The sequence below is a fragment of the Varanus komodoensis genome, unplaced genomic scaffold, assembly GCF_004798865.1.
Source record: "Varanus komodoensis strain SLA01 unplaced genomic scaffold, ASM479886v1 scaffold36, whole genome shotgun sequence".
In the NCBI taxonomy this organism is placed as follows: domain Eukaryota; kingdom Metazoa; phylum Chordata; class Lepidosauria; order Squamata; family Varanidae; genus Varanus; species Varanus komodoensis.
Window position 1 is genome coordinate 3,275,647 of NW_025335873.1, and position 57,001 is coordinate 3,332,647.

Sequence of the window (57,001 nt, forward strand, 5' to 3'; positions counted from 1 at the left end):
GAGATGCAAAAGGTAGCAAGGCAACCTTGTTTCACCAATTCCAAATCTCAGCGCCACCAAGTAGACATGCAAACAGGTACTGGACAGAGTAACCAGAGCAAAGCCTGGAGAGAAAGCTTTCTCGAGAAGAATGATGGCTTTGCCTCTGGAAGCTCTGGGGATGGGTAAACATTTTCTTAAAACTGTGGCTTGCTTTTCAAACAGCTGGCACCTCCCGCTTCGAGGTCCTCACACAGCAATGGTGTTCCCCAGAGAGCTGTGCCTGGGCTGAAGCTTTTTTCATTTCAGCGCCAGGCCAAAACCTTTTCGTTTACCCATTATTTTAAATGTTAGCAGTGTTTTAAAATTGATTTTATACATTATTATCTGGATGCTGTATCTTATATATTTATTTTATTGTATTACTGCCCTGAGACATTGTGAAGGGTGGTATATAAAGGCGATAGATAGATAGATAGATAGATAGATAGATAGATAGATAGATAGATAGATAGATAGAATTAAGTCTTGCTGACTGGCATCTTTCATTTCCTCTTTCCCATCATTCACTGCAGTAAAGACAGGAAATGGTGTTCTCCGGTGCTTTTTTTGTAAAAAAAATGGTGCCGGAACTCACGTCTTGGGGTCACACTTTTACACAATGGTTGTAAGCACTCAGCACGTGACCACACGATCGATCCCAAGCCGAGCAGCGTCCCAAGCCGAGCAGCGCCCTCACAACCAGCGCCGACACACAAGCAGCCCGCAGGCACTATGTGAATGATTTTTGCCGCCAACCTGCTACGCCCCACAGGGCGATTCACAATCACTTGGAAAAATCCGTCAAAAAAAGGTGCCGGAACGCCATTCCGGTGAGTTCCATGACAAAACTCTGGTGTTCTCACTGAATACTCGATATAGTTTCACCATTAAGCCAAGGGCAACGCTAGAGGATGATGAGAGGAGGAAGGATCCTAGCAGCCAGCCACTGAAAGTTTTGGCACTGACATTGCCACTAGTAGTAAGTTTGGCAATGGAGGTCTCTCCTTCCTCAAGTGCCAAAACAACGCTCATATACACATCAGAGAAACTATGCCAGATCAGAGCAAGGGCTCGGTTTAGTCCAGCATTCTTTGGATGCAAAAGCTAAGCAATTGCCCACAGGAAACCCACAAGTAGGACAGGAAAGTGAGAGGTCCCTCGTGTCCAAGTTATCCAGAAACTTAGGCACAGCACCTCTGCCACTAGAGTTAATTTGTAAAGAGTCCATTTGTAAAGAAGGCCTATTTTCCAGCCATTCCATCACTGTTCAGCCTTCACACCGATCTTCAACATGCCCAGTTTGGGGAGAAGAATGGGGCATGAGAAGACTCTTTTGTTTCTGCCCAAGCCAAACAGGGGGACGTCTGCCTTGAAACTGGAAATATTACCGGGATTATCTTGTACGTCAAAGTCTCTCCCCAGACACTTAACAATCGCTCAAAGAAATGATATAAAATATCACTTTTTTACATAGCTGAAATAATAGAGTATTTGTCAGTCAATTCCTGGATGACTGCACTCCTTTAACTCCCTGAAACTGGATGCCCGTCTTTCTCTCCCTAAACCTCCCGAGAAAATGTTGACAAAACAGGCAATTTTCTGTAATTTCTCCGCAAGCTTCTGTCATCGCAGGGAGGTACTTGTGGCCCACTCATTTTCAGATAACACCGGCAGGTAACCTTTGACATTCTCTCCTCTCCAGCTCCGAAGGCTCCTCTGAGTGTAACAGTTGTGTCTTTCTGGCCCACTATTTCGGCCTGAGCATGCTGAAGGCTGCCTTTGTTCTCTCAGCTGACTAAGAACCTCTTAGAGAAGGGATAAGAAATACAGTTAATAGCTCAACAGTGAGCTAATCAGCAAGCACTGTTACCCCTCCAATATTAGGAAGGCTGACAGGGTTATCAATAACCAAGCCCCCGGTGAGGTGCATGAGCCGATAACATGAACTCTGGCTTGATCCCAACTCGGCTGTGCGCTCATTTAAGAAGAAGTGCGTCTGTCCCTATTCTCTTTGTCTGTACCGTACTCTGTGCGCACATGTGTGCACTGTAAAAGTACACACACACACCAGCCAGAAAGCATTCGCTGCATGGATAGACACCGTTTGTTCTCCTCTTCTATTTTTAAAGTACAATAATTTGGCAGCTTTGAATATCCTTTCTTTAAGAGCTGGAATGTGGCTTCCATGTTAAAGCACGGCAAGCCCTGGATTCATTTAGACAGAGGGGAAGAGAGAGAACATTTCAGCTGCTTTCATTGGTTTACACTTTTGCATATAGAAAAGTTTGATTGTATTTTTATTGTATAGGGTTGGGTGTTGTCTCATGCATTGTACTGTGATTCTTTGCTTTTAATCAACTGTTCCAGACTGCCAAGGCGTTTAGCTATTAGATGTGATCAAAATGAAATGCATAAACGAATAAATAATTTCTGTGCCAATAGCTCAAGTTTTCTGAGCTGTTGACCACAAATCACAATGATAATATAAATGTAATACCGCCACTCAATTAAATTCTCAGGGCAGTTTACAGAAAAAATAATGTAAGCATAAACACAATAGACAAATGCCACAAAATCATAAAAACAGTATAAAACGAGTGAAGAGGATTAATATTACATTGAAAAGGTGAATGAGAGTGCATTGCTATGCATGTTTAGATAGAAATAAATCTTATTTCACTCTAAATACCCACAGGAATAAACCTTAAGAAAATTAAACAGACTTTGCTTAGTGCTGAATAGAAAATAAGGCTGGACACCAAGTTAACTTCTCTGCAGTATCCGTCACCCCACTTCAGATGTGGGGCAAAACTTGATGCATTTAAGATCTTAATACCATCAGATAAGCCCTTCAGGGACACCTGTGTACCTTCTTAAGGTGCAATCCTTAAACAAGTTTGGACAGAAGAGAGAGAGCCCTCTGGTTCCTTTGCTTTAGCTAGATAAATTCTAAGGATAAATATGATTCTATTGTTTTCAATGCATTAGTCCCTATTTTAAGTCAATCGATGGTCATTTGGTTCCCACTCAGATGCATAAGTCTGTTTTTCACACAAGGGTGACATGGGGTAGAATTCAGCCCAATCAAGCGCTTTTCCATTGCCCTGTGCTCAGCAGCGTGGATGCTAAGAACACATTTCATTTTCCCATTGGGATCAAGAATGCTTCGGATTGGCTGCATCGTGCCCTGTATTCTGCCTTACATATTAATTCAGCATAAAAATCACCATAAAGAAATGTGTCGTAAGATGGAGGGATTTAATTGTCAAGCTACATGAAGTTTGTTTTGTCTTACTTTTCTTTTGAAGGAGAGGCTTGGAAAATTAGATTTCTTTCTAATCCCATCTTTTGAAACCAGGGTTCTTCTAATACAGCCTCGGGGTATGTTGTTTTTAAATATACCACTGTCTTGTAAGAATGCCTTGTTTTCATCAGGTACTTGACTGGAGTTTTGTTACTAATGCTAGACTTATAGTAGCTAAAGCCAATATAATACTTTCCTGAAATATTGCTCAGAACTGCTTAGGCTAATATTTCCAAAAGCCAGAATACTTTAAGGAGCTAAGGATACAATCTCAAATGGATTACAGCTGCATTCCACAATGTCTGACAAGGATAGTTTTCCATGCTGCAGATTTTAAAAGAAGTATCTTTTGTTGCTATTGTTATTATTTTTGCAGTGTGGCAGACATTGGTTAAAATCCTTCCACCTCCCACTGTAACGAATTTTGTAAAACATTGCATAGAGGGGAAAGGGATGTTTAAATACAGACAGAATTAATGATAAAGAAATGCCACAGACCCTCTGCAAAACACAGGGCTGCACTTCCGAGCAGAAGGGCAGATGCCAGCAAGAAACCATTGGCTCCCATGGACCCCAAATTGGGAATTCTGCTCCGCAGAAAGAAACCAGGATCTCTGTTGCCGTGGTATTTGTGAAAGGAAAGTGCCGCTTTGCTCTCCTACATCCTTGCTGCAAATGGCCTGTTACCAAACCTAGAAGGATCAGGTGACAGATCAGGTGACCGGGCAGGGCCAATACAGTTCAACCTGGCCAAAGAAAGCCAATGGCTATGCTCTGGTTCCTTACCTCTTGTTGCTACATAGGTATCGACTGAGCCCCTCTTCGGGGGGTGTCTTAGCTTGATGGTCTGGAGGCACATCTGGCATCCAACCTGTTGAAGCTAAGCAGCCCTGGGGCTGGCCTCAGCTTGGAGGGGAGACCAGCTGGGAAGTGCGTGGAACCACCCTGTGTTCCACCATGGGAGAAAGGTGGGATATAAATATAATTAATAAACGAATGAATAAAACTCGCAACCACGTGGATAGGGTGTCTAAACATTCATTGGAACCATATTATGATGCTTCTGTACCACCACCCTGCCAGGGCGAAGGACACTTTTCCAGTCATCCTCTTGTGCCCTCAAATCAACAACCTGTGAAGGCCAAGATAAATCAACAAGCCCAGTCCATTCTGGAGTAACATCCCTGAATTCAATCCAAGACCCCCAGGTTTGAAACGGCACACCAATTCTCTGATTAAAGTTGGTTCAAATGCACAGCTTGACCCTCACAGAAAATATGGACACCTCTGCCCTTTAACTTATTATGGGCTATCCTCCCAAAATATGAAAGCCCCATAAACATTATGAGCAAGCCTCAGCTCTCGTTTTTCCTGCGGTGTGCCCTGTCTTTGCCCTTTAAACATCCCGTTCACCCTGCCCCCTATTCACACAACCATCCATTGCGTTAAGTGTTCTTCCTTCCATGGATGACACCCAAGTCCGTCTTCAAATTACCCTTTTTATTGAAATCAATAAAAAAGGAGTGCAGGGGGGAGGACAAAGGCCTAAACTGATGGCAGCTTTGTTATAAACTCATTAATGGGATACGGCCAACTAAAAAGACCTTTAACCACCTTGCCATTGATTCCAGTGGAAACAGAAAGATGAAGTGAGATAATCAGTTACCACACTCCTGTGCTAAGGGAAGGATATCTCAGCCCAGGGTACTGCTATTACACCAGTAACAAGCATCTTGTCATACAAGTCATGACAAATGGCTCAGCCAGACTTATTTTCCTATTTGGGAAAGGTTGATGTATTCAACTCTTTAACAGAAACTAAGATTTCAACTGTCAAAGCAAGCCAAAGCAGGTCTTCCAGGATTCTTGAACTTCGGGCTGAGGAGGTGAATTTCATGACTGGAGGTTTTTCTCCGCCCTACTCCAAACTTCTTCTGCTCACAGGAAACTTACCTTCCAAGGAGGATTTTTTTTTCTGTGCAGGGAATTTTGGGAATGTTCAGGGGACTCTGTGGGGAGGCATTCTAAGACCACCCCCTTCACCCACAACCTGGAAATCTTTTATCACTTGCTTCTGCTGAATGCCTTTATTTCTAATAGATTATACTTATGCTTTATTTTTAGAGGAAGTTGCAAGACTTTTGGCTTAAGGAAATATAAGGGACAACATGCAAGCAACATTCCCTGCGCTAGGATGTTTTGGCCAACAACTACCAAAACTAGAATGTTCCGTTTGGTCCTTTCTCATTCTAGTGTGGAACTAGAATGAGAAAGGACCAAATGAAACAAAGCAAGGTTACTTTTTTATGGGATGCGAGACGCAGTTACTGGGGTGAGGATAGATTTGGAAAGGGGCTCTGGCATTGGGGGAGAAAAAAGGGGGGCTCCTCTTCTGATCTGTACTCTCCTTCCACACCTGCTTGCTGCAAGGTTAAACCGTTCTCCTTCCACCAGTACGGCAGCCTGTGTTTGTGCCATCTTTCAATTCTCATAAAGAGAACAAGAAAATTAGAAAGCAAAAAAAGGTTCCCTGGTGTTGTAGGATGCAGCATCCTAAGATGCATTTTTTAAAGTTTGTACTAGGGAGAGAAAGTCCTTATGCTAGCATTTTCAGAATGACCTCCTTTGATGCTTAGTCATAAACAGGTGCTTGGGCAGGATTACTGAATACCTGAGCCCTGCTTTTTGGGAACTAGGATTGCAGGTGCTTTCCACAGGTGTGCCAGGCAGCCACCTCAATCCCATTCTTATTGTGATCTCTCCTTCTCTCTCTCTCTCTCTTTTTCCTGTCTCTCTTGGATAGTATTAGAATAGGGGCTTGTCATCCTTTCACAAGGGAAGGCTAAACCATCGAGCCCTTTATAGCACTATCCTAAACAGATCTTCTCAGAAGTGAGTCTCACTGAATCTTGGTTCCAGGAATGTGCATGAGATCGCAACCTTATTTTTTTTTAAAAAAAAGGATTAAGTCCCTAATTCTATACACACACACTTTCCTAGCAACAAGTTGCATTCAATGTGTTCTTTCCCATTTCTGTATTAATCCGCAACATATGTTTAAAAGTCAGTATAGGTTTGCATTTCAATATGTATTCAAATGTGTCTTCTCACAATATATGCATTTCGGTACATTTCTTGAGTCAAGAATTGTCTTGCAACATTCAGAGAAATGCAAAATCCAGTGAACATCTGTCTGCAGGTGTGTTTTGGAGGTGCAGATAAGATTACTTTGGATTTGGATTTGCAAAAATCAAAGGCCGCAGGAATGCTTTCATAGTATTGCACTATAAGGGAGGGACTGAACAGAAGAACATAAAATTAAGTATGGGGCACAGAAAATAAAATAAAGGGAGAAAAATCCTTCTTCCCATCCCATTTCCTCTCATAATGCGAGAATTCAGGTTCAGTCAATGAAATTGGCCGGCCACCGATTCAGGGCAGAGAAAAAGGAAGGACTTTTCCACGCGACACACAGCTGGTTTGTGGAAATGGCTGTCCCAGAAAGTGGTGACGGCCACACGCTTGGACAGAACTTCTTGACTGGCAGAACAACAAGGAAGATGCTGGAATGCGCAAGCATTAGATCGCTCTGACCCAGCAGGGCTCTTCGTACGTTCTTGCCCATGTGGGTTCTTGACGCAGAACATGCAAGCCAGCCGTCCCCAGCCTGATGCCCTTGAGATGCTTTGACATTCACCCCCATCAGCTCCAGCCACCATGACCTATCCATCCTCAGGAACGCGGGGGGAGGTAGCCCTCACCATCCAGAGGACTCCAGGTGGGCAGAGTGATGCTTCGCACTCCTGTGCAGGGAAAGTTTGTTTTCCACGATTTCTCTTTCCACAGAAGATCGGTCTATTGGTGACTCTTAGACACCAAAGCTAGATGGAACCTTCAAGCACTGGAGCAGTATACCTTGGAAAGCCAGGGACCAGAAATAAGCAGTAAAGAAAGGCCATTACTTTCACATATCCTTATGCTCTGTGAGCTTCCCCAAGGGATCTCTCTGGTTGTGGTTGGAACCAGAGCACCGAACAAGATGGATTATGGTTCTGGCCCAGCATTATGGTTCTGTTCTCTCTGTGGTGATGTCAGACCAAGAACCTACAGCCAAACCAGCCCAAATGCTTGAATAAACAAATGAGAAAGCTAACAGAAAGCCTTCAGCTGATACTGCAAGAAAAGGTGTCGTTTTATTAAGAAAGGAGAAGCAAAGGAGAAAACTTGTCAGTGCTGGGCAGATGCTCATAATGACCAACGTCCCTTCCTTTAAGAGTGATCCAAAGCAAGGCCATGCGATTTTCTCCCTCTGCCTGATCCAAGCACCACCTTCATTACTGGGTAGCATCAGCCCCAGATTCGACTCCATGTGTTAAGCTCCCCAAACTGCATTTTCATGTTTCATATTACAACTGTTTTGATTTCCAGGGCTTCTACGGGATGGTTCTAAAGCAATGTATCTCTTGGCCAGTTTGACTCTTTATGAAAGGTACTTCCAATCACCCCACCACACACACACACACACACGTGTGAGCTGCTTTGCAAAGTTCAAACTTTAATGGGCTTTTTATGAAATGTAATTTGGATGTGACGGGATGAGTCAAGGTTTCCAGCATTCCACAGGGTAACTGGCTAACAGGTCATGGTTGGGTCACAGCGAGTCCTGAGGGCTTCTTTCTTTGGCAGGAGATGTTAGCATCTTTTCTTCCCCCTTTTTGCTTCTGTTCCAGCCCTCCTGATGTGTCCAAGGGAAGGATCAGTGCCTGATGCTTCAGACAGAGAAGGGGACAAACTTCTCAACATTTCCCACCTCTTTCTGTCTGTCACATTTGCACAGATGTCCCATGATGCCTCCAGCTTTTGGCATTTCGAAATGGCGTCTTTGCTTAAATATCTCATCCCCTTCAGCTCCAACATGGAACACGCAGCACAGCTTTGCCTGTAACCACAAGCCCACTGCACGTGGGGGCTGGACCCTACTTTACCCAACAGACCATCACATGGTTTCTTGGTTGTCATGGTTTCCTCCCCAGTGCTCACACCTGTAGACACACATTCTTCCGGCCCCCACTCCTGTAATTCAGTCCCAAGATGCCTTGCCCATCACCAGGGGGTGTCCTCCATCCTGCCTCAAAGCTTGCTGTGAAGCTGAGCTCCTCTGCTTGCTCCTACCAGGTCTCCAGTTCTCCCCATAGCTGCTGAGCCATCTTTTCCTAGTGATACCATAAAAACATGACATTTGGAAGTAGGATATGGGAAGCAACAGGATATGGGAATTGCATGGCAAGAGACTGTCCCCCCTGTGATGTACTGGGCCAACATTCCCCAGCATATTACATTTTGGGCTACGGCTCCCATCAGTCCCCAGCCAGCGTGGACAGTCAGAGCAGTTAGAAAGGACTACAGTTCTTCCCAGAGGAATCCTGTGTGGGATCTTGTGCAGATTGATGTGGTGAAAGGGACAATATGGCAACACCATCCCGTCTGACCGTGTGGCCCTGTGAATGAGGGTAGTCAAAAGCAACTGAGCATCAGAGCAGAAGAAGACCAAACAGGTTATAAATGACAATTTTTGCAAGAAGTGCTACAAAAATGATAAAGTATGGAATTTCTTTGACCCCAAACTAGCAGCGTCTTCCAAGAACCCCCTTTTTGGGTTACCCTGGGCCCCCTTCCTTTGGAAGGGCCCTTTTGGAGGTAGGTCAGCCTCTTAGCTGTACGCCACCCCTCTGCTTGGCTGGCCCTCCTCTCCCGACACTGCACCATAGGATCAAAAGCTGGACCAGACTTGCCGGGTTCCTAGAGCTCCGGTGCCACACCCCTTCCAGCAGTTGCAGGTCCTGGCTATTCTCAGAGTCCCCCTGAGCACCTGGAGAGGGTGGCCTTGAGATAAGCCCCTCCCCCTCTTCCATCTCAAGGCCCACTTTTCTCAGGGTGCATCCTCCCCACCTGAATCCCCCTCACCTTGAACCTCACACCAGGAACAACCGCCTCTCCCATCCTCAGCCTTGCCCAGTATGTTCACTGATGCTTGCGAGTGGTCTTTTGGTCAACCTTGCCTCTCCCAAGTGACCTCCATCTCCAAGTGGGCACATCTCGAAGCCCAATTTCACCTCCAAATACTGCACATGCTTGCTGAGCACCTTGTTTTCTGCAAACCCACATGTGAGGAACTGCCGCTGTTCCGGCAAGTTCACCAGCGGAGGGTTGCCAAAAAGCGACGGAGGCCGCAGGCAACGCTCCCGCCTCCGATGACTGGCAACAGTTCTCCAGGACTTAAGGGCAGGCAACTCTCCCTGCTCTACCTGGGGAATGAAACTGGGCCACACGTGCTCTCAAGCTGTGGCTTGTGAAGCAACTTTGCTCATTGGTCAGTCCGGCTGCATCATCTACAGACTGGCCCCACCATTGTCCAAAGGGGTCTCTTCCAGAACCTGCCACCCGGCTTTCCTTTATCTGATGATACTTGGCATTGAAAGCAGGACTTCCTGTAGGCCAGTCTTGTGTCCTGTCACCAGATCCCAGCTTAGACACCACTTCAATGAGCCAAAGCATTTTTACACACATTTTCGCAAGATGGAAAAACAGTTCTGAAATCACCCAGATGTGAAAATCCCAAGCGCAGGCTAGCTCAGTGATGGTGCAGCTTGTTCCCAAGCCCCTCGTCACGGCTATCACCAATTTTCCAGTTCAGTGTAGGATTTTTTCAACATTGATCCTATATTGGGCACAATTAGATTTACTGTCTTGGTTTCTTACAAAATTACATGGAAAATGCTGTTTTTATTCCTCTCCAGGACAGTAAAAAGCAATAAAATTCTTGCAGATTTCGACAGCAGGCAATTCAATAAAAAGCCATGTATATTTTATAAGGAACAATAAAAATAAGTCTATTGCTGGATCATAAAGAGGTTGTGGAGAAGCAGGGGTTTTTTTTGTTTGTTTGCTTGTTTGTTTCCCAGGTTGCCCTCCTGCATTTGGACCGCTGTTTCCTTTCTGGGTTGGTTTGTGGGTCTGGCTGGAATTCCAGCCAGCTTCCTTGCTCTCGGTAGGGCTGAGCAGGTTCCATACCCCAGTTTAGTTCCGTATTCCTAGCTGAGGTTGAAATACAGCAGACAGATGGTCCAGATCTGTCAATCAGGAAAGAGTAAAATGCTAATTTTATCGGTGCGATGCAGTGGTGAGGGTGTTGGACAGGGACTCAGGAGATCCGGGTGCGAGTCCCCACTCAGCCATGGAAGTCCCTGTGTGATGTTGGGCCAGTCACAGACTCTCAGCCCAGCCTACTTCACAGGGCTGTGGTTGTGCAGATTAATGGGACAAGAAGAGGGCCTTATAAGCTGCCTTGAGTTTGCAGGAGGACAAAGTAGGACACCCATGTAATGTCGTAATGTAATCCCAATATTTACATCCGTGGCCGGATCAGAGCGTTCATGCAGCCTGCTAGTTGCAAGAACCCCTTTGTTTTGTTCTCTTCTGTCCTCTCTAGTTGTCCAAGCGCTGCAACTTAATCACGCGGTGCAAAGATCGGAAAGGTTTTCCCATGTGAGTGATTTCAAAATTGAATTTCCATCTGGGAAAAATGCTTGCATTAAAAATGCACCGGCTCTTTGAACTGGTGTAGGGACAGGTGAAAACATTTCATTTTGGGGTCGTTTTTGATTAGAACTAGCCAACATGTGCAAATCCCTTCCTATTCAAAACGGAAAGAAATTGAGATTTGATTGGGGGGTTTTTTCTTCTTTTAATGTGTGAGAAAATAAAGCTGACTGATTCATCAATATAGGCAAAGGGGTTGAGAGCTTAGCCCTTAAAAGGGTATATACCTGCATATCCAACAGGTGTGAGCAGAATAGAGGTTGCCATACCTTTTGGGGGTTTTTTCCAACTGGGTCCTATTCTGGGTTAATAGGATTACAGTGGAACCTATTGAATTTGTCTGGGTAGCCAGGTGAACATTGGTAAATTCTTATGGAAATGAATTGCAAACTCTACACATGTCCTCATATTCCAGGCAGAAAGGCTTTCAGTCAGTCTCTGTTTGAATGTGCAGATGTGTGTGCTTTAGCGATTTTTCCCCAGAAGCTTGGAGCTAGAAAATACAGCTGCTGAGAAACGGGGTTGAAGAGGGGCCAGAAACGCTTCTTTGAGGGAGAGCGTGTGTTGACAGTGTTCGCAGCCTGGATTTGATCCTTGTCCTCCCCCACCCCACAAAAAAAATAATCCCTGAAATTCAGCAAGCAGCAGGAGAGTCAACAAGGGCAGTGGAGCTGCGTGGGGCTATTCCCCAAAATACATCTCTATATAAGTAGCAACATCGGCAATTTCAACACAGAACTACATCCTTTCCTTTAGCAACGGATCCACATCCACCCTGTCTTAACAGGAAGTGTTGGCCTTCATGTCAATGCAGCTCCTGAATCCTTCGATTCCAGGATCCTTTGGACAGACGCATTACCATTTCTCTCCAGTAGGATATTAAATTTCAGTTCACATTTTTTGCAGCAGGGGGCCCATTAAAATAAATAAATAAAGAGGTCACCTTAGGTTGTGTGTGCTTGTGTGTGCTTGTGAGCGTGTGGTACACACTTTATTGCAAAGTAAACTGTTTCTGTCAATATGGTTGTGCTTGTTTCCCTCTTTTACCAGGCTAAGAATCAATGTTCGATAAGCATGTAACTGTTTGTGGCACTCAGCTGCCAATATAGATAAATAGATGATTAAAGTAAAATAGAAGAGAAGAGAATGCATATTGCCATGAGAAGATTAATGAGACAACATTTGCTAAAATATCTTTATAGGGGAAGCGATGGAGTTTTTTCCCCTAGGTCCCCAATTGATGTGCAGAATTCTTCCAAAATGGCACAAAGGGCATATAAGACTTCTGGGAGTATACACTGGGAATACATCTGGTCCTCTAAAGCTCCTGACTTTGTATTGCGTTCCTTGATCTTTGCAACGTTTGGCTCACATCTGGATTAAGAACGTTCAAAGAGCCCTGTCGGGTTAGACCCAGAGGGTCGATCCAGTCTGGCTCAGTGGCCAATGCCCAGCTTCGAGACATCCATGGGTAGCTCCTCACAATCCCTGCTTGTTTAAACCATCTTAAATAGTTTGATGTCATCAGCAAACTTGGCCACTCACTCCTAATTCCAGATCATAGGAATAGGTGGGAAAATATGGGTCTTAGTACAGATCCTCATGGGATCCCAGTTCATATCCCTCCATTGTGAGAAATTGCCATTTATTCACACCCTTTCCTTTCTATTCTTTAACCAGTAACTGATCCATAAGAGGACTCTTATTCCATGACAGTGAGTTAATTCATGAGTGAGGGACTTTGTCAAAAGCGCTTGCAAGCCCAAACAAATAATGTCTGGAGCAGTGAGACAGGAAGTATCTTTAGAAGCTATACCGATTCTTTTGTAGCATGGCTCGCCCCTTTATATGTTTGCTGATTCTACCTTTAATAATACTTTTTTAACATTTCCTTGGAATAAATGTTCAGCTTACCAGCCTGCGATTTCCTGGGTCTCCCCTGGATCCCTTTTTAAAAATTGTTATTCCATGGGCCAGTCTCCAGGCTTGTGGTGGTATGGCTGATCTTAGGGACATCTTACATTTCTGTGAGGTCAACAGTTTCATTTTGACGACTGATAAAGCTGAGGCGTCACCCTGCTGACAAAAGTGCGTATAGTCCAGGCTATGGTTTTCCCAGTTGCAATGTATGGCTGTGAAAGCTGGACCATAAGGAAGGCTGAGCGCCGAAGGATTGAGGCCTTTGAATTGTGGTGCTGGAAGAGACTCCTACGAGTCCCTTGGACAGCAAGGTGATCAAACCGGTCAGTCCGAGAGGAGATCATCCCTGACTGCTCTTTAGAAGGCCAGATCCTGAAGATGAAACTCAAATACTTTGGCCACCTAATGAGAAGGAAGGACTCCCTGGAGAAGAGCCTGATGCTGGGAATGATTGAAGGCAAAGGAAGAAGGGGACAGCAGATGAGGTGGCTGGATGGAGTCACTGAAGCAGTCGGTGTGAGCTTAGGTGGACTTCAGGGGATGGTGGAGGACAGGAAGGCCTGGAGGAATGTTGTCCATGGGGTTGTGATGGGTCGGGCATGACTTTGCAACCAAACAAAACTAGACTACACTAGACTACACTAGACTACACTAGACTAGACTAGACCAGACTAGACGATGGATACCATCAGGGCCTGGTGATTTATTAACTTTCAGTTTGTCAATAAGATCAAGAATTTCACCTTTTGTTATCACAATCTGCTTGATTATGCCCACTCCCTTCCTGAATGCATAAGTCCAGGAACAGATGATTCCTCTGCTATGAAGATGGATGAAAAGAATCCATTCTGCTGCCCTGCGGTCTCCGTACCTTCCTTTAGTACTCCTTTAACGCCATTATCATCCCGTAGCCCAACTGTTTCTCGAAGTGTCTTCTTGCTCTGAAACTCTTTATTTGCTAGCCCTGGTGTTGGTAGCACCATGTTCCTCAAAAGCTTTGCACGCATCTCCCTTGCACAAGCCTGTGCTTCCCTTTGTTCCTCTCCTCTGGGCCAGGCGTCCCCTTTTCTGAAGGATGCCTCCTTTTCCCTAATAGCTTCTCTGACACAGGATCCTCCTGGACTTTGTCCTACCTTTCCTAACCACTGGATTGAACTGATGTTTGGCTGTCACTCCTACGTGGCCCATCTGTTTGCTTCCAGACCTGGCAGGAAATAAATGGAATTATTTTCTCAGAATGTCATCTCTGACTCAAGCAAAAAGAATTCACAATTGTGGTGCTTCTTTAGCCTGTAGTCCCTTCCAAAACTTAAGTTTACCTTCTGGAGCTCCCAGAACAGCTCCAGTCATCAGCACAAAGAACTATAAAATCACAGACCTTGATCCAGACTTAGCATACTTTAGACTTATTGAAATGACGTTACTAATGGCTCACTTAAGCCCCATTGAGCTCAATGGGTCTGCAGCTAGAACCACAACTGGTCTTAAAGGCCACACCTGTGATCAGTGCAGGAGATCTGAAGCTGAGTGTCCCTTGTAAATTGCACTCCGCCCTCTGCTAGAAGACTTCCAGCAGGGAATAACCCACAGCCTCACAAGGCAATGGGCTCCATGTCCGGACTGTCACTGTCATTGAGATGCTTCTCCCAAGATTCAGATGAAAGCCATCCTCCTGTCCCTTGAGGATGCTAGACCCCTGGAGCTGCTGCTGCTAGCCACAAAGTCACGGCCAACCCATCGTGACCCCATGGACAACATTCCTCCAGGCCGTCCTGTCCTCCACCTTCCCCCGGAGTCCACTTAAGCTCACGCCGACTGCTTCAGTGACCCCATCCAGCCACCTCCTCCTCTGCCGTCCCCTTCTTCTCTTGCCGTCAATCGTTCCCAGCATTAGGCTCTTCTCCAGGGAGTCCTTCCTGCTCATTAGGTGGCCAAAGTATTTGAGCTTCATCTTCAGTATCTGGCCTTCTAAAGAGCAGTCAGGGTTGACCTCCTCTCGGACTGACCGGTTTGATCTCCTTGCAGTCCAGGGGACTCGCAGGAGTCTGGGACAGCAGAAAGCAAGTATTTACCTGCTACTCACTGAGATGCTTTCTGGTATTTTCTACCATGCTCCCCTTGGAACTCTCATCCTCTAAGCTAATGGTTTCATTCATCTTTTCTTCATAGGGCTCATATAGCTCTGACCATTTTTGGTGCTCCTCCCTGAGCTCTTTCCTGTTTAGAAACATAGAAACAGGGCGAGTCAGAAGGGGCCTCCCGGGCCATCTAGTTTGACCCCCGGCTCCAGCAAGCTCCGCTCAGGACATGCCCACCATGTGCATGTCCAGCCTATCTTTGAACACCCTCACCAATGGGGCCTCAGCCACCTCCCGTGGAAAGACATGCTATCCTGGTAAACCCCACCAATGGTTTCTTAGAAACAGAGCAAGCCAGAAGGGGCCTTCTGGGCCATCTAGTCTGACCCCCGGCCCAGCCGGCTCCACTCACGACATGCCCACCATGTGCATGTACAGCCTCTTCTTGAACACCTGCACCGATGGGGCCTCAACCACCTCCCGTGGAAGCCCATTCCACACCCATTCCACATTCCACAGATGTTTGGCTACATCTGTCTTAAAGTGCCAAGTGGAAGACCTGGTCGATTGGACTGTGGGCTCCCTCCAGCTCCCCCTGCCCCTCCCCTTGTGCAGAGCACCGAAAAAAGTTGCAAAGCACCTTAGCTTGATATCGTCATCAACAGACTTTGCTTGGGTAGAATGAACTACCTATAAGTTTGGTTCTATCAATGTGACCTGCTTCTTATTTGAATTAAAAGATTTATCCACCTACACCTATAACCTCTAGAGTAACTTCTCACCGGGCAGCTAATGAAAGAAAAACAATACCATTTTCTTTTTTTAAAAAAATTGAAAACAGCTGCTTAAAACACAAATCAATCCGCTAAAAAGCACAGCTTAAACTGGCTAAAAAGCCCGGAGATTGAAAAAGTCTGGGATATTTAAAAAAATAAAAAAGGACTTTAGTGTAGCACCAAAATGGCCATGATGATTCACATAACACTTATAAAGTCCCAACTTTTTTAAAGCACTGTATAGATAATTCAAGGACAGGCACACCCTCCTGCAAGCTTGCAAGTTATTAAAGGAAAAACAGAAGAAAGGGGGAAAGAGAGCTGTGGAGATGAGATCCGCAAGCAGGGCTGCTGCAGATGAGTTAGGGGCTGCCCCCCTCCGTCCCCTTGTGGGCACCTAAAGGAAAGTCTCTGAGAATGAGCACGACCCTGCACCTATTCTAGGATCAGCTCCGCCATCTTTCCCACACCTCCGCGATGGCTGTGTGCCACAGCCCCTCTCTCCACACGGATATTAGAAAGGGGAAATATCGCTGCCCACTTTCTCAGGAAGAACCGGAGGCTCTTCCCACCTCAGTTTGGGATGCTGTGGCAGCCAGAACAACCCCCTCCCCCGAGAGAGGCGGAGAGGGTCACACACGTTCACAGCCCAAAATGGCACTCCAGACGGCCCTTCCACAGCTGGTGAATGGAGGAAGACTCCTGTCCCGGCATGCTATTCCTCTGGGACTTCCTGCCTGCCTTTTCAGCATTCCACGGACACCCTCCAAGCCCTTGAGAACTGCGGACTGACCCTTAAGCCGTGCATTCCGCCATCTGGAGCTCATGGACCCTCGTTCCCCCTCGGGAACTGCATTCTTGACCTGGGGGACTGGGGAATTGACACACTGCACAGCCAGGCCCTGTGACCAGAAGCGCCGCCAGTCAACGGGCATCCTGCTCCCCCCCCACGCCCCGCCTAGATGCAAGCAAGATGCGGCGTCTGTTTCCTATTGGGAGAATCTTCCTCCCTCGCTCTTTAATACCCTCCTTTGATATCTTCTTTAAAGTTTGTTCCTTTTATCGGTGGGTGGCTGTTACGAGGTGTTAACATGCATCAAGCAGATTTCATCGTTGCGGGTGGAAGCCGCAAGAGCACCGGCGTGGATTCTGCTGGCTTTGCTTTTCCGGTTATTTATCTTAATTGTGTCAACTCGTCCCGGAGCTTCGTTCTGCTCTTTTTCTCTCTGGTTCTTATTTCCTTTCCAGACACCCCGCTCTAAACCCACCCTACTCATCTCCCTGACCCCAGTTGCTTCTGCGTTGGAGGGTGGGCAGTTTTTGTAGATTCTTTGATGTCTGAGTTACAGCCGTGCTTGGCCGGTTTGAGGGCATTTCTTACACAGATAGCAAAAAGCTGCAGCCTTCAAAATCCTGTTCGTTGCCGGACTCTGGGACTGCATCCCATCCTAGGCTGGAGGAGAAGCGTCCATCTACAGCCTTCTTCGTCACCACCAGTTTACTAATCAACCCTTAAAGCACAGCAAAAATAATGTAGCCCTAATCAATGTGGAGGAGTGGGATTTTAACCTGAGCCTCCCTGCGCTAGTCTGTCTTCTGAGCCTCTACACAAGGTCGGTGTATTCGTTTAGACTGTGGCACTGCAGACACGGGAGATTAAGGTTCTAGTCCCCACCAGTCTATGGTGCTCCCTCCGTGCCTTTGTGCCAAGCGTGGAAGCTCAGCCTAACCTACCCCAAAGAGCTGTTGTGAAGTTGGAAGGCAGCTATGTAAGTTACCCCGGAAGAGGAAAAATGGGAGGTATCAGTGTAAAGTAATTAATCATCATCGACTAAGGGTGTGTAGATTTCATGCTTGTAGGATCAGGTTTCTCATGAGCTTTTCCTAGATCCTTTGTAATCCACCATCTGGAGGTAGGTAGGGAAGATCTACACTGCAAATTAGTTAATTCTGGACCCAGAAATTTGTTCTGAGCATTAGAAGTGCATCGAGGTCATGATCCTTCCCCACCCAAATTTGTTTCTGCTTCTCCCAAGCTTTCTTCCCCTCAGCATCTAATTTAGGGCTGGGGGGGTGTGTTCTGTTCTTGAGTAACTGGGAGTCCACGCTGATCTACTGCAAAGTGCCAAGAGAGCTGCTGGAAGTCAATTTGCTTCCCACCCTGCCTCTGCAGTTCACAACTCGATGTCTGGTTAACATGATATGCATTCAACACCCCCCCACAAAAAAAAAAAAAAATCTGCTTAGGCTTTTCTTAGCAGATCCCACTTCTGCGGCCTCTTCTTCCAATCATCCTTCCATTTACTTATTTCTTATTTTGCATCAGTCTAATCATGCGCGAGATGTGTTCTGCTTTCTTCCCTTAAATAATCTGAGCAGAAAGGAACCAAAACCAGAAGTGTTGTCTTGGCTGTGCTAAGCGCACAGAAACATCCGTTGCCGGGCAGTAAATGAGCGGCGTGGTTTAGAGACCAATGTGGGACTCATTCTGGCTCTGAAGTGCCTTTATTTCAGTGGTCGCCCCTGGATACCAAGAGATGGTTATTTCACAGGCTGACACAGGAAATTGCATCTTCTGAGGTACTGTCCCATTTCTTGGATATATAAAAAGCTGCCACAATTCACATCGTTACCCCTACTCCAAAGTTCACCTCGGTGGCAAGAAACGTTCTGTAAACCTTTCTGAATTTGGCAGGGGAAGGAGGAAAGACACACTCCCTTATATGGTGTCGAATCATCCCTTCTCTCGTCTCCAAAACACAATTGCTCTGCCAGCAGTGTGCTCATCCTCTCCCACTGTGATGCCCACAGCTCCAGGAAGGAAAAATCTGCCCCTTGCAGTCCGGGGGCTTGCTACCGGCACCGCGATTGCAGCTCCCGTGAGCAGCTGTAGGGTGGGGAAGGGGGCGCAATCCCCCACTTCCAGGGCCGCAGCAACTCCTTCCTGCCAGGGCATGGGGTGTGGAGAGGGGTGGCCGTCTGGGTTCCTAGCAGCATGACTGACACTTTGTTCCAGCAGATTCCCACTTCGAAGGATCGTGTTCCTGCTGACACCAGTGAGGGAGAAATAGTTGTGCTAGCCAAGTATAAATTAGGATCCCAGCCTAAGGAATGAGAGATTCTGGGTCTTGGACATCCCTGAAGTGAGCCTGACCTCCTTTGCAAAGCACGGAGATTTCCACGGCCACACAAGGAATGTGGGTTAAGAAACCCAAACACACATTATTATTATTATTATTATTATTATTATGCACCTAACCCTAACTTTCCCAAACTGGCCTTTTATGGAAGAGGAGGCTACAGGTTCCCAAATGTTTTCGTATGTTCCCAATGGGATTTGTGCTACTGTCCCTTTGGCCCTGTCCCATGTCATTATCCCAAATGGCTTTTGAAACACCCCTCACTTGCTTTCTTAAGTTGTTTTCTTGAAAGAAATGAAGTATGGAAAGGAAGAAAAATGTGAAAGAAAAAGCAGAATGCCAAGGGGTCTTACATGCATAACATACATTCGTAACCTACATTCATAACCTGAAAATTCCTTTAAAAAGTCAGACATTTCTATCTTTCTGTAAATTAGTACTTTTTGAAGCTCACAGAAAAGACCCTTATAGTCCTCTAAACCAGCAAATGTCCCAATGCCTTTGAATCAAATAAAAATCATCAGCAATATTTTTACAGGCTTCCTTTGTTCTATAGTAATTAAACTGCATGTAATAAAATTTCCATTTATTATTAAATTCTTCAATCAGTCTACAGTTTGATTAGTTAATTTTGCCATTACTGATACCCACACCCCTCATTTTCAAAGGGATGTGTTTTTGAAAGGATATATACCAAAATATTCAACATATAGCCACCATTCTTTCGTTCCTTGTAAATTGTGGACCCAATTTTCTTTCCAAACTTTGGGGCAGGGTTGTTTTGTGTCATCTCGAAGGGTTAGGCAAGACAGGATAGGAATAGGACAGAAATACAAACCATTGAAAAACAGAGGAAATGTGTCAGTAGCACGCGCCTTTCTGCCGAGTACTGTAGCCAGATGAACTGTGGGTTGTCCAAATGCAAGCTCTCACCCGTGCTGCTTAGGGTTCTGGGTTTCTCAGCCAGATGTGAGCTGGAGCGCCCTCCAACCAGGGATGCCCTCCAGCCAATAAAACATCCATAAACAGAACAATACGAATAAAAGAAACTCTTCTTAAAAACCAAGCAGAAATGTTAAGAAACAGCATGGCAAAATTTGCATCGTGCCTTAGGTTTGGGATAGGTTTTGAAGAGGCTGTCTCGAGTCTTGCATCGGTCTTGGATTTTGAATAGGTGTTGCCTTTCTCAATCGGTCCTCAGCAGCATTCAAAAAGGCATGAACATCAGCAAACACTTTTAGAGAAGTGCCTACAGCACATCTTCCTGTGGAATGTGCTACACGGGATTGTTTTGGGGGACGAGGGTGCTGTCTCACTGCAAAGCCATTTCATTCCTCCATACAAAGCATGCTTGGCCAGATGGCTACATGACAGAGCTCCAAACTAGCCCCACTTCTGCCAGCAACACATGGCAAGCAAGCATCGTAAAGGATTTCCACTCAGCGCTTCCCCACTGAGCCAATTAAGTGCCACTACATTTCTCTTTTCCCTGCTTCTCGCTCTGTCCAGATCTTTTTTTCATTAGTTGCAAAGGATACATCTGAACGACTGGATGGCCTAATGAGCACTTAACAAGAACACTTCCTTGAAAGGACTAAACGGTAGGCAGTCTTGCCACACGAAAGCAAGGCGTTGAGAATATTGGCTGCAAACAGCATGGATATCATAATTCAAAACCCATTCCTCTGGTACAGAAATGGTACTGCTCTTTTCCAGCTGGTTTAAAGGGGTGGAATTCAGTATTTTACACTTCTCTTCTCCCAGCTCTTTATTAAAAACCAGGACAACAAACGTGAAACATTCCAGTGTTTAAATCTTAGAGACTTGGCAATTCCTTTAAGGAGATTGAAGCCAGCCGCTCAAACCTGAAGCAAAGCAAACGGAATCTTTATTTGTTCCTAAATCAAAAGAGAACGTGGACCTCACTTTACAAATCATGGCTGAACTTGAGAACAGAACAGAATTTTGCATGCACCAAACACAAATAACTTAGGTCACCGAATGTTTATGCATGCATTCTGGCCTGAGAAATAGCATCAGCCTGTTGGAAGGGTCACACTTCAGAGCCACTGTAAACAACGAGTGTTCCTGCAGAAGCTGGGATGGCATCGGATTGTAGGAACCAGACGCTCTTCTGGAGAAAAGCAACCAGAATAGATCACCCGGGTGTTATTCCAGCTTCTGGAACCAGTCCTAAGGAGTGGTCATAGCCTTTAAGGGACTAAACAGAGGGATGCTTACGGACTGCCTCCTTTCCTATGGAAAACCCAAAAGAATGATGAAAGGTTGAAGGAACGTACTATGTTTAGACTGGAAAAGACCATGCCCAGGTGGGACACAAGGGCTCTCTTTGAAAATTCAAGTGGGCCTTGCATTGGCCTATCAGCCGTTTGCATGTAGGGTCTGGTCAGAAACTTCCTTTCTGTGCTGAGAAGCACTGTGTTTCTTTTCAAATTAGCATAATTTGAAACACAAATGTTTTGACAGAGAAAAGGTGTACACCTTAAAGGGTGTCCAGAATAAGACAGTGAGACTGGCAGTTATGAACCTATAAAGCCAATTCTCTACCATCTCCACTGGTTGCCCATGGAGGGCCAGCCCAATTCAAGGTGTTAATGTTCATGCTTAAAGCCTTAAACTACTCGGGGCCAGGGTATCTAAAGGAGTGTCTCCTCCAATAGAAACTACCCGGCCCTTTAGATCTGCATCTGAGACCCTTCTAAAGGAGCCCCCTCCTCAGGAAATAAGGAGAGCAGCAACATGAAGAAGGGTCTTTTTGGGAGTGGCACCCTGACTTTGGAACGAGCTCCCCAGAGAAGCTGGCCTCGCACCCTCTCTGCATTCCCTTCTGGAACAAGCAAAGACACTTTAAATTTTTGCCTGTATTGTATCTGTTAGATTGTTTTTACAGTGATATATTTTAATATAGAGTGTGGTTATGCCTTTTATGTGATCACAGGTTTTGTTAAGATGTGACGTGGGTGTGCTTTTATTGTTTTATGATTAAGAGTGGAATATTGTGTTTTTAGCATTTTATATGGTTTTTAATATGAGTTCGCTTGTAATCTGCCGAGGGAGTTGTGCATTTAATGGGGCGTGCTAAAAATAAAAAAACTAATAGATAAATAAATAAAGTTATTCTTAAATGTCCCCGTCTCCATTTGCTCACCATAAGCAGCTTTCAGGGAAACCCGTGTCCTCTTTTGTTCTCTTCTTTGGGGATACGCGAGTGCTTTCCCCAGCCTCTCCCCATCTTAAGGCACAGAGTTCAGATGTTTTGGTCCTATGAGCTGTTCCAGATTCCTTCCAGGTTGGATTTATACATGCAGTTCCAAACCTTGTGAAACCTTGCCAGTTTACTGCCACTTTATTTCCGAGTCCTGCTTAGAAGCATTTTTGTTCTTAAAGGTGAAATAGAAACAAGCAACTAGAGTGTGCATAGCATTTGAGAGCCACCATTTCACAGATGAATTTTCTTCTGTTTCCTCTTGCACGTGGAAGGCAAATAAAACAGGCCAGGAGAAGGGCACGGGCATTAAAACAGAATGCTCACTGCAAACCCAGCTGGCCTCTCTCTCCCCCCTCGTGTCCCCCGCTGGCTTTATCTTGGATCTTCCCTTTTGCGAGCATAAAATATCCTAGTGTTGCACGAAGGAGATGATTACACTTTGGGTCCCGCTTCTGTGATGGAGGCGGGCAGATGGCTCTGGGGATTTATCTCTCTTTGTGGCATGAAGAATGAACTTAATTTGAAAATAAAGGACAAAAAGAGCCAGTTCAGCGGCGCTGACAGTTTCCTGCTGGGTCCAGGAGACGCCTTTCATCCACCTGCAAAGAGCCTCACATCCTCACAAGCAAGGCGCTCGAGAAAACAGAGCCTAATTGTTAATTCATATATGTATCAGTTCTTTCGATCCCCTTTTGGCGAGGTGTTATCTATCCAAATTAAACCGCATGTTGGAAATGGAGGAACATGAGGGGCAGGCTGGCCCTTAGAACAGCCTTCCTCAAGGTGGTATCCTCCAGATGGTTTGGGGGACTATAACTCCAGTCATCCCTGAAGATTTCCCAGGCTGATGGTGGTCCTAGCCCACAGTATGAAGGCTACCACACCGGGCAAAGCTGGCTTAAAGTGTCTGGCTGGGGACAGGAAGATCCAGATTCAGGAAGCATGACTAAGGGCCAGGCATTATTTCTCCACTTTTCCTGGCTCGTAGGAGGATAAAAAGGAGGACGGGGCCACCACAAAGAAGACACTGCTTCTTAGTTCCTATTCACCACCTTCCAAGACAGAGAACAGAGATAACCCCAATCTGAGCTCCTCTGCAGGCAGGTGTTCCTTCAAATAAGTCTGTCTTCAGCTATTTAGAGCTTAATCAGGCTGCTACATTCAGCCCAGAAACAATCTGGCGGCCAGTGCAACTACTGAAAATTGGTGTTGCCCACTGTGCGTAGCCTCTGCAATGCACAGAATGCCACCAAGTTGTCTCTGACTTACAGCCACGCTAGGAACATGTCGCCTGCAAGCAGCCCGTCCTTTACACCCTGCTCTGCTTCCGTCAACCCAGGGCGGGGACTTCCTTGCTGGAGCCGATCCCTCTCACGCTGGTCCCCCCCCTTCTTCTGCCTTCACCTTTCCCTAGCATGATTGTCTTCCCCAGCGAGTCATGCCTTCGTGGTTTCCTCGTGTTTGCTTCCAGGGAAAGCTCTGGCTTAATTTGGTCAAGGACCCCCTTGTTTCCTTTTCCGTTGGACCCAGCTCTCTTCCAACACCATGGTTCAAACCCATCCCTTCTCTTCCCATCAGTTTCCTGCACTGCCCAGTTTTCACACCCCGACACTGTGACTGGGAATACAGTAGTTTGGATGAGATTGACCTTGGTCTCCAGGAAATTGTCCTTACAGTTGCTGATCTTTCACTGTGGCCCTTCCAAGTCTCAGTCACCTTCAGATGTCCAGCATCCAGCAGCTACATTTTGAACCCGTGCTTCAGGCCACGTTAAGGCAGTGCCATATTCACAGAATCGCAGCGTCTGGCCTGCCTGCTTTATCGGAAGAATCCCGTTTTTTCCGTTTGTCAAGCCAACAGCCATTCAACAGGAGCAAAAGGCCACCTTCAGAAAATGCATCACAAGTGTTGACAGGTGAGCCTTTGGCTGGAAAGCAGTCTGAAATATTTATCAATCGCTAGAATCACCTGTCGAAGGTCAGGGAAGCAATTTTATTTTCCTTGCTACCCAGGCACTGCCTCCTTGGAGCAGATTCCCATCCCACAATGGAGAAGAAACGCTCTAAGCATATCAGAGCTGGCCATCCAGAGCAAGCGAGAGTGAAACCCCCGGCCACCTGCACACCCACCCGGCCACCTGTCTCCCCAGGTGAGTGCCAATATTCCATAGAGCTTGCCAGTTGTAGACAGATAACCTTCCAGCAGGTTACATGACAAGTTAATTAAAATGACCAACAAAGAAAGAACTGCCAGAATACCAGGCCTAGAAGATGCTTTGGAGTCACAGTGTGTCTTTGCCTTGCTTTTCACTTTCTTGTAAGATAGATCAGTGGCTGCATTCACAGAAGAAAGACAGCATGTCTCGACAAAGCCTCTGCTCACCTCATGCACTGTCTATGTGGGTCCTGAATTTTCCTCATTCTTTCTATCATATGCTTCGCTCGTTCTGGACTAGCACATATTTCTAAGCCATCTTCAATAGTGCTGCTGGCCTTCGACAGGAACACATTGCAGAAGCCTCGTCTTTAAAACAAAACTACTAAGCCAGGTCTGCCTCGTCATAATCTGGCGTTGATTACCATGCTAAATTGGCTCCTCGGTTTTGCCTTGCTTGCGTTTGGATTTTTTTAAAGGGTGTTTCTAGCCCAGGCTTCCCCAGACTGGTATCTTCCAGAACTGGAATTCAACTCCCATCCTCCCCAGCCAGCATGGCTAAGGCTCAACAATGCTGGGAGCTGTAATCCAAAACCTGGAAAATTCCAGGTTGCTGAAGGATATCCTAACCTTTGCATCGTGCCGCAAGCTAGCGGGTGAGGGGACAAGTCCCGCTGAAGAAATCGTAGGAACAAAAGACTCATCTTTTGCCTCGGCTCATCTCCTCGGCCCTTCTATCGCCAACATGGTCTGGCAGCAGTGGCTTTCCATAGTATGAGGCAATGCCAGAAATTGACCCTGAGGTACCCCCAGGTTACAGCCCTGCATCCTCTCCCGGGGGGAAATACAGATAATACATTGAGACAGAAGTGGAATCGGCGGCAGCAACATGTTGCATTTCTATCCCACCCCTTTTCCTCTTGCAAGCAACCCAAAGCAGCTTCCACAGTCCTCCTCCACTCCTTTTTCATCCCCACAACAACCACCCTGTGAGGTAGGCTCATCTGAGAGCAACCGGTTAACCCAAAGTCACCCAGTGAGTTTCACGGATGAGTGGAGACTAGGACCCAGATCTCCTGTGCCCCGAGTCCGGCCCCCCAAGCCACCCTGGTTCACGATATTCCCGAATGAATTGCAGGAAATGCTCTGAGGACAAAAACCGATCAGCAAAGGTGGAGGCAGACCTCCTACCAACACCGCCAAGATGAAACAGTCAGGCCCAGCATGAGGCATTTATTGTATGCTCAGGGTACTGCACGGGGGCTTTGCATCCTCCAGCACTGCCCCCCCCCCTTTGCAAGCATTGGAGCATTTGGGTTTTCCCCCCAGTGAGTAAAGCCCAACATTTCCCTTGGCGGCTGGTGTGAAACCCCGGCAGACGTGTGCAACTTCTCTCTGCCTCTGTGATGGAAAATATGGAACGGCAGAGAAAGAACAAGTCCAGAAAACAGGCACAGAGAGGTGTCCAGGAGTCATTCTAAACCCACAAGGACTAGGGGAGTAGTCCAAGCCTTGGTAAAGGGGCAGGTTTAAACCCATCAGGTAGGAGCACAGCTTAATCTTTGAATTAAAAGGACAGAAATTGTAGGGATTACAGAAAATGAATGAGGAGGGAAAGGAAGGACAACCCTGTGTGTACCTGCTGGATGTGTGTGTGTGTGTGTGTGTGTGTGTGTGTGTGTGTGTGTGAGAGAGAGAGAGAGAGAGAGAGAGAGAGAGAGAGAGAGAGAGAGAGAGAGAGAGAGACTCTGTGGACAATGATGCAGTATGAAAGAGAGAGAGAGAGACTGGAAAGGGGATGGGTTGGTTGACAGATGTTGGGTGGAGAGCAGGATATAAAGTTTGCATCCTGTGAAAGAGGCTTCTTTGGGCGCAGAAAATTGCATGTTTACAGGAACTGCTTCGTATCTGGGGGGATCAGATGGTGCCTCCACTTTGCACTCAGCCTTTGGGATTGGTTACTTTTCTTTTGCCAGAAGAAATCATTATGAGAAACTGTCCGGAAGAATTTCCCAGATTTCCAGACATGCCCAAGACCCACAAGAGTTTCCTGCCCTTGCTGCACGCTAACACAATTCGGGGTTCCTGCTGTCCTTCTCCAGAGACGTGAGATGGACGCAGCAGAATCCAGCCTTCTGCTGGGTGCTTCATCTGAGCCCCCACCCCCTTGCTCTACTCGAGTATTTCTCACTAAATCAAAATATTACAAATTCCCCAGAGCCTTCCAAGGATGTCAGTCAGAAAGGTCAAGAAACCTGATTGTAAGCCATCCTGAGATCCATCTTTGGGATAAAGATGGGATAGAAATGTTTTCAATAAATAAATGCTTGATCTCCCAGTACATCTCACAAGTCAAAGAAGTGGGGTTCATTGAACCACAGCTAGCGCCCCTGTGTCCATGCCATTTCAGAACCAGTGTGGCGCAGTGGGCAAGAGCATGGGACTGGGACTCAGGAGACCCGGGTTCGAGTCCCCGCTCGGCCATGGAGCCAACTGGGTGACTCTGGGCCAGTCACAGACTCTCAGCTCAACCTACCTCACAGGGCTGTTGTTGTGGGGATAAGATGAAGAGGAGGAGGAGGAGGAGGATGTAAGCCACTTTGGGGTTGTTTTAAGGGAAAAGCGGGACATAACTCTAATAACTAAATATAGGGCTGAGGGACAGGTGTGTACAATTAATCAATAATAATAATATACAGGCCAAAAGCACATGAGAAAAGCCCTGCTGGGGCAAAGGTCCATCTCAGCCAGGTTCCTGTTCCTGTTTTCCACTGCTGGATGCAGGCGCCATAGTGAATTGCCCCCTTCCGCTGTTCATCCCAAGCTACCGGCATCTGGTGATATATTGCCCCTGGACATGGAGGTTCTGCACAGCCATTGTGACGATTAGTCATTGAGAAGGCCATCAATTTGCCGAACCTCCCTTCAAAGTCTGCACCAGGTGAAGGGACGAGAGGCGTTCCACCAGGCAGCCCCCTGCGAGGGACGGTTCAATGTGGAGTCTTGCGCTGAGTGGGGGGATGGACGCGATGGCCTTTGGGCCCTTCGTGATCCTGAGAAGGAGAAGACAAGCAATAACGGAGGTGCAAGCACCCTTGTGCAATCGTATTTTATCATTTTCATGTGAGGCGCCTCGGAGATCCCTCTAGATCCAACAAGGGGATCGGCATCCAATGGACAAATAAACCAAAGAGCACAGGATGTGCTCTAAGCACAGTTTGCCGTTTACTCAGAGGATCGGTGCAAACAACACACACGGACAGCATTCAAGAAACCTTGCACCAGAATAAATCGCTTGGTCTTCATGGTGACACAGGACTCCTGGCTGGCTTTGCCACACAGACTAACACAGCTGCCCCTCTGGAAATTCTAACAAATACAGTGCAGAGCAGTCCCTTTTCCGAAGCATCTATCAACAGCCGAACCTTTTCACCCATAAACACGGCTCTACAAAGTCTGGGCGCACTAATTTTTACAGTCATTTAAGGCAAAAAACAACCAAGCGATGGTATTCCGTGGCATGCTTTTGACTTAATTTGCAGGAAATGAAAGAATATCACTCACGGGGGCCGCATCTCAACTGCACCCTGCACAAGGTAACCAAATTCTCTTAAATTGTATTCTTGTATTGCCACTGATGATCCCATAGGGTAATAGGAAAATCAAACACAGCCAGTCACCAAAGTGACACGGCGGAGATTAATGTCAACTTTTATCTGTCACTTTGATGAGCTCTCCCGCACGGGCATGAAATTTTAAAGGTGCAGTGTCAAAACAAAATGAAAAAGCCGTAATGTTCTCAATCTACTGTTCTCAGAGGGATAGGAGCAAAGGAGAGGAGCAGAGAGAAATCAATTTAACGATCAAGAGCACAGATACTCGACTTTCTCTCCTGCCTTGCTTGCTAGCTGCAGCTCGTTTTCTTTTTCTTTTTTTTCCCCCGGCTGCAGAGACTAGAAATGGTTGTGGGTTTTATTTTGTGATGCTAAATCATGACATGATCCAGGGCAGGCAGGCAGGCAGGCAGGCAGGGAGGGAGGGAGGGAGGGAGGGAGGGAGGAAGGAAGGATTGCATAAAGTACTGTTTGTTTTACAAAAAAATAAAAGCAAGCAACCCCCAGTCTTCCCCGGTTTCTACCAAGAGCATGAAATTGCATTTTCCACAGTGGCCACACAATTTTCCAGAACCAAGGAAGTGTTGTGTCACCTCCTCTGTCCAGTATCATACCAAGGAAAACAGGCAAGATGAGAATTCATCCAGTTCAGGGCGACGGGGCCACATTTCCCTCCACTGAGCCAGCAGCTGCTTGTAAAGGTCGAAACACATGGAGTGCCAAGGTTCTGCTTCCCCCATTGGCTTTTTCCTCCCCACCATCCAGGGAGAGAGAGAGGAGGAGGAGGAGGAGAAGCTGTGCATGCATGTGACAGAAGGCCTGAAGAGGGACCTTGCACACACTTGGGTCCCCCTTCGGGCTTTCTGCAAATTCACGGAGGTAAGTGGGCACCTCTTAATGGAGGCACGGAGAGGGGTTCCAAAGGGAACCATCTCTGCCAACACACGCTTGCTCTGAGGAGAGACAGGTGTTCTCTTGTACCTGAGACTGTTGGGTACAAGACTCCATCTGGGTGCAGCAAATGCCCACGTGTTTAGCCATCAAATCACAGGTGGTCGCTTCTCAGCAACGTACCCTCCAGCCCGAGCTGCTTCTCGGCTGACCACTGGATCCTCCTGGGCAGGAAGGTCAATGAGATGCCTTCCCGCTCCAATGAGCCTTGTTTGAGTAAGCGGTCCCCCTGAGGTTGGATGTGCTCCTGTATCCTTGGAGGTTTCTTCAACCTGCCTCTGGACTGGTCCTTGCTTTGGTCCTCCCTCCTGGCCTGCTCCTGGGTTGTTCTCGGGCCTTGCCTCCCACCTTGCCTCGTGGCTTCTGATGCCCGGATCCCAACCCTCCTCAGAATTCTGCTTGTGGCCCAGGCCAGACTGGCTTGCACCGAAAGCGGCCCCTCTGTGATACGCTTTCCACCTTCCTTCAAGCCACTCGTGGAACTCAACTTTTTCCAGGGAGCTTCGGCCCAACCCTTTGGTCATCACCGCCCGCTGCAAGGCCCGTTCCAGAAGGTGGGACGCTGGTCGTGGCCCCACAGCTCAGCCAGAGAGGCTTTTCGTAAAAGGACTCCCGCTTCCTCGTCATTCCTTCTTGTTCAAGAAGGTCAGACGCGACCCAGGAGAATTCTCACTGACGGAGGGCACATTCGGCCAAGCACCTCGACAGCTGAATTCGGCAAAGCTAACAGGCAGGGGGGTTTCTACATGAGGTCCCGGGCCATAAATGTGTGAAAGAGCAAGCTGACTTATCCCAGTTTCTACAACTCTCATTTCCTGAATTCCATGAAGTGCGAAGCGCAGTTTCAGAATGAAAAACTATGGCTCTTTGATGCACTTATTACGACTGAGGAAATAAATATGAGTTGTGTTATGATTGTCACAGAATCAGTATGTACAGGAAGGGAACAAAATATAAACAGAGTAAATAAACAAGACAGTTAATTTGTCTGGCAGCAGATTACTTTGACACCTGTTGTATGATGTGACGAAATAACATTGAAATTTTCATTTGTATTACAAAATGTCAAATATTCAAATGAATTGCTACTCCGTTATTACATTACATTATCTTCTGAACTTTTTCCCTAAAAATGTTTTTGCCTGATAATGTGGAGATCTATATATGTTTCTAAGCCCAAATTTGCAGCAACAAAAACATTCCTCTGGTTTATTACAGTATAGATAGTTCCTATTTTTGACTTTGATTTGATTTTTTTTATTTATTATCTTCCCAGACTGGTAAAAACTAAAATATAAGGTATGCCAACTCAAGTATTGGGTATATTTATATTTATTCTTTTAATAAAATGAAGACATTTATACATTTTAATTTCACAAATACACCAAACAATATAATTTTATATGCTGGTTTATATACATTTCATTTTCTTATAGCTCAGTCTGGCCCAGGTTTACTCAGAAATAAGTTGTATTCAGTGGGTCTTGTTTCTAGATAAAGTGCTGAGCATGTAACACAATCCCATGCAAGTCTACTCAGAAGTAAGCTCCTCTCAAAGAAATTGCACATAAAATTGCAGCCAAAGGCTTTCCCACTTCTGTGCTGTTCCTGTGCATGGACGCACTGACAAAATGCCACGAAAAAGCAGCACTGATGTGACCATCTTTGACTCAGTTCACACAACACAATAAGCCATGATGGCTAGTCACATGTTGTCTGTAGGTAAGCATCACAGTTTGCTGTGCAATCCTGAACTATACATGATAAGGTAGCTCTGTAGGCCTTAAGGAAAAAAAACAGAATCCATACAGAGTTAACACCTTTATTACGTCAATGCAAAGCTCACAAAACGTGCAACATTTTAAGACTGGCAGAGGTTTTAATCAGGTAAGAAGTTCTGAAAAGCCAGTCAGTCTTTCCCCCACGCTTTTCTCCCTGCCTGCTGCTTTGAGTAACATCTTGCCAAAAACTGAGCAAGGTTTCAAGATCAGCAGATATTTTAATCTGGCAAGATGTTACGAACAGCAACAGGCTGGGGAAAAGCTGACCTGCTTTTCAGAACCTGCTGCCTGATTAAAAGCTTTGCTGCTCTTAAAACCTTGAACATTTTGGGAGCGTTGGGCCATCCTAATAAAGGTTATTATTATGGAACATTTTGGAATATTATTATTTTGGAATATTTCTGGAAACTGGAGTTGCTCCTTTAAGAAAGTGCAAGCCAATAAAACACATGAGAAGAAAGGGGTGCACACAACCACAGCTGACCTCTGATGTTCACTTGAAAAACGCTGCACCGAACCTAGCAATGAATGCAGAATATTGTTTGATAAGCACCTGCAAGCTACGCGCTCAAATAATTACTAGCTGTCACAGGATCTTGGAAGCATGTAAGACTTGAATTCACCAGTGTGAAGTTGGTATCAGACTATCAGGGGTTCTGTTTTTATGAGAGCACAACAAAAGAAACGGCTTGGCAATTAACAAGCAGAAGTGTGTCATTCGGTGTTATTAAAATGTTGTTGCTGCAGAAGGTCTGGCCCTTCACTTCAGTGTGGGGGCAGGAATGCTCATGCTAAATGTTTTTGTTCCTGGTAAGCCATCCAGGAACTTTTTAGTAAAGGACGGCATAGAAAAACAATAAATAAATAAATGGGAACAAGGTTTCCATTTCGCCTGAACTGCCTCCGCAACTACTGCGGTGATCACGTGGGGAGGAGCAAGCTAAACCACCATTTTTCTTTTTCCCCTATTAAAATTTTGTCCCACACGTGATTTCTTGGGAGTGTCTGTACCTCCAGTGAGTTCTACTTGTGTTGCACAAAGGTCTGGGAACTTCCCTGTGCTGTCCAGCCTAGCATCCACGCTTAAGACAGTTCCTAAGATATTTGGGGGTACAATTCTCTGCAAGTTTAGACAGGTCGAAACATACACCCAATTGTGCCTCTATTGCATTTTCGGGAACTAGTCCTACATGCCCAAGAACTTTCATCTACTTTTCTAAACTGCTCCTGGGAATCCACCAAAGCGCCTCATCTTCAGCTGATAACCAAAAAGCCACCGTGGGTGAATTTCCCTGTGGGTTTTTTGGTCACAGCACAGGGGCACCATGACCGGCAGTTAATGTGCGACCCCAGGCAGGGTGGGAAGCCAAAGTGCTTAACAAGCCACCCACAGCCATAAAACAAGCCATGGGTTATGGGTGGTTAAACAGAATCACCAAGCCATACTGGCCAGGTTTTCCTGCATGAGGAAGACGGGGCATTCCCGTACTGTAGCTCGCAATTTTTTTGCAAGAAGAAAACAGCAAGCCCCGCTGAGAAACACACCAGGCCAGTTCTGCTGCTGTTCCCACACAATGCGCCAGTTTCATCCCTCATTATCCTGCCTTCCCTTGCACAAGCTGCACCACCCATGAACTCAAGGACAGGTGCAAACCCACAGCTTCTGCATTAGTGTCATCCTAGTCAGTACAGCTACTCCCAGGGTAACTAAAGGTCAGTAAAACCAGCTCAAATTATTAAAAGCCCGTGATTAAAATAGCCGTCTAAAGCACACATACAGCGCGAAACTGACTTGGTTACCCTCTGGACATTGAAACTAAGAATGCATCAAATTGCTGTAGCAGAACACAAATACGGACAGCAAACACTGTTTGTTTGATTGGTTGATTGATTGTTTGTTAAAAGGGAAAAATATCTCAAGTTGCTTCCCTGGAGCTCAAAGAATAGATTCCCAAATGTCAAGTTTTAGGTCCGAAACCAGAAACCCAGCTACCCTCAGGGTGTCAGAGTTATATGAAGCAAGGAAATAGGTAGGAACTGGCCGGTGAATTGGCAGAAAAGTAAGGAAGGGCTTCTTCTCAAGCAGAGGAACTTCAGTCTCCCGTCTCTTGGGGCAGGAACGACATCTCGCTACAGAAAGGGGCCAGTTTCAGATTTGAGACGGAAGGATCTGCTCCAGTCTGGGAAGATTTACTGCCTGGAGCAAAAGACAAGGTGCCACCTACGTCCACCTGCAGGAGCTGAGCAGAATGGCGTGGGAATCCTGCTTCAGGTGACAGGGTGGTGGCCCCCACTGCAGATGGGAGTGCCCAGCTGGCTGGCCAAGGAGGTACAAGGCAAGCCATGTCTCCCCCATGCGCTTCTGCCTCCAGTGTTTCCCTGCTGCAACCTGCCCAGAGGAAGGCCTTGCTCTCCTAGCCTTGTAGGCCCCCTTGTACACCAGGCGCGTTTTAATTTACCCAGCAGCCCCAAAGCAACATTGCTCTAGGGCATTGTGGGAAATGTTAACACAGCATCTTCTCTCTGCACCATCCCTTTTCTGAATAAACCAGCCCACTCAGGAGCTGGCAAAGGACTCGGCTGTTTCAACCCTTTGACTTTCTGCATAACTTTCTCAGACAGCTGTTTGCAGAGAAATGCTGCAACCAAAGCATTGCACTAGTAACACCAGGCCCCAGTCTTTGCATCCGGGACTCTTCCAGGAACGGCAAACCTCTCACACTAGAACAAGAACTTCCCCCAAAAACTGAAGCACCACCCTCCCAAACAGGTCACCAGCAGAAGAGGTTCTGCACAGCAGTATTCCATGTGCAAACGGCAAGCCGCATTAAATATTAAACAAATAAGATGCTCTCCATGTTTTGTAATTAAAACTCCTATTTCATATTTCACAGTGTGCCACAGAGGGGTCACAGTGTAATTCTGCAAGGTTTCATGGCTCCCTTGTTTGCAAATAAAGTGTGTGGGAACGGGAAAGAAAAGGGGGGCCAGGAAGGAAAGCACATTTTGTCTCTCTCATTCCTATCTTTCTGCGATTTTAGCACACTTCGTTTCCTTTCATCTCCTTGCTGATTGAAGTATTCACTCCGCAGTTGTCCACATGTTAAGCAAGCGTGCGTGCGTGCGCGTGTGTGCGCGTGTGTGTAAATCCTGCAAAGTGCTATGTTTTGTGGTGATGCACCATGAATAGTGGTGATGCTAAAGACATGGAGGGAAGGACCTCAGTGATATGGCTAAAGCCACAGCGCAGGATGAAGGGCCATTGTGCCTCAGGCGGCACCTTCACCAGATGCGAGAGTCCCCAAAGACCCAGGAGGGAAGCTTGCAGGGTTCTTCTGGGGAGAGTTGTTTGCTCACAAAGGAGGACTCCTCGTGAGCAAGGCCCTCCTCACAAGTAGGGCTTCCTCCAAGGGATGTAATGGAAAGCAGCTGGGCCCTGGGCGTGCCTTCTAATGGCTTCCTGCCCCCACTTCCTTATAAATGAGCCCCTGTGCTGATGTCTTTGGGCTCCTTCCCGAATTAGACATTGCAACTGGCTGCTTCTGTGGGTCTCAACATGGCCTGAGCTGCTTGTGAAAGCTTTGATCTTACCAGGTAATGTTGCCGTTTGTTCACCTAGATGTTCTCCCCGAATTTGCTTAGCTTAGAGGTGCAGCCAACCACAACTGGGTACCCCACAAAATCAGCTGTGTGCAGAGTGATGCACCCTGTGTGTTTGTGCATCACATGCCTGTTTAGGACATCTTTAGCCTGTCCCACTAACGGAGGTTCCCTGGGTGGGTTACAGGTACAAGAGCATTTGGTTCCCTCATAACAGACTTTGGAGTTGGAAGAGCCCTTGGAGGGCATCTAGAACAGCCACCTCTTTGGTGCCGGTCTTGGTACTTCCGGCCTGTTCCCCCACTGACCAACTCCTATGCTTAGAAAATGTCTTCTATTGATCATCTGGCAGATCTCACTGACTGATGATTAGTCATGCATCCTCCCTTTTCCTGGCACCGCAGCTTCTGCATCTTTGCTGAAACGGGCATTAAAACCTCGTGTGTCTAAGTGCTGGTATATACAGATTGTGCAAAACAAACAGACTGCAAGCGTTCTTACCAATGCAGTGAGGATTCTGCCTTTACCAAATGCTTATTTGCTCATTAAATAAGGGTTCAGCGCCTCCTGCTCCAAACACGGAGACGGCTCGGCGATCCGGACAGCGCGAGACGGGAACCGGCTCTCTGCTTTAGTCTTCAGTGCCATCTACTGGTGAGACGTGGAACCACAACGAAACAGGTCGGAGCTGCGCCGGGGCTGAACTTTCCGGAAGGGCTGTGTCTTCATCCAGCGGGAACAGATACACTTCTAGATGCAGGCCACCTTTGTGCATCTTCCTTTCCTCATCCATGGCATCTTACGCAAGTCCAGGGGATGACGACTTTTGTAATGTGTTTTTTCTTGCACTGTGTATGTCTTACACACACACACACACACACACACACACAGAAGGTAAAATAGCTGCACAGTGATGAAATTGCGTAGCTATTCCGTGGGGCTTTCATCCTGCCATCTCCCTGTCTTGCTCGCAGGAATTTTATACGGGTTCCCACGTGCCCAACACCATTCTCACCTTTTCTCACTGCAGAAGACCCACCATACCGACACACCGCCGTGTGGTTTTCCGAGTAGCACTTGGGGCCCTTCGCAACACTGTGTGCCTCCCACTTCCAAAGCTGGTGGGGTGCAGTGGTTGCTGCACCAAATATGTGAGCTTCCAGTCTGTTCCTGGGCCCATTTCGAAGAGACACGTGACCCCAGAGAAGCCTGGTGATGCTGGTGGTGGATGGAAAGCCAGTGCAGGAATCGCTTTCTGCACTGTGCCTCGTGCTTGTTGGAGGCCTCATACAAGTCAGAAACAGCAGAGGAGGCAGGGCTTTCGTGGGGAAGGTAAATCCAGGAAGTTGGCATCTCATGGCGAATTAAAACAGCTGGTAAATATGACACATGAACTAGGAAAGGAAGACATCAATTCCGTCACTTCTCTTTGTGTCTGGGGGCATCGCAAAATGATTTGAGTGTTCAGATAAAGATGCTAGGACAACTGCCACTCTACAAGGTACTTGGTATTCCTCTTTATGCCAGTTGCTGGGGAGCATGGGTGGAGGGTGCTGTTGTTCATCGGCTTCCCACTAGAGCACCTGACTGGCCACTGTGTGAACAGAATGTTGGGTTAGATGGTCCCCCGGCCCTGATCGAACAGGGTACTTCTTAGATTATTCCATAGGAATATTTAGGGCTGCCATCCTACTGAATAAACAGGGACTTCTGGTTAGAAATGTATAGGACTGTGAGGTAAGGTCCCAGTTATTCTATGTTGCTCTAGAAATATCTTTGAAGTGGCTATTTGAAGTGTTGTTCAGAGAAAGAACCCTTTGAGAATGTGTTTTCAGGTCTTAAATAGAGGATTGTTAGCTTAGATGGTTTTTGAAGAAAGAAAACAAGGATATTAAGCCGGCGCCAATGATGTTGTTCCTTTTATTTGCCAGTATTTCATTTATTCAAGGTTTCCTTTCTTCTGCCTTTAAAAGCAGTTTTCTTTTTCCCTTGTGTCATTGCTCATTTAATGGTACAACATAGAAACAGAGTGAGTCAGAAGGGGGCTCCCAGGCCATCTAGTCTGACCCCCGGCTCCAGCCGGCTCCACTCACAACATGCCCACCATGTGCATGTCCAGCCTATCCTTGAACACCCTCACCGATGGGGCCTCCACCACCTCCCGTGGAAGCCCATTCCACACCCTGGGGGTCCTGACTGTCAGGAAGTGCTTCCTGGCATCCAAATGGAACCGTGGTTCCCTGAGCTTTGCTCCATTGGAGCATGTCCTGCCTTCTTCTGCAGGGCAGAACAGGTCTCTGCCCACCTCCGTGTGACGCCCCCTCACATATCTGCATGTCTCCAACAGATCCCCTCTGAGTCTCCTCTTCTCCAGGTTGAGAAACGAGGGACCAGGAGGCAAATGTGGATGGATATTTGCACAATCCTTTGTAGAAAAAATCCTTCGGTTCCCAGCATTCCCAGTCAACCATGCTGGTCCAGGAAACACTGGGAGGTATAGGACTCTTTCCTGTCCAAACATGCATCAAGCTGCACCTGTAACATTTCTGGGAATTGCTTGAAGTTGACTCCTCAGTGCAGTTGGTTTCCCTTTCTGTGTATTCTATTATCTCACCACAAGGTGGTGCTGCAGTACACAGAATTGCAAAGATACACAAGCGTTTGGGCCTGGTTCCTTCCGCCCTTCTCACATAGTGCGACGCTTTTCTCCATGGGGGAAAATAGTGGAAATGCTTGGGATGCACAGGAGAGACCCCAGAGGCGGGTTTGCATAAAGCACCTCCGAACTGAGTGAGGAATCGCATACGCACAATAAATGCACTGGGCAGAGGAGCTGCAGATTTCAGGGGAATGACAGGGAGAAGAATTCTGACACCTTGAGGTAGGACACTCTGCTGCAAGAGGAGTGTGTTTGGAAGGGGGGTGGCTGCCCAGCCTTGACTGGCGAGGAAGACATCTGTCCGGAAGCTCGTGGTCACCGATCCCTGCTTTGGGCAGAAGCGCCTCAATGGCAGCTTGCAGGGTCTACTTCAGTGATGGCGAACCTTTTAGAGACCAAGTGCCCAAACTGCAACCAAAGCCCACTTATTTATCGCAGAGTGCCAACACTGCAGATTCAACTATGCCAGGGGGACAGCAGAACATTAAAAGAATCTCCTTCTCTTAATTAGAACATCTCTTTGCTAAATTTTAGATATGGAAAATTGAAATTTAATAAGAAAACTCAAAGCTAAAATCTTGTGTTAATAAAAACGAAAGTATTAAAACTCACAGCCAGTACACACCCACCCACCCCACACCCATCCTTGGGAGGGCACTGACTGGCCACACGAAAGCTCAAACAAGTTAAGGCTAATGTGTCATGGCTCATGATGTCATTGCCTGGCGCCGCGACTCCTTTCCAAGCATGCGCATGGTTCCGATGTGCTCTGTTATCCGGTGCCCGGCTGCTGGGGTGATGCTGGGGCGACTTGACTCGTGTGCCAATGGAGAGGGCTCCGCTGCAGCACGCATGCCATAGATTCGCCACCGCTGGTCTGCTTGGTCTCTCTCTAGAAACTCTGCAGCCCAGTGACTGGAGCCAGGTGCGAAATGCAGGGTAACGGGACAGTGGGCAAGGGAAAACCTGCATTTAGAACGAGGACACGAGTCCCCGTGGTGCACAGGCTCAACCCAGTGGTGGCTTTGCCATTCCCAAGCCCCGCTCACAGCCTGGTGGCACGAAACGCCACGAAGCACATTCTCCTCTCGCATGTTCTTCCATCTGCTAATGGGGCAGCCGGGAGCTTCTGTTGCTTTCGAACAACCAGAAGCCGGAGTTGGTTTGCTTCATATTCCATCATTTTTCTTACCAAGAACTCAGAGCAGCTTACATCACTCTCCTGCTCCCCGTCTTATCCCCACAACAGCCCTGTGAGGTAGATTGGGATGAGGTTCTGCAACTAGCCCAACGCCACCCCGTTGGCTCCAGGGCTGAGAAGGAACTCAAACCCAGATTGCTGAACTCCCAGTCCTGCGTTTTGACCTCTACACCACACTGCCTCTCGAATAAACTTAACCAATTGACTGTGCTCCACTGAACAGTCTCTGGTTGATTTACAATCTACCTTCCACAGAAAGTCTGTGCTTTGGATAGTTAATGTGCGGATGTGCTGAGTTAACATTTGGTGCAACCCTTAATCCCTACGGCCTAGCCCAGCCCGTTATCCTGCAACTGTTTTATGCTGCAGTGTCCAGGTTTTCTCACCATTGGTCTTGCTGGCTGAGAAGAATGAGAACTGAAGTCCAGAACATCTGGAGGTCACCAGGTTTAGGGAAGGGTGCCCAGGTGCAACTAACCCTAACAGAAACCAATCCATATTCCCCACCCGGGTTTCCCCTCCCTCCCTTCCATCTCTGTCCTTGTTCTGTTCTAATTTGATGATATAAGCTCCTCGGGGTTGTTCTGTGCTCTCAAATGTTGTGAAGTTGTTATGTGCATAGAAAGTGTTATCCTTTGTGCCATGTGCTGAAGATAAAGAAAAGGCACGGAGTTAGATTGCTTTTCAGCCTCCCTATTTTTGGATCCTTCTAGGGGCACACACCTATGAAGGACCAAAAATGATTTTTTAAACATATACACAAGTATTGGTATGCTTCAGGTGTTACAAACATATGTGGACACTTCAGAGGGGTTAACAGTGGCTATCAGGCCCCGGATCTTGACCTCTGGCAGTGGAGGAAAGCTGCAGCAAAGAAGTGGCTCCCGGTTGCAGCAGGGAAGGCTGGAGGAAGTCTTGATGCACCACTGGGACATCACTGGGACCACTGAGGGCTGAGCGGGGTGCGCCTAGCCATCTCTCGGATGCCATGCGGGTGGTTCACACAACTGATCAGCCAAAGGCTGGGCTGCCGTGTCATATGAACTTCCCAGGTTGTTGGAGTTAACCTTCAGAGCTCTTAGTAACTTGGGGCTGTTCCTCTCATGACGAACCTGTTCTGTTGCCGAGATCAGCAAGAGAGGCTCCTGCTGAAGACGTCACCACTTGGAAGCACCTGCTTGTCACCTACATGGGAAAGGCTTTCTCCTGGGCTGCCCCCAAATTCTGGAGTTTGTCTCCTTCAGAAGTACCCCTGGTCCCCACACCCTTTGCAGAAAGGGGTCAAGTCACAGCTCCTTAATTTTGGTTCTTAGAGTGATGATCTTACATAATTTTATCACTTTATTTGATCACAGTTCTTCTGAATTTTCTATCAGTGTAGATGTTTCAGAAAGGCCATACAAAAATGCCATCCTTGTGGGAAGGTTTCACGGCTGCCCATTGCTGCAAACACAATGCTAGACTTCTGGCCTGGGCCAGAAAGCAGTTCTTTTAAAAAAAAATCCACAGAAGTGATGACAACAGACCAAAGGCTTCCTTTCAGCTCTTCAGCCAAGCCTCTGGCGGTCCTCAAGCACGGCTGTGTGCCAGGTTCTTCAAGCGCGCCCCACTCTTGCCCTGGTAACGCAAGGTGCCTTCCGACAGAGCGCTGGAGCCCGCAATGACTGTCTCCCCTTCTTAGCCACCTCCTCTCTGGAGAAGCTGGAAAAGGCTTCTTCCAGAGGTGTTGGTCTACACCTGCCAGCATCCTCCATCCAGCAGGGAGGAAACCAGGTTGCAAAAGGCTTCAGTAAAGCATGTGTAAGAAGTCCCAAAAGCAGAAGCTGGACTCCTGCTGCCACGGCAAGTGCCCTTGTTTTGGGATCACTGCCCGCCCACAACCAAAAAAAGAGGACAGAGGGGTTTCCATCTCCTGATCTATGCCGAGATGCGAATTTAGATGTGAGATAACTTAGAAGTGCAGCATTCCTTGCTGTAATAAGGCTGCGACCTCCATAGCCGAGTGCCCGTGTGCATGAGGGGGGCAACCTTAAAGACTAGCTTTCTATAAGCTTTTGTGCACTAAGGTCCCAGCTTTGACGATGCATGGAGATCCGCGGTGGGCTGGTACAAGCTTGCAAAATGGAAGAGGGGACAAAAAGGGTCAGTGGCCACGAATGCACCAAGTCTGAGGATTTTGCTAGAGTTTAAATGCCTGCAAAAATTGCCCTTAGCAGCAGCCGCAGCATCAACTTTTATTGAACATGGAACGCAATGGAATGGATTTTCTGAGTAAGCATGAACGCAAGCAAGCCCAGGGTGGTGTAGCAGTTGCGGCACTGGAATGGGATGGTGGGGGGCTCTGCAGTCTAGCCCCCACTGGCCATCAAGCCCACGGGGAGACTTTGGGCTGCTCAGACTCTCAGTCCCATCTGCAGAGTCTAATGACTCCCCTCCACTAGACAGGGACCATGGAAGGTGCCTTGGATCCGTTGCAACGGGGGGGGGGGGGGGGGTTAAAGTAAATAAGTGCACGAGAGCACCTGTGCCCTTGCTGCGTCAACTAACACCTGTAGCAGGACAAGAGATCACTTTCTCCGTTCTGACTCCAATACAATAGAAGCAAAGCCGGTCCAGCCACCCAGAAGGGGGGGGAGCCTAGAATCTCTGGGAGCCCCCCCCCGTTGCCATGGGCAATTGCGGAAACACTCGCGGGGGGGGTTGCTGAACCCCGGCGCCAGCGCGGTCCTGCCCACACACCCCTTTTTTGCAAACTGGGGTGTCCTTAGGAGCCAAGGCACGGACTGGAAGAGCAGGAGTAGACTAGCGCATGCAAACAGGCGGAGGAGTGTCCTGTGGCTTTTTGGGGGGGCGCCCGGCACCACCCGCGCGGCCCTCGTCCCGCGCCGTGGCCTGCCTCGCAGGAGCGTTGTGCGCACAGACCGGGGCCGAGGCGGTCGGTGCTCGGAGCGCGTCGCGCGCAAGCGGCTCTGCGCGCCGGGCGTCGCAGCCCCGCCCGCAGGGGGCGCCCCCGAGCCGCACTCTATGGTCCCGGCGGTGGGCGCTCTCTCCCGCGCGGCGGCCGGCTCGGTGGCGCCTCACGTGACCCGGGCGCGGGGCGCGAGGGCGGAAGCCGGAAGCGCCCCGCACTTCCGGGTCTGGTGGGCTGGCTTGCTGCCTGCTGGAGGCGCGGCGCCCACCATGTGAGGGAGGCGCCGCGGCTCCCCTCGTCGAGGCTCGTCCCGGGCAGGTGAGGGGCCTCGGGCCCTGTGGGGTGAGTGGCGTGCCGGGGGGGCGAACGGTGCGTTGAGGGGCGGCGTTGGGGGCCCGCCAGACGCGCGGCTCGGGCCCGCAGGGCAAAAGGGCGCGCGCGCGCACGTTTGCGAGTGCCCGTGTCGTCGAGACGGTGCGCGCGCGCGCGCAGATGGGCATAGGCTCGTGTACCTGCGCGCTGCCTGCCGCCGTGTGCATGTGCTCATTTTACATAAGCTTAAAAGCGTGCGTTTGGCTGGGGGGGCACATTCGCAAGTGCTGTTTATGGGTCCCCAAGTGTGTCTCTACGCGTGTCTCTTAAGGATGGTCCTATTTGGAACAAGGAGTGTATGGCCAGAGTATTTGATTCCAGAAGAGAAACGCTTAGGTAGAAGAATTCAGGCAGGGGCAGCACATGTGGCCCCAAAGCCAGCTAATCTAGAGGGCTTGGGAACAAACTGATCATCGGAGTTCCTATACCTTTATTCAACACGTGTCCTTGGACAGCACTGTGGGGAGGAGGGGGAAAAGGCCTCCCAGAGAGGTGAGGCTCCCGCCCTAGTGGGCAGTTGCCCAACAGACAGAGAATATAAAGCAGGAACAGAGCCTTTCACCATTAAGTGCTGTTTCTGAATTGTTAGGGTAGGAGGTTGGTCATGGTGAAAGACCTGTAGTCTTGCAGGTCTTCTGTATTTGGAAGAGTCTGCGGCTGGATGTGCCCTCTGGCTTCCAATAAGACTGAGTCTTCCCCATCTTGAATTTGCATGAGGGGGCTGTGTAAGCTGGTCAGTATGGTTAAGAAGGGAATGAGGAAGCTTTTAGCCATGAGAGTTAAATGGGGTCTCTCTCTCAGGGTGGTCAGTATCCAAGCACTATAGCTCAGGGGCAGAGCATTTGTTCTGCATGTAAAACTCCAGGGTGCAATCCTTAGCGTTTTCAGTTGAAAGGGATGTGGGGGGAATGACACTGTTCTGACCAAGACCTCGCTTCTGGTAAAACAGCAGACAAGATAAAAAGCTGGGTGAACAAATAACAAAGCCAAGTGAGACTGACATCTTCTTATAGTTATGGGAGGAACAAAAGGAAAAGAGGCAGAATCTTTTGGCCCTGAGGGTTCAAGAATGCTTCCCTGTTTCAAGACTGTCTTTGAGTATCAGATGTGAAAGAGCATGTAGTATGGGATGAACTTCTCCATTGTGTCCTGAATTTCCAGAGGTGGGTGCAGGGAGAGATTTTTCTGGATTACAAGTGAGAGAACTATTAGCCCTGGTGGAGAATCTATGCTCAGAGACTGTCCACTAGAGCAAAGCAACAAGGGAGGGCTATATCCTTTGCATCTGCCTGATGGATGTCTGGTAAGCCCAGCATTGAGAAGAGACCAGCTATTGCTCCTGGTAATTAAATGGAGCCTCCATATTCAGAAGCAGTTTGCCTCAAGCCCAAGCAGTAGGCTGCTCAAGAGGGATGGAGAGGAACAATACAGGATAACTTTCTCTGTCATGACCTATATTTGAAATTTCTAGGGGGAAATCTCTCTGGCAGAGAGAGAATTATCATTCACACTTCTATACTGCCCATAGCCAAAGCTCTCTGGGTGGTTTATTACAATAATAATAGATTCATACACTCAAGTCTCTGATCCAAATTCTAACCAGACCTGGCCTGCTTAGCTTTCAAGATGAGGCAGGATCAGGCACTGGCTGGTTCTGGTGGCTAAATGGAGCCTCCATAGTTGTCTGACTGCCAAAGGGTTGGCATGAGGGGGAGGCCATTCCCATCATGTTCTGCCTCTGTTTGTTTGACTTGCGAGTCGGCCACCACCAGTCCCCTCGGCTTCACCCTGTGGCGTGCACAGGCGGCTTGGGAAAAAGGCAGGCCCTCTTCTTACTTGCTCAGAGGGAATGGAGAAGAAACAGCAGAGGTTTCCTGTCAGTTGGAAGGGACTGCTGGGCTTCCTTATGTTCTCAAAAGCTTCCCTAAAATGAGGCCTTCAGGGTAAGTACCTGTGTAGCTTCTGTGCATCCATAGAGCCCTGAGTATTTTTCCTTGCATTACAAGAAATATGCATAGAGCTCACTGGGTGACTCGGGGCCAGTCTTTGCCTCTCAGCCTCACCTGCTCACAGGGTTGTTGTGAGGATAAGATGGAGAGGAGTAGGGAGACTGTATAAACTACCCAGGGTTCCTTGTAAGCGGGGAGGGGAAGCCGATATAAAGTCAGTCATAATTAAATGCACGCTCCTCTGTTAGGGATTAAAGATTCACTGCAGACTCTTCACATCTCCCACTTACTCTTGTGCCACAAAGAGCGAATGTGAGGTCCTTCTGTTGTAAAACAGTGGCTCATATTTAAACTTTTAAAATTGGTGTTGTTATGTTTATTTCCCCCTTAGCCCAACGAGATCCAGGCAGCAGACAAAGCTGCTGCGTCCTGCTCCCCACTCTTCATTTTATCCTTACAACAACTGTGAGAAATCATTTCCGCTGAGAGCATATGATTAGCCCAGTGTCTCCCGAAGAGCCCCTGACTGTTTTGGCCTGGCATAATGCTGTACCACTGGGCAGCGCTGCTGGTCAGTTTGTGGTCCTGTTTGGAGATTCCGGCAGTTGTCCCTTAGAAAAAGCCTTGGGATGTTGCTACATTTGTCCCTGACTTCTGTTGTGGCGGCCACGACACCGCGCTGGAACACAGCCCCTCCCCAGCCTGGTCTTGCCAGGCACTCTTGGCGACAACTCTGGAGCTGAATCTGTCCAGTCACTGATAAATGTTTGAGGCCCTTCCCCCAGTACTGCCTTTTGGAGAGGTTCGAGGGGAGGCATAGCAACATAGGGAAGGCCCTTCACCGTGCTGGGCCCCGATTGTGGGATCATCCCATTGAGACCAGCGTGGCCCCAGCCTTCTCTGTGTCAGATGGACTGTCCGTTTCTCTAACGCCTTTAGTGCTTAAATGTTGCAACGTGGAGTTTTTTTTACTGGGGGGAAATTGTGGTATAGGAAACTTGTTTTCACTGTCGACATTTTGTGTTGCTTCTTTCCATTGTATTATTTTTATGGTGTCCATGAATTGTTGTGAACAACCCAGAGGCCTTAGGCTATTGGGCAGTGCAGAAATGAAATATAGCTCCCAGCAGACCTGACCATTGGCCATGCTGGCTACAGGCAGTTGAAGCCCAAGAACATCTAGGGGACACCAAGCTGGAGAAGAGCTGCCATATCAAGATGGTTAAGATAAGCTGCCGTCTATACAGAGACATAAATTACATAAGCCTCTTGTTCCGATAAGTGCAAATTATTGAAAGACATTAGCGTTTTCCTAGTTAAGCAGCAGCCGCGGGACAGAAGATGCCGAGCTGTCTCAGCTTTGCTCTGTCCCAGCTTCAGTAAGGGGAGCCACACCTTCCACTGGTCGTCCCCCTTTTTCAATCAAGCGCACCAAAAATACGCATCATCACCGAAGAGGGCAGTGCTATAACGACAGGCACCAAAAGAGTCTCGGCTCGACATGGCTAGTTGTCTTTGGGGTAGCAGTGGGGGGACTGAAAGCTGGTAGAGCAAGTGGTTCCTTGCGGGTTGTCGGTGTGTGCCACAAGGAGCTAACGTCGATACGCCCTGGCAAGTAAGGAGGTCTGTGAGCTGCCATAGTTTATTATTTATTTTTATTTATTAAAACATTTTTATGCCGCCCCATTCGCCGAAGCCTCGGGGCGGCTTACAACAAGTTCTAAGGATATGCTTATTTGCAAAGCTGGGCCGTCTTTCATAATCCTGAAACCAGTCTTCTCTTCTCTGGCAGTTCACTGATGAAATGGAGCCAGGGACGAATTCTTTCAGAGTGGAGTTCCCAGACTTCTCTAACACCATCCTGCAGAAGTTGAACCAGCAGCGCCAGCAAGGGCAGCTGTGCGATGTGTCCATCGTTGTCCAGGGCCATCTCTTCCGAGCCCACAAAGCCGTGCTGGCCGCCAGCTCCCCTTACTTCTGCGACCAGGTGCTCTTGAAGAGCAGTCGGCGCATCGTTCTGCCTGACGTCATGAACCCCAGAGTGTTCGAGAACATCCTGCTGTCGACATACACGGGGAGGCTGGTGATGCCCGCCTCGGAGATTGTCAGCTACCTCACGGCGGCTAGCTTCCTTCAGATGTGGCACGTCGTGGACAAATGCACGGAGGTGTTGGAAGGGAACCCCTCCGTTCTTTGTCAAAAGCTGAACCGGACTAGTGACCATCAGTCTCCGAGCAGCAGCAACTACAACGGCCTGGTGGAGAGCTTTGAGCTCGGCTCTGCAGGGCAGGTGGACTTCCACAAAGTGCAGGAGCTGAGGGATGGTGAGAATGAAGAGGAAAGCTCGAAGGATGAGCTCTTGTCTCAACTCACGGAGCACGAATATCTCCCCAGCAACTCCTCCACGGAACATGACCAGCTGAGCACCGGCATGACCAGTCAGGATGGTGAGGAGGGAGCCAGCGACAGCGCCGAGTATCAGTACGCCAGACCTCTTTACAGCAAGCCTAGCATTATGTCTCACAAGCGGTGGATCCACGTGAAAACGGAGAGGTTTGTGCAGGACTGCGAAGGGGTGGAGGCGCACGGCTCTTACGATGAGCACCAGGTGTCCGAGTCAGTGAATGCCACCCAGGCAGCCCATTCGGTCCAGACGTCTGTCCCAGAAGATCTTCGTGTCTCTGAGAAAAAGATGGAAACAGAGTTCAGCGAGCAAACCAACGAGAGCAACTACGACGAGCAAGTGGACTTCTATGGTTCTTCCATGGAAGAATTCTCCGGGGAAAGGTCTGACGGCACGCTGAGCCTGCAGAGACAGGACGTTGCAGGTTACGGAGAAAACTTGGAGCTGCCTTCAGGGATCAAAGAGGAAAACACCCTTTCTGGATTCTCTGCCACCGACAAGCTCTACCCTTGTCAGTGTGGCAAAAGTTTTACCCACAAGAGCCAGAGGGACCGCCACATGGGCATGCACCTCGGCCTGCGCCCCTACGGCTGCGGCGTGTGCGGCAAGAAGTTCAAAATGAAGCACCACCTCGTGGGGCACATGAAAATCCACACGGGCATTAAGCCCTACGAGTGCAACATTTGCGGGAAGAGGTTCATGTGGCGGGACAGTTTTCATCGGCACGTGACTTCTTGTACCAAGTCGTACCAAGCTTGTAAGGTGGAGCAGAACACTACAGAGATGAACTGAAAGCGGGGGGGGGGGGGGGAGCCGGGGGGAGCCTGTAGCTGCTGGGCGGAGGATGCAGGATGTAGGCATCCCACCATGTGCGTCTGGTACTTCTCGTTTCAAGAATCCGGAGGACTGAAAATGGATCCTATGGCACGGGCAGGGAACCAGAGGATGAACGCAGCCGGGGTGTTGAACTCCAAGCTGGTACTGGGAATGCCTCTCCCAAAATTGCAAATGAGGAAGCAAATGAGTGCGGTGGTACATTACCTTGATCATAATTATTGCTATTTATTCTTGCGTGTGTCAGGAAGACTTGCGTGTTCTCTGCGGAGGGACACTGAGTGAGAGTTCCTTTCAGTTCATCTCGGTCGTGTTTTGCTTGGGTATTTAAGGTTAATCAAGGGGGCCTTTCAATGCAGCCTGAGTCCTTCAGGTGACTATTTTCTCTTAGTGTACTGCCGGCACTTGTGCTTTAAATTCATCACACAGAAACACAAGCAGTTCCTCGTTTAGAACCAAAGGGTGATTAGGCATCGAAGCACAAGTTGCTAGACAGTTTTCATGTGGTGACAGCTTTAGCAAGCGGCTGTTTCTTTCTTTTGTTTTGTTTTGTTTTGTTTTGTTTTGTTTTACATCAGTCCAATTTGGAGCTCCATTGGCTGGTTCTGTTAGTCTTGGTGGAATAGTTCTGCTTCATGCTTATTTTTAATTTTTTGTAAAGCACTTGGCAATTTTGGGGCAGGCACTTTAGAGACAGAATATAACTTCATTCTTTCCTCCAGTTCCATTGTGCCTATTTCAGTAGCCAGTCAACAGCTCATCGCTTTCCGCCGCTGCAATAGATTGAGTATTTTATTTTCTTCCCAGCAGTGAGAAGAAAGCCCTCCTCAAGCACTTGAAGCTCAAAGCAGGCATTGGTTCCATTTTAGTTTTTTCTTTGCTTTAGGAATTTGCACTTCAAGAACAGAATGCAATCTACTGATTTCCACTTCAGGGTTCACAGTGTACAATTTTGGCACTGACCTCCTTGCTTAACTCAGCTGGAAGCAGTGGGTGGCCGACGATGCAGGCGCCTACGGCAGCGAGTTGGTGACTAAAAATCAAAACGGCCTTTCCCAGCTACTCGCCGGTGTGGTGTGGATGACGCCACACCCGAAGCAGCTTCTGGATTCCTGGGTGCGACACTCAACCCGCTGCAGAGGTGGAACTTTTAAACACTGGATTCTTTTTGTAGCCAGAAGCTGTTGCCAAGTTTTGGAGACCCATCGTTCTCTCCCCCACCCCCTCCTTTCCTCACCCCAGCTACAGGGTGAATGCACATGATGGAGGCAACTCGGAATGGGCAGGACATCCATGCTGCTATTTAAGAGGTTGAAAATATATCTCCCGTATTTGCCATAGAGAAAGGTGGTGCAGACCGTAACAGCCGTGTATGCCACCTGGGAAGGATAACTTAACTTCCTTGAGAGAAATAATGAGGCAAAGTTATGGGAGAGTACCAGTGCCAAGGCAGGTCTGTCTTTTATTTTTCTAAGCTTCGGCCTGTAAACTGTGAGTAGAAATGGTGGACCTTGAATTTTAATTCTTTGTGCATCCACCAAGGAGAGTAAACATTTCTGCAGTCATTACCCTCTACCCTTAATAACCCAGTTTAAACATTGTCTGGCACACAGAGGGGCTTGATCGTTTGCAGCTTCCAGCTTGGTGCTTACAGGTTTTAAGTTTAAAAAGAATGAAATCTTTTCTAAACTGACTCAACTTCCCCATCCTTCTATCTTCCCCCCCTCACCTGTGGGCCATCTTTTATGCTGTTGGATTCTCTGGTTTAGCACCTTCTGTTGCTGGGCAACGGACGCATGCATAAAGATGCCCAGTGGAGAGGGCCTGTTGTTCTTCCCACTTAGAAGAGCTTGGCAGTGCCCCCAGGTGGAAGCAATTGCCACTGACTCGAACCCTGGCGAACAAGCTAATTCAGCAGGGATTGACTTGCTAACACTGTAACATGCTAAATGTACAAAAGCACTTTGTATTTAAAAGCAAAAAAAAAATGAAAAAAGGACGCTTTATAAGTGTTTTTTTAAACAACATTGCAAAAAGAGAGCAAATATATATATATCTATATATCTTACATCTGGTTTGTTTTCTTATTCATGTTGTCTGTCTGATTTTTCTTGATTTATTTTGGTTCAGAAATTTTATAATGATAAAAAGCTGTTTGTTTACACAAGCATGGGTACTGGGATTTGTGTATGGAGAACTAGGATCTGAAGAGTCGGCTTTTTAGTTTTGTGTTGTTAAAAAAGATCTGTTTTTTTCATCCATACTGCCTTAGAATGTTCATGAAACCATTTTTCTTTTGTAAACTTCTATAAAGCTCAGTTAAGGAAAAAGAGGCTGTGTATCTCTTACCAATCTCAACTTTCCTCTCACCCGGACCTTACCAACTCTTTCTCCATGCTACCAGTCTAGCCATAGCGAAAGGAGGAGACACCCAGAATGCCCCATTCTGACTTCCAACTCTTCTTCAGCCCTCCTTTTGTGCCTGCAGAAAAGTGCAGCTTTTCCTAAAAATGGAGAAAAGGGGGTTGGAGTGGAGAAGGTTCACCTTTTCAAAGTCTGCACCTGGGGGAACTGCAAGAGGCGCAGGTGCGAGACCTCCGGAATCCCCACCCCAAGCTACCATTCTCGCCACGGAAAGTCCGCCGGAGGACTTTCTGTACAACCGGCCGTTAAAATAAATGGGCACCTTGTGCAAGGATGGCTTCCCATTTTATTTCATTCAGTCGTGCAGGAAGACTCTTTGATTCGTAATGCTCTCTCCAGACGAGACAAAGACAGCAAATGAATATAAGAGAAGTTAGTGAATAACGAACTAGAGTTTCAAATGCAGTTAGGCTGGTTAGTGATTTCATGGAGGAGGAGGAGATGCCCAAGAATTTGCATTACTCTTTCAGTATTAAGCAGTAAATGAATTTCTGTCTGGGAAAAGGCACTGTCGCCTTTAACTTGGACAATCCTGGGTCTAATCAGGAAGGCAGCAAGCACACAAGCATAATTTCTCCTTCCCGTCTTCCCTAGCAGCAACCCCAAGGAGGGCGTGTGCATTGTTGACAGAATCGTGACCCAGCGATTGCCTTCTGTGAGAAATTCTGCCAGGAATTGCTTCTCGGAAAGGCCAAGCCCGTGCAAGGCTTGGAAACGAGTGGCCCTCCCATTGCAGTTGGACTACAATTCTCATTATCTATATATGATGGGAGCTGGAATCTGGGAACATCTGGACCATCGCAGGTTCCCTACCCACAACCTAAGGGCTTGAAAGTGCACACCCCTCTTCCACTCCTGGGCTGGAATCGTGTTGGGGTAAAGGAGCAATATGTATCCCCGCTCTGCTAAATTCCTTTTATCCACGAGGGAGAACGAACATATGCTGCCTTGCCAACAAATAATTTTTTTGCTAATAATGTGCTTGCCACATTTTACCAGTATGCTAGTCAAGACACAGACATGACTTTAAAAAATATTGTAAATAATACACTTGATTTTGAAATGAAATATAATGCCTTGGTAACAAGGACGTCCTTCTCTAAAACCTTTCCTTTTGAGAGAGGGAGAAGCCGCCTCTGGCGCACCTAGGCCATTCTTTTTCCAGCAAAGTTTACACATCTTTTTTCTCCACTGCTCTTGATAGTGCTAGTTATGTTCATACTGATTTGTGAAGATAAAACGGCTGGGTTTGGAAACTTTCTTTTTAATCTTAATCCTTAAAGGATTTGTAGAAGTATTAACCACAAACCCATAGTTTCTAACAGCTAATTTGTCAACACATCAAGTCCACTCTTGGCATCCTTTGTTTTTCACAATGACAGATCCTCTATGTTGAATGTTTTGGGGCAGATGCTAGTTCTAAACCTAAGAGTCTATTTTATTAAAATATTTGTCTTTATCTAGAATAGTGAAATGTTAAAGCATTCTGTAAACATTCACATCTTTATTTGAATATTTTAATTTAATATGTATAGATAGAATCATAAGGTCTGGAGCCCTGAGCGGGAAAAGCTGGAATACTAATTGTATAGTAACATTTGTGATGTGGTGACACTGTCATATTTCTATTTTGCTTGCACCCGAAGTCAGTTTCTGCTGCTGTTTTTTCCTTCTTCCACATTGGGTTCCATTCTATCCCTTGAATAAATGTAACTGTTTATGGAAGTGAAGTGAACCTTCCTTAATTCCACTACAAGTTTCCCCTTATAAGCACTGTCATTTCAATGATTGCCATTCATTTCCTGTTGATCTTTTGTGAGTTGTTCTACCTATATTGCAAAGGTTGGGTAATTTGATATCTCTCTAATACCGCTGTCCCGGTAATGTACAGCATGGGTTTATGTGATATCACTGTTTTCTTCTTATAGAAGAGTGAGTTGCTCTTTTGTATAACATGTTTTAATAAATGTTATCTGTCTTTTCCTGGATTTATTAATTTATCTGCCAAAGAAGGCATTGCATGTGGTAACTCCACCACCCCACCCAGAGTCCTGTGACATCTTAAAGTTTAACAGCTTTATTGTGATACAGTGGGCTCCAGTCTACAAAAGCTTCTATCTGCTACATAGTGGAAGTCCACAAAAGCTTATGCCCCAGTAAATGGTAGACTTTGGGAGAATGTTCTTGGGACCCCTCTTTGGGGCCATGGGATGCAGTGGATCTTTCCAAGGCTGGAGATCCAGCTCTGACCTTGGAATGGGAGCTCCATGGGGGCTTCCTTTCCTGAAATGGGTGCTCCAGGAATGGAGAGTGTGGTGGGTGGAAAGGGGCCATGGATCTCTGTTCCTGAGGCTCCATTCCGAGTATTGGCGGAGAGAGAAAGTCAGACAAGCTGGGAGACCCGTTTAACGAAGTGCCGATGACAGAGAGTTGAATTGCCTCCTTCCTGCGGGCAGCTGGGTCAGCAAGTGGTTTGGGGAAAAGCCACAAGTTACCGTGTGCGTTTTGCTGCAAGACATTTTTGTTCCGTTTTGCCTTTGGTTCGAAACAGCCCAACTTACCAGAGAAGTTTACTATCCAGACAGGTGGGCATTGCTGGCCGCTAGGGGTCTTTCCCTGCTTTTCACCCCCCATCTACTGGTAGGAGCAAAAAAGATAAGCTTGTCTGGGTTTTTTTTTTGTTAAATATATTGTTTAAATGACGATAAACTGTAATGAGCACAATGATAAAAGGGATGATCATAAAAACAAAAATGCCGTATAGAAAATTATTCCCCTGCCCTGCAGCCTGTCTGGTTGCTTGGGGCAAGAGATGCCCTCTCACCAGGTGTCTGGGCAGACTCCCTTGGGCAGGATGTTCTGCCACCCTGGGCTATCACAGGAAAGACGGAGCCTGAAGAGTTCCTCCTCCGCTTCCTTTGACGGGCACACCACAAAGGGGTGAAGACCACCGGCACTTTGACTGTGGTCTGGAGATAAGCTGGCGGCCAGTGCAGGTGAGCCTGGACTGGACTGGGACTGCTTTGTTCCAGTCAACAGCCTTCGTGCAGAGTTCTGCACCTGCAGCAATCTCTCAAAGGCAGCCCAGTGCACCACACGCTGCGCTAATCTAAGTCGGAGGTTACCAGAGCATAGTCCAGTGAAGTCGGGCTCTTCTTATCCAGATACGGTTTCAGCTCGGATATTTGGGCAGCCCCCTAGCTGTACACCGTCACGGAGTGTGCGACTTCCTCCACGGTTGCTTAAACTTCTCTCATCTGGACAGAGGGACTGCCCACCATCCAAGCATCTGTTTCTGGTTTACTGCATGGAGCCAATATTGCTGTTAGCATTACTTGCATGCCTGGTTCTGAGAACTTACTCCCTTTTGGTGGTTGCCGCTAAATTCACCTGCACACACACAGGATTGCTTCATGTTGGCACTGGGTGCAGCCAAGGAGCCTCTGGCCAGTCTGGCCCTGCAGATGTTCTGCTTCTGGTGTCTGCAGCCGGGTGTCACGTCGGAGAGCTTACACTCTCCAGATGTTCTGTGAGGTGCAACTCCCATAGCCTTGGACCAGTGGCCACGCTGACTGGAACGAACGGGAGCTGTAGCTGCTGTTTCGGAAAAGTCCCCACAGGTGAGCGAATATTTGCAGTTCGTTAACACAACTCGGCCTTGTGGGGCTGGTGAGCGAACGTACAATGGATTCTGCTCTGTTAGCCACTTGCACCACCCTGTTTGATGGGTCTGGACCATCCGATTTGTCCTGAATAACTTGTTTGATCCATTTCAAACATACTAAAAAGAGACTAACACGCAGCACAAACTTGCATGTGGGTCAGGATCTGGGCAGCTCCAGGGCTCCACCTCTTGGCCAGAACCGTAGCAAGCATGCCATGTTTGCAGGATTGGTGCCAAACTGCTAGAGCCCTGAGGAGCACCAACTGGGAGCCTTGGAGGAGCTACAGAAGAGCAAGCACTTCCTTCGAGCAGCCTGTCTCAGCGATGCAGGACGTCTTACCTGTCACATACGCTGACACCTGCATCTTGCCCTACCCAGTTCCTGCCTTGTCAGCCACACCTGTGCTATTCCCGAATGCCACCTAGTTATCCTGCCTTGGGTGCCTGCTCTTTTTGGGGTGTCTTCCTTGTCCTCAATCTCAGCTTGTTTTGATGCGTTCTCCTAGCACCTGACCTCGGCCCGTTCCTTTACTGCAACCCTGCCTCCGGCTTTGCTACTGGACCTTGGGCTGTGTTTGGACTCTGCCCCGCCTCGGGTTCTGTTGCCTGGGTCCCAGTGCATCTCTTTGGACTCCTGCACCCACGCCCAAACCCAGGCAATGTGTACTGGGTTGGGTTCACGGACTCTTCGTCACAGGTAAGTGGTTGTAAAATAACAGCCCTAGTCTGAATTCAGGCTCATTTCTTTCTGTGCAGAAAACAGCCATGGCGCCATGGGAATAAACTTGGGGATTCAATGGTCATGCCATGAACAGCTCCGTACTGGGGAAAAAGCACACTCCTGCCCCTTTGGGTTCTTTTAGAAGGGTTCCTGGGGAAGCATTCTCCAGAAATGGCCTTTGGACATAGAGATGGGTCAAGTAGCTTGATTAATACATGGAAGAAGTATTAATACTGTATTACTAATATTATACCTGGACCCCAAACTCTCCTTGGAGTCTCAGGTGGGCTCCATGGCCAGAAGTCTTTTTCCGGCGGCAACAAATCCAACAGCCACGGCCTAAGACAGTCCTGAGACATCAACTCGTCCAAGAATTTTTATTCCTGTTTTACTGTGTTCTTTCCCATTGTTGCTCTGGTGCTAGACTGGAAGTTATTTTAACTATCTGGAGTTCTCTGGAGGAAAATCGGTATATGTTTCTAACACCCAATAGGATAATGCCCTCATAATTCTACCGTGGCACGATACCCTTATTGTGAACAACACAAAAGGCCAGTCCTAAGGAATGATGCCCCATTCATTTCTAATCAATTTATTCATTCGTTTATCCACGTATTTATATGCCGCCTACAACAGCCAGAATGGCCTCCCAGGGTGGCTCACATAATAAAGAATATTAAAACAGTAAAAAGAATAAAAACATACACTACAAAGAACAATATAAAAAGGTTCATCGGTACAGAAGGCTTAAGTATTAAAAAATCTTCATGCTCAAATTAATGCATGGAAAATACAAAACATTTTATTTCTTTTTATTCTATTTATATGCCGTCCCACTAGCCATAGGCTTTCTGGGCAGCTTAAATCATGATAAAATCCATAGAGTGCATAATAATGCAAAATACAGGGCAGCAAGCTCACAATTACAAGAGACCAATAACAATAAAATCCATAAACAAACGATCAAAATTAAATAAGGTAAGAATAAAAAACAAATAAAATACATATAATACTTCAGGGGCTTTTGGGCTTCAGGGGCTTTTATTATCAGAGTACGAGTGAGAAGTAACTTAACCCTGTAATCACAACAGATGGAATTTAATCTCCCTTCTTCCCCAGAATATCTAAATTCAGAGGTTTATTTTCAAAACACGCAAAGAAAATATCCCGTCTCCAAATGCTTGCCCTCCATGCAGCTGTTGGGGGAATGTTTGCTTTGCAAACAGAGTAGGCACACTTCATCTTCAATCGGGTCATTTCGCTTGAACCCGGGCAAAGAATATTCAGGCATAAGAACTTCCTCACTATTGTCACTTTTTCAAGTTTCTCCAGGGGTGGGAAATATTAGCAGCAAATACTGGGTCTTGTGTGTGCGGTTTGCTGTATCCAATACACTAACGTTGGATTGCTGTGTAAAGTATGCGACTCGGCACTTGTAGGGCACAATCCTGATCTCGTCTACTCGTGGAATGCTCAGAGTCCAGAGGCTTGCGTGCCTCTCCTACATGGTGGAATGTTGTGCTTTGTCCCATCGTCCTGTTCTAGGTGTGGATGCAACCAAATGCCGGGGGCGGGGGGGGGGGGGGAAAACTTGAGACAGGATTTGGGAGGCAGCCGTTGTAGTGCAACGCTTCATCCGGCAGCCTTCTCTTCTCAAGTGCGTGTATCTGAAGATGGGCATTTCAGACACACTGAAAAGTGCTGAGCCCATGCTGCTCAGCACCCTCCCTGAGCTAGCAAAGGTGCTCTCGCCCACTGCACCCTGTGCTGGGTGACTTCAGCGTCCCTGCTGAGGCCGCCTCGTTGGCCCGTGGTCACAGATGCTGTAGTTACATCCCATCTCGACTACTGAAACACGATCCGTGTGAGCTCGCTTAGGAAAACCGCTCAGAAGAGGCAGCCAGACTGTTGATCGGAGCATACAGCCCCATTGCTGCAGCACTTTCATGGGCCACCGCTCTCGATCCTGGCAGAGCTGTAAGTGCTTCAGCCCCTGAAGCCCATAAAGCCCTATAGGGCTTGGGCCCAGGGTGCCTGAAAGACTGCCTTCTTTGAAAGTCTTACCCACTCTTAAGATCCTCTGGAGGGACTCTTCTTTGGAGACCACTGTCTTTGGAGCGCCATCTCATGGCAACCTAAGAAGGGGCTTTTTGGTGGCTTCAAACTCTCTCCCAAGCAAGGGAAGTTTTGCTCCCTTTCTGTTGTCCTTCTGCAAACAGATGAGCTTCACTTCATGCAAGAAGGCCTTTGGCCTGTAAAAGGATATGTTGGGTTGGGTGTGCCTTTAAATTTTTTAAACTCGGTAATTATTACATCCGTATTGCATTTTAACTTAGGGTCTCCTTGTGTTAGCCACGTTTAAATGTGCCTCTGCTACACTTTGGTAGAACGATTAGGCACAATCAACCAAATAAATAATGATCCAGGTTCTCTATGTAGCCGAAAGGGCAAATGTCCCAAGATGGAGACAGCAGCGGAAATGAGGGAAATGCCAAAGTTGGCAGAACTACAAAAGACCCCAGGAAAAAGACCTAAAGGTTGCAGGGGGCAGGGGATACCCCAACGAGGAAGTGAAGCTGCTGAATTATCACAAAATGCTGACCTTTGCTTGGAGAATACGAATACAAATGGAAGAAAAATAGCCTTCTGCAATCTGACACCCTCCAGGTGGGTTGTACTACAATTCCCAACACCCCTGTCCAGGTGTTGGCTGGGGCAGATGGGGGATGCAGTTCAACCCATCTAGCTGGAGTGCTCCCAACAATGCAATTCTATACATGTCTACGCAGAAGAAAGCACCAAGGATGATAACACAGAAGTTCTACTTTAGGGTGCCGTCCAATATAAGTTTAGGCAGAAACAAGAAGTCCTACTACTCCCTAGTTAATTTGGTCTCAGTTGATGGCATGTGATATGTTTAGAAATGTTACTTCTCTTCTTGTTATAACTCTATTACAGGATGAATTTTGAGCAGTGTCAAATCTTTGCTTCACACCGCATAATAATAATATAGTTAAGAACGAGAGAGTTGTGAAAATTATTTGTATCCAGTTCACAGTTTCTAAAAGCAGAGGAATTTCTGGACCAGGGTAAATTGTATTTTCACCCTACATGCCAGTTCTAATCGGAAAACAGAATATTTTTATTTCCCAGCCTGTTCCAAAAGATAATAAAGAATCCGCATTACAGAGGCTCACAATGTAAACCCCCACAAAACTGCTTATTTTTAAGTACACACCAAGCCAGAATGAGTCATGATCTTAATAACCCCCATATCCCCAGAGAAACCAAAGAGTCACGAAGAGTTTATGATTATAAGAATCTGATGCTCAGCTGAATCAGTTCATAAACTTTGGACCTCAAAAGTGGAAACCATTTCAATTAGCCTATTTTTTCAAAGGAGAAGACAGAAACAGATTAGAAGTCTTACATTCACAACACATGCTGAATAGAGTTACACCCCAAGAAAATATTAAAAGCTCTGACAAGGAGCATGGTGGGGATGCAGAAATATTGCTGATGGTGCTGCATCTTGTCTGTGGAATGTTTTAAATAAGCAAAGCTGAGCAGAGTGGACATTATCCAGATGACAGGTCCTTCCCTACAAGAGAAGAAAAGGGTGGTCTTCTCTGCAGCCCTGGATGAATGATTTAAGATGCTCCCCGTATTAGCATCTACCTCTTCACAGTTCTCTT

The 57,001-nt window shown here is 47.4% G+C and overlaps 1 protein-coding gene across 3 annotated transcripts; it reads left to right on the forward strand.

The window, feature by feature from the left end:
• The first annotated feature begins 41,198 nt into the window (after nt 1–41,198).
• Nucleotides 41,199–50,909, forward strand: ZBTB43 (zinc finger and BTB domain containing 43). 3 transcript variants are annotated; one of them, XM_044440069.1, is made up of 2 exons: nt 41,199–41,280; nt 45,052–50,909. In XM_044440069.1, exon 2 carries the CDS (start codon nt 45,064–45,066, stop codon nt 46,453–46,455), a length of 1,392 nt encoding a protein of 463 aa, XP_044296004.1. In that variant the 5' UTR covers nt 41,199–41,280; nt 45,052–45,063; the 3' UTR covers nt 46,456–50,909. The 3 variants fall into 3 exon arrangements, with proteins under 3 accessions (XP_044296004.1, XP_044296003.1, XP_044296002.1); XM_044440068.1 differs by having other exon boundaries at nt 41,206–41,256; XM_044440067.1 differs by lacking the exon at nt 41,199–41,280 and adding an exon at nt 41,996–43,253.
• The last annotated feature ends 6,092 nt before the right edge of the window (nt 50,910–57,001 follow it).

Excerpts from the sequence above, each read along its gene's own strand:
- ZBTB43 (XM_044440069.1), top strand. The coding sequence starts at position 45,064 with ATGGAGCCAGGGACGAATTCTTTCAGAGTGGAGTTCCCAGACTTCTCT.